The 72,089-nt window shown below is 42.8% G+C and overlaps 1 protein-coding gene across 1 annotated transcript; it reads right to left on the minus strand.

Annotated features, from left to right (window-relative positions):
* Window positions 1–17,491: 17,491 nt before the first annotated feature.
* On the minus strand, window positions 17,492–52,763 carry LOC147458865 (cell wall integrity/stress response component). Its single transcript, XM_086509711.1, has 7 exons — window positions 52,569–52,763; window positions 51,967–52,114; window positions 51,260–51,424; window positions 18,375–18,541; window positions 18,193–18,250; window positions 18,039–18,116; window positions 17,492–17,958 (listed from the first exon to the last, which is right to left on the minus strand). Exons 1-7 carry the CDS (start codon window positions 52,761–52,763, stop codon window positions 17,765–17,767), a joined length of 1,005 nt encoding a protein of 334 aa, XP_086365837.1. The 3' UTR covers window positions 17,492–17,764.
* Between the last annotated feature and the right edge of the window lie 19,326 nt (window positions 52,764–72,089).

Consider the following 72,089-nt stretch of genomic DNA (forward strand, 5'->3'; position numbering starts at 1 on the left):
TCTCTCTCTCGCATACACACACACACACAAGGAGATGGAGAAGAAAAAGATGGATATGGAGCAAGAGCACTCTTCAATTGCACACATCAAAGAATAAGTGAATTTTAGGTTTAGTTGACTTTTATATGAGATCGCCACACTTGGGCGCCCATGCTTAGCCAACTAATCCCTTGAATGTTCCAGTTAGAGTGCACCTCTCATCGGCGATCACTCGTACCCTTTTCCTATTGGACCGACAAGCCCGGTACCTTGACTTTACCAAATAAATAATACGGTGTCCGTCTTAGGTGATAGGAATGTGCGTGAGGGTTAACATGAGATTTCATGAAGGTAAGCCAGTTTATTAAAGATGCATCACGTTTCCTAATGCTGCTAGATGCCCAATTATCATATTAATCCCAAGTATATTCTTATGTTTTGAGTATGTTTTCTTTAGAAATTAGCCGCAACCAATCGGATATGCTAAGAATGCTTCAAAAAAAACCAAGTACACATTTCCTACATGATGCCATACTGATCTTAAAACATTGTGATGATTTCAAAATATACATCAACTCACAATGTATTTATAAATCCAACAGTTAACTTCACTTGTTTATACCAATCAATAAGTTTTTCATAAATCCCAAAAATCTCAGTAGTAGACATAGAGTCCTACCTGATTGCTTGAAGTAGCAACCATATGTGTGTGCAATATCATACGCAAAGCAGGAGCCAGTAGAAACTCCACAACAAATACAGCAAGGGATTCAATTTTGCTTGCCAAGAAGATTTAATGTATAAACTGAGAATCAAACGGCGATGGGAACAACTGTATGTGTGTGTGTGTGTGTGTGCGCGCGCGCTCTAGCATGTGGGTGTGTGGGTGTGTGTGTCTGTCGATTTCTCAATGTTGAAATCAACTCACAAAGACTAACCCTTTGCAAAAGTGGGTGTGTGTGTGTGTGTGTGTGTGTGTGTGTGTGTGTGTGTGTGTGTGTGTGTGTGTGTGTGTGTGTGTGTGTGTGTGTGTGTGTGTGTGCGTGTGCACGTGTGCGTGCGCTCTTTCACAGGTATTTGTGCATGTAAAACCACATTGCCTAGGTGTTTATGTATTGAGAACCAAGAGTAGCGTCCTGAAGTACCATGAATAACTAGAAAATGGGTATTTGGTAAGCAATAAACAAGGTATGCTATATTAAGTTGGAAACCAGCTACAAATAGTAAGCCAGTCAGCTTAGAAAAAACAAACAACAAGGAGTATGGAAGGCAATAAATAATCCATGCTATATTAATTTGGAGAACCTCCACAAAAGGTAAGCCGGTCAACTAGCCTTAGTCCTCTCAATCATGTTACAAGCCAAGTAGGAAATACCAAAATAGGGATGTAATTAAAAACCAATACATTATTGGATTTCACATCAGTCATATATGTTTACAAGGTAGGTGCATATTTGGAAATGAGTAACACATCTTGTAATTTTTTGTATCAACCAAGCACGATAACCGTCCGTTCATACACTACCCAAAGGTTTGCCTGTGGACCCAGTACTTCTTGAAGCAACTTTTTCTGTATCTGCAATTAATTAATCATGCTAGAGTTAGACTTTATTATGAATAAATAATATCCAAAGTAGTCCAGCTTAATATATTATAATTGTACATGATTTGAAAGGCCAAAATGTGTATGGTTATGAATACATAAGCAGTTGCTATTCTTGTAAAAAATTTGAATCCACCAAAGTTATGAGAGAGAGAGAGAGAGAGCGTGTGTGTGTGTGTGTGTGTGTGTGTGTGTGTGTGTGTGTGTGTGTGTGTGTGTGTGTGTGTGTGTGTGTGTGTGTGTGTGTGTGTGTGTGTGTGTGTGTGTGTGTGTGTGTGTGTGTGTGTTACCATATACATGTGGTAGTGATGTGTGTGAACACACTTAGGACTACAAGGGCATATTTTCCCTCACTAGGAGGTTTTTTTTCATGTGCATTGTATTTACATCCATAACTCTAGGGCTATCTTACCTTTCCATTGCACACTAAGTAATGCTCTCTCTGTTGTGTGCCTTGAGCTTCCTTCATCTTCTTCAAGTTGTTTCCCTACAATCCTAATTTCAACAATTGGAATCAGAGCAGGTTGCATCCTCCGAGCTTACTTGTCATCATTGCCAACACATGCCTGCTCAAACTTTCAATTTGGCCTCATTTTGGCCTCCATTCCCACTACAAGTAGTACTATGCAGGCTAATTTGGCATTTTGTGCAAAATTTTTGTCAATGTCGTTTTTTGCATAAGAGATGCTTACAATTTTCTACGGCTTGTTCTCTATAGCACGCGTTGTTCCTGCTTTGTTTCTTCTCTTTTCAAGCAGTCTTCACATCAAGTGCAGGCATTTTCCATGGCTGGCAACAACCTAATGTTTGTTGGCTAAGGACAGAGTGGATGGGGACAATTTCCCTATGTGGGCTTACATGATGCAACATGTCCTTGTGTCAAAGGGTGTTTGGAACATTGTGCATGGCATTGATGTACATCTTGGTTCTATGGATACATGCGATGTTGAGAATGCTACAGGTTTAATTCCTGTTGTTAGAACTATTTCCCTACAACTAAGTAATCTCGTTGGGATGTAAGAGCGCCTGCTAATGCATTGATTGTGTTGTCTGTGAAGTGCACTATTACTCCTCACATTCTTTCAACAAAATCTACAAAACAGTCTTGGATATTCTAGCTAGTCTTTATGCAAGTCCCAATGAGGCTAAAATTGAATTGCTGCATAAAGAGGTCGAGTCGAAGATTATGCATGAGGAAAATGAAATGGACACTTTCCTTGCTGGTGTCAAGGATATAAATGAGCAACTTATTTCTGCAGGTGAAGTCATCTTTTATAGTTCCCTTGTGCAAACTTTCCTTGATGCTTTGCGAGATTCCTACCAGACTTTTGCTAGTACTTGGAGACTTATGACCAAAGAAAATCCAGAAGTTGTCAAGTTTGATGTATTATGCACATTGTTGTTGCACGAGTTACCTTCCAAAAAAAGGGTTAGATAGCATGCAGGTGAACATGCCTTTATTGTTGCTCAAAGAAAAGGTGGTAACATCATTGTAGCCACTTCTCATGGTTCTTCAACGAGTGGAAAAACACCAATTTTCAATGCTTCTACTGACAACACCTCGTTTGGGAATTTTGGTGAAAAGAGAAAAAGGAAGGTGCATTGCCATTGTTATAAAGCTAATGATCACTTGAACAAGAAATGTCCAAAATTGAAGGCTAAAGAGGCTACGAAGAAAGAGGCTGGTTCCACGACAAATGCAGCTATTGTTGAGTCTTCTGTGAAAAGAGATTGTGATGCTGATGTTGATGCAGAATGGGCTTTTAGTGTAGAGTGCACTTATGATTCTTATGTCCATGATGCATGTATGTCATTTATTGTAGATGCTCATGTGTGGTACTTTGATAGTGGTGCTATAAAGCACATTATATCTCATCGTGACTTGTTTACCACTCTCGAGGAAGTCCCTCATGGGAATACAGTCACTTGTGAAAACAATGCCTCTTATCTAATTAAGGGAGTTGGAAAGATTGTGCTTACTGCTACAAATGGAAATTCTAACACACTTGTCGATGCATTGTATGTACCTATGATCAAGAAAAATCTTTTGTTTGTATTTGCACTTGGTAGACTTGGTCTTGTAGTCATATTTTTGGATGACAGATGTATAGTACATGATCTTAGTTTTGGTGATGAAATTGTTGCATCTAGCATTTTATGTCGTGGACTGTATAAGCTCACTTTGTATGACAAGTATGGGTGGAATTTTGCAAATGCAGTTTGGATTCAAAGGCTGTTTCAGATGAAAAACTTTGGCATGCACATTTTGGGCATCTGAATTTTGCCAGTTTACTGCGTTTGCAAAAAATTGATGGGGTTGCTTCTTTGCTACCTCTTGAAGCACCTGTCAAACATGTTTGTGAAGGATATATTTTGGATAAGATGCAGCGTTCAAATTTTCCAAAGAATGGTTCAATTAGGGCCACATGTAGGTTGCAGCTTGTGCATAGTGATGGTTGTGAGCCCATTCTAACTCCATCCTTGGACAATTACCTTTACTTCATGAATTTCATTGATGATTACTCTAGGTATGCATGGGTATATCCACTTAAAGTGAAGTCCAAAGTGTTTATGTGCTTCAAACAATTTCTGGCTACGACTGAAAATGTCTCGAAATGTACTATGGGCACCCTCCATTCAGATCAAGGGGGGGAGTATATGTCTCATGAATTTAACGCATTTTTGGCTAGTCATGGGATAAAACACCAATGTAACAGTGTGATATACGCCTCAACAAAAGAAGCTGCTTGTTGGAGAGATTTTAATGAGTGCCATCCGCTGCATTCTTTGATGTATGTACCTTCACCAAGTCAAGCTTCTTGTTTGCATTTTTGGCTAGTCATGGGATAAAACACCAATGTAACAATGTGATATACGCCTCAACAAAATAAGCTGCTTGTTGAAGAGATTTTTAATGAGTGCCATCCTCTACATTCTTTGATGTATGTACCTTCACCAAGTCAAGCTTCTTGTTTGCCAAGCATTCATGACTAAAGTGATAACGCACATCAGTGTGTTTCGTTCTTGCATGAAACACTAAATTCTTGGCCAAAGCAATTCTAACTATCACAATGATGTACTAGGATTTTCAGCTCCAATTCAAGATCTCCCACTAGGCGAGTAAGACATATAGCTTCTTTGCATGCTTCACTCAATGCAACATATTCTACCTCTGTATTGGAAATGGACATACAATCTTGAAGAACATACCATTAAGGGATAGCAAAACAAGCACACGTGTAGATCCAACCTATCATTGTCCTACGACTGTCAAGATAGCCCACATAATCACTATCAGTATATCGTCATATGGATAACTCTCCACAACCATAGCATAATTGTCTATCCGCTGTTCCACTCAAATATTTGAGAAGTGAAGACAGCTTCCCAATGTTTCTTTCCAAGATTAGACTTATACCTGCTGACAACTCTCATTGCATACGGAATGTCTAGTCTAGTAGCCACCATGGCATACATGAGACTACCACAAGTTGAAGCATATGAAATCTTAGCCATCGCATCTTTTTCCTCATCATATTTGGGGCAATCCTTCTTGCTAAGTTTCAAATAGGTAGGCAATGGAGTACTCGATGAATTCCACTTCTTCGTATTGAAACATTCAAGAACTTTTCCACGTACTCTTTTTGAGACAAGTACAACAACCTATTCTTGTGATCATGAGTAATGCGCATATCCAAAATGTGATTTGTATCACCCAGTTCTTTCATGTCAAATTAATTGTTTAGCTTCTACTTGAGGTCAACAATGTATTTCTTTGAATGACCTCCAATGAGCATGTCATCCACATAAAGAATCAGGATAAGCAGTTGTCACTTCCGCGGTCTGACCGCATAAATGTATCAAACTTATGATACCATTGCCTATTTGCTTGCTTCAAGCCAGAAAGACTCTTCTTAAGCTTTTACACCAAGTGTTCCTTGCCTTTTTGCACAAACACTTCAGGCTGCTCCATATAAATCTCCTCATTGAGATCACCATGTAAGAAAGTTGGATTTACATCCATATGGACTGACTCCAAGTCTTCGGTAGCAACAAACCCAAGGAATAACCTCAAAGTAGCCATCTTGACCTCTGGAGAAAAGATTTCCTTGAAATCTATGCCATATTTTTGCTTGAGTCCCTTTGCCACTAAGCAAGCCTTATAAGTCCCGCCATTAAACATAAGCTTCCACTTGTAAACCCATTTACAAGGCAATGCTTTCTTACCTTTTGGCAATGGAACCAAATCCCAAGTCTTGTTTTTCTCAGTGCTAGAATTGCAAGATCCCACTGAGTCTTATCCTTGGCTAGCATGGCTTATTTATAGCAAGAAGGATCACCATTGGCTGTCAACAATACAAAATCCACGCCAGGTACAAAGCGGTCTGGTGAATGTGAGGATCTTTGAGACCTCCTCGACTGACTAGTACTAGCTTGCTTAGTAACTTTAACATCTGGAGCATTCACTTGCGGAACAATTGGCTCTAGAGCTATCTGCATAGGAGGTGATACATCAAAAAACGTCACTTTTTGAGATTCAATCTCTTTCACTGGCTGTTTATGCATCTTAATCTCATTAAAGACAACATCACTACTATGGATAACAGATTGATTTTGTGGATTCCACAAATGATAGCCAAATTGAGAATCTAACCCATAGCCAATAAAGATGCACTTGTGTGATTTTTTATCTAGCTTAGCACAAAGCTGTTCAGGCACATGTGCATAAGCCTCACAACCAAATGACTTGAGTCTATCATATGACAACTTATGTTCATATCATAACTCCTCAGGCACTCAAAATTGCAATGACACATGTGGTGATTGATTGATCAAATAAACCACTATATAAAGCACTTCGGCCCAAAATCCTTGCAGTAAGCGCGCTTGTGATAGCATAGACATGACTTGCTCTTGAATCGTCCTTCTCATTCTCTTAGTAACACCATCTTGAGCAGGGGTATAAAGAGCTATGAACTCACTCTTAATTCCCTTTTTTGAATAAAAATCAGCAAACTCCTTGGAGATATAATCCCCACCATTGGATGAGTGTAAATCATTTTTGAAAGTGTTGCTCTCCAAACCTGCTGACTTTTGATCAAAAGGCACATAACAACTTCAGATGAAATGAGAACGCTTGCACCAAAAGAAAATAATAAGAGGCTGAGTGGAAATCGTATACTTGATAACTAGGATGTTGAGTGTAATCTTATAAAATGTGACATCCACCTCATTAGGAAGTGAATGGGGTATAGGAGAGCCTCCCTATTTGGTAGTTTAAGGAAATGCTTAAAGCTTAAGCCAAGTTTGACCAAGCCCAAACGAGAGGGCAAAAAGGCCTATGTTGGGATTTTTAGAAATACCATTTTTATATTTTATTTTTGAAAATAGACTATTTTAACTTAAAAGAGAGGTGGGTAATTGAATTTAAGTTTTCCTTTTCCCATCCCTCTCCTCTCTCTCTCTCTCTCTCTCTCTCTCTCTCTCTCTCTCTCTAACATATAAACCACTCTCTCTCACTTAGATCTCATTAAAAGAAACACTTTTCAACCTCCTCCTTGCGAGAAAAGAAGATTTTCCATATTATCTCACTACATTCTCTCTCCAAAATGTGATCTCTCTCTCTCTCTCTCTCTCTCTCTCTCTCTCTCTCTCTCTCTCTCTCTTCCCTCCAATCATTGGAGGGACATTCTATGCTACCCACTTCTAACAAAAAGGGCATATCCTCCAAGGTTTCAAATTTTCTCTCTCTCCCACCCTCTCTTCCTTTATTTTCTTTCTCTCTCTCCCACTCCCTCTCTCTCTCTCTCTCTCTCTCTCTCTCTCTCTCTCTCTCTCTCTCTCTCCCTCTCATGCTTCTCCCACTCCAACTCCAAGTGAGAGCAATGGGAAACTCCATTACCTCTGTGTGCAGTAGTATTTCTCTCTCTAAAACACTCATGATCAACTAATTTAATTCAAAGGAGATTAAGTTGTACTCCCTCTCTTTCTTTCCTCCACAACATAATATATCTTTGAGTACTCTTCATTTCTTCCCTCCATATCCAGTTTCCTCTGCTTGTAGCAGTCACCATCACACCTTCTCTCTCTAATTTTCTCGATTAGCTAACACAAATGTCATTAAATTCCCTTCCATTGCAAGATTATTAATAAGACAAAATGTTATCCATATTTCTTTGGAGCAAGAGTACGCTACTATGCGACTTGGCACATCTAATACCAATGCTACAGATCAGCTACGGAACAAGGGATGCAGGCAATCAACTTATGGGTTGATGGACATATTTACCTTGCGGTCCAATGACCAATGCATCACCACACTTTTTGAACTTCATTGAGCTACTGTATTTTGTACGAGATGGAGACAATCAATTTGGCTATTGATAGAGATTGTGTTTAGCTCTTATCAATGAAAGAAAAGCAAGAAAACAACCTGTTGCTGCATGTTTTGTGTTGCAAGAGAAGTATGTGAAGGACATTCAACAAGTCAGAGAGGAAGCCAATGAGAAGACAAAGCATTTGAATGATGAGATGGCGATGCTTAATCAACAAGTAGAGCAAAAAAAAAGAGCAAGAGCATCGACTGGACAATTACGCTCAGCTATAGCACACTGCACGTAATATCCTCACCGACGAATTGATCATCTCACACACATTCTCCTGGGCTACCACATTTGTAAGCGCAAGAGATAAGCAATGTCTATGCTATCATCTCATACACGATCTCCTGGGCTACCACATTCGTAAGTGCAAGAGATAAGTGATGTCTATGCTATCTTCAAGTGGTGGAGCTCCGTCGAGCTCCGTCAAACCAGGTAAGGATAAGAATGCAAGATTTTAATTTTCTACATTTTTTGCAGGTTACTGTAACTTTATTTTAATATGCAGGTATTTGGCTTGAATGATGATGGGAATCTATTCTGATACTCAAATGACAGGATGTACTCTACTGCAATATATCATCAATCCAAAGGAGTTGGTGGACCTATTGGATGATCCATCCAATGTTGACATTGACAAAGTTTTGTGCCAAAAGTATTTCAGTAAACTAAAGAGTATTTTGACACCTCAGGAGATGGAGGTGTGTGATAGTCAGGAATCAGTTTCAAGGCTTATGAAGCTTTATATAAAATTGTCACACTAAAACACAAGGCAAAAGGAATATCTAGGTTTCTACTAACACCTTACAGTGTTAGTATTGCAAAAAATACGCCAATAACGATGTTGCAAGCTTGTTAGGTGGATTTCAATATGTGGAGAACGTCATGCCATTAGAAGACAACAAATTCTTGTGCTACAACGAGTTCAACAATGTCTATGTTGACTTGTTGAAGCTCCAAGAGTCAATGATCAAATTTTATGGGTTGACACAAGAAGAGTGTGATAGAAAGTTTATATTTGTTATGAATCTTGATGAGTTCCAGAATGTCAAAGGTCAATGGCTTGAAAGGGTAAGTGTTACACTGATGAACAGGGCCTTGATGGGCGTCAATGTCGAGCTAGATGCTAACGAGAAGGAAAAAATGTGTTTAGGTGTTTAGTCAGAGAATAATATTTGGTGGTTGGAAGCTTCTCATCTCTTGCATGAGACACATGAGTCCTTGAAATGGTATTTCAATCACACACCAATCATTGACGTCATTTGGCAACAACAAGGTTTTAAGTTTGGGTATGTTCCATGTTGAGTGGCATTTGGAGGGAGACTTGAAAACTCTCGAGTGTATTCCAAGGTGCAAGCAAGGTGCAAGGACCCTCTTTCCATGCATTTATTATTGCCACAATAAAGTCTCCATGGGAATTGAGGGCAAGGGTTCAAAGGCCAGCAAGTCAAAGGGTGGTAAGGGAAAGGGTGACAGAGTTGCAATCAACTCTGCAAAAGGTGTGGGTGCCCACTATTATACAAATAGTGACTAAAGCACTACAACAATTGTTTCAAGTTATCCTCAATTGTGACCAAAGTGTATCCCCTAATCGAGACATGAAATATCCAAATTGGGATCATATTCTATCGATTCTATTGATAAATGTGCATGTGTGCACCCTTCATGCCCATCTACAAACAAGTTGCTAATACTCCATTTTAATTATGCTTGGAATATGGAGCCTGCAAAGAGAAGGGAAGAGTGTATAAGAAAACTTGAGGCTATTCTTTTGAGTGTTGGTTTACATGGTGATGTAAGTGAGCTATCAGAGGACAAGAAGGAATTTGGAAGTACCGAGGATCGCCCTAATAAAATATATATGGGTGGTAGTAAAGCTCTGCATTTTCTTTTAGACTATTTAGACTCCCAAAGTCCCATTGAGTTTTAGTTGTGGAAAAAGGTGTGTGACATTACCACCTTCAAAAGTAACAAAGCAGTCCTTGAAATTAAGCGTGCTGGTGTGTGACAGCCTGTTGACAATATTTCTTGTTGCTTGAAAAGGCAAAGCTAACTTCTGATGAGACACCACCTTGAAGTTTGTAATCAATAGTTTCACAACGCAAATGGTTGATGCCTAGGGGGAAACACATATAACACATTACATGGTGGGTTGAACAGTAAACTTCCTCAAATATGTCACCATTCAAGAAAGCAGTAACAATGTCTGATTGATGTACATCCCAATCAAAATGAGATGCCAATGCACATAGAAAACGCACAGTAGTCATACGACAAGTGGGACCAAAAGTCTCTTCATAATCTATGTATTTTTCCTGTGCATAACCCTTTGCAACAAGTCGAGCCTTATAGCGATCAATTTCACCATCCGACTTGCGTTTCAACCTGTAAACCCACTTCGTACCAATGGTCTTTTTTCCAGGACGCAAATCACATGAAGTCCATGAGTCATTTTCTATAAGTGCATCATATTCTGATTGCATGGCAGCTATCCGATTTTTTGAATTTTGTGCTTCATCAAAAGACAGAGGTTCCTCAACATCATGTAAGCTAGACACAGCCAAAGCATAACAATCTGATGCATAAGGTGCATGGCGAGAGCCTGAACGAGTGCGACTAGACAAAGGTGCATCCAATTTACTGTCAGGCAATGTATACATTAGCCATTTTGGCATACCTCTAGCTTGCTCATTTTCAGCCCTTTCCTCATAAATTACATCATGTACATTTACATCAGTAAGAGGCTATTCAGTAACATTTTCAGAAACCCCCGTAGGTTGTACATTTGCCTCATTGGAATTTACATTTGAACTTCCACCACTGAAAAGAAGCAACAAAGTGTCATAAATGTCTTGTGAGCTTACATTATTGTCCCTAGTATATGACAGCAAGGGCTGAACAGAGTCTTTCGCAAACATAACATCTCGTGAAACCAGAATATGCTTTGTTTGTGGATGATACAACCTGTAAACTTTGCTTTTTCAGCACTATAACCAACAAAAATACATTTGACAGCCTTATCATCCAATTTTCTGCGTTGTGTTTGTGGCACCAAAGCATATGTCAAACAATCAAAAACACGCATGTGCTCAATAGAAGGCTTTCTATGATGCCATGCTTCATATGAAGTAATAGACTGCAAAGCTTTTGCAGGACACTTGTTTAGTACATAAGTGGCACACATGATAGCCTCAACCCAAAAAGAATTGTGGTAAATCTGGACTTTTGACCATACATCATGTCATTTCCGTAAGTGACCTGTTTTTCTTCTCAACAACACCATTTTTCTGAGGCGTATAAAGCATTGTACATTGGTGTTTTATCCCACGACTAGCCAGAAATGCATTAAATTCATGAGACATATACTCCCCCCCTTGATCGGACATTTCGAGACATTTTCAGCAATAGCCAGAAATTGTTTGAAGCACATAAAAACTTCGGACTTCGCTTTAAGCGGAAATACCCATGCATGCCTGGAGTAATCATCAATGAAAGTCATAAGTAAAGGTAATTGCCCAAGGATGGAGATTGCATGGGCCCACAAACATAATTATGCACAAGCTGCAACGTGCATGTGGCCCTAACTTCACCATCCTTTGGAAACTTCGAATGCTGCATCTTACTCAAAATATAGCCTTCACAAACATGTTTGACAGGTGCTTCAAGAGGCGCAAAGAAGCAACCATATCATATTTTTGCAAACGCAGCAAACTGGCAAAATTCAGATGCCCAAGACGTGCATGCCAAAGTTTTGCATCTGAAATAGCCTTTCAATCCAAAACTGCATTTGCAAAATTCTACCCACACTTGTCATACAAAGTGAGCTTATACAGTCCACGACATAAAATGCCAGATGCAACAATTTCATCACCGAAGTTGAGATCATGTACTGTACATTTGTCATCCACAAATTTGACTACAAGACCAAGTCTAGCAAGTGCAGATATAAACAAAAGATTCTTCTTGATCCCGGTACATAAAGTGCATCAACAAGTGTGAAAGAACTGTCATTTGCAACAGTAAGCACAATCTTTCTAACTCCGTGAACCGGATAAGAGACATTGTTGGCACAAGTAACTGAATTCCCATGAGGGACAGACTCAAGAGAGGCGAACAAATCACGATGTGAGGTAATGTGCTTGTAGCACCACTGGCAAAACACCACATGTGAATCTGCAACAATTGACATGCATGCAGCATAGACAGTAGGATTATAGGTACACTCTACACTAAAGCACCATCCTGCATCAACATCAGCATCACGGTCTCCTTTCACAAAAGACTCAACAATAGCTGCATTTGTAGTGGATCCAGCATTTACAGTGGAACCACCCTCTTTCTTCTTAACCTCTTTGGCCTTCAACTTAAGACAATGCTTGATCAAGTGATCATTGCTTTACAATAATGACAATGCATCTTCTTTTTGCCCTTATCACCAGAATTTCCAGACGAATTGCTGTCAGCAGAAGCATTAGGAACATGTAATTTTCCACTCGCAGAAGAACCATAAAAAGAGGTTGCATTATTGCTACCACCCTTTCTTTGAGCAGCAATAAAAGCATGTTCAACTGCACGCTGCCTAGTCCTGGTTTTTCTGAAAAGTGACTCTTGTAACAACAATGTGCACAATGCATCAAACTTGACAACTTCAAGATTTCCTTGGGTCATAAGTCTCCAAGTACTAGCAAAAGTCTAGTAAGAATCTGACAAGCAATCAAGAACAATCTGCACAAGGGAACTGTCTGAAATGACTTCACCTGCAAAAATAAGTTGCTCATTGATATCCTTGACACCAGCAAGAAAAGTATCCATATCATCTTCCTCATGCATAATCTTCGATTCCAACTCTTTACACAGCAATGCAATTTTAGCCTCATTGCGACTTGCATAAAGACCAGCCAAAATATCCCAAGCCTGTTTTGCAAATTTCGTTGAACGAATGTGAGAAGTAATGGTGCGCTTCACAGACAACGCAATCAATGCATGAACCTACACATCCTTTACATTCCAACGAGCTTATTCTGCCATAGGCAAAACAATTCTAACAGCAGCACTCCTTGCAACAAGACCTGCAACATCCTCAACATCGCCTACATCCTCAAAACCAGGGCGTACATCAATGCCATGCACAATGTTCCAAACGCCCTTCAACACAAGAACATGATGCATCATATAAGCCCACATAGGGTAATTGCCTCCATACAATCTGACCTCAGTAGCAAACATCTTGAACACATCAATCTATCCTCATCAACAAACATCTTGAACATATCTGTGTTTTTGTCAGCCATGGTAAATGTTGCACCTGTGAAAACTGCCCGAAAAGAGAAGGAGAGCGGAAACAACATGTGCTATATAACATAAACCACTGAAGACCGTAAGGACCTATTACGCAAAAAATGGCACTGACATAATTTCTGCACAAAATGACGAAATAGTCTGTGCAGTACTGCCTGTAGTGGAAACGGAGACCGAAAAGAGCCTGAATCAGAAATCTGAACACAATGAGCACTACGAGCTCATCCAAAAAATTTATCGACCTACAAACGCTCGCCAAAGCTCATAAAATCAAAGAAAGTGAGCAGACATGTGTTGGAGTTGCTGGTGACTAAGTCCGGGAGGATGCAACCTGCTCTGATACCAGTTGTTGGAATTAGGATTGCAGATGTAGACGGCTGGATAATCACCATGTGAGAACGTGTTCTTAGAAGATGGGCAACGAATTACTTAGTAATTACTAGAGTAATTACTACATTAAACCCGAAGTGTATAAATAGGGCCCATTACATCATGATTCGAGGAGGGAGAGGGGGGGCAATTGTTATCACTTGTATTAGCGCTTTGGGCTATAATTGTAATTGAGCATCAGTGGCAGTGTTATCGGCTATACTTTCTCTTTGTAATCATATTCGCTGTAATCTTGATCTGTAATCTCAATCATGGTATATATTTCAGTGATACTTACTTCTCGACCAGTCTTCTGAATCTGAATCTGAATCTGAATCTGAACCTTATTCCAGTCTATAAGTCTGATTCTTATTTCAATATCCACATTTCAGTTTAGTCTCTGATTTCTGTTTAGTCTGCTGTCTGAAATCTTCCCACACTAGTAGCTGAAATCCTTCAACACTGGAATTAGCTGTCTCAAGAGATTAACTCCAATTCCAGCAGGGAAACACGCACAGCTTAGAGAAGATGAAGGAAGCCCAAGGCACACAATAGAGAGTGTATTACTTAATGTGCAATGGAAAGATAGATAGCCCTAAAATGAATGGACGTATGTACAATGCACGAGGGAAAAAACCTCCTGAAGAGGAAAAAAATGCCCCGACAGTCCTAAGTGTGTTCACACACATCACTATCACATGTATATGGTAACAGCACCAACCAATAAAGGTTGGTGTTCTATACAAAAACGAAATATGCTAAAACACACGAGGTCATTACAATTGAGAAAAGAAAACAAATTCTACATCACGATAACATAACGAAAAATCCCACAAGTTGAGCAAAACAAAGGATCCTAGGCTCGGAGAATCACTTCTGTAGGTTGATTAGAGACACAAGAATTTCCTTTGTTTGTAGACATATACAAGAAGCCCTTTTAACAAACAACCATGACTCAATGGCTGACTCAACCCTTTTTTATTTGCAATGGTAATGGCATAATTGGACAGGGAACAAACTCAAGAACGAGATTTCCATCCATGTGCTTTGAATGAATGCTTTTCATGCTCGAAACAACTACATCAAGGCTCCAATCATTAACAATCTCTCGAATCATCAGTAATAACACTTTTTTTGCAGCAATATGAAAATGACTGTAATCATTCGATTACAGCATGAATATTTCACTGAGATAACAACAGTATGTGTATCAAACCATGAAGTTCAATGTAAACAATCCATCTAGGTAATACTTGCCTTACCAAACGGTGTCTTTTTACTGTAGATTCAAATATTTGGAAAAAGTAGAAGGCAATAAAGGCCTTATGAACCTTCAAGAGAATTGCAAGACTTAAAGGAATCAAGTTATTGAGATTTGATAAGGTTCACAGTCAGCTAGGCAGTTGTGCATATCCAGCTAGTAGCCCATCGAGTAGTTAGTATAGAGCCTAAAAATCAACCATGTAAGAATAATTTAAAAACAAGAAAACAACCAGAAAGAAATAACCATACAATGGTTCAAATACAGTTTAAAGGCTAATTCAAGCTAGGACATCCCTCCAAGCACTTAAGCTAAGAGCAAGAAGGGGTACAAGCAATCAACTTTCCAATATCAAAAACCTACAAAATGCTAGAGCCCCATCAGCAATACTAGATAAAGCCTCAATTACAATGTGAATATTCCTCCGAGATAAACACATTATGTGTAATGAACCATGATGTTTCCAGTAAACCATCCAGAATGGGAAAGTAAGTGGACATTAAAAGAGCCACCATAACCAAACAAGGCATGGTATTATACTAAGCAAGCCATAGAAATTTCTCATGGTAGAATCCACTAGATCCACTGCATGCGCAAAAACCTAAGTCCAAAGTCAATACGAGGCAACAAAGCATCCATAGAAAATGAGAATCAACAAGGCCTCAAGGGAGAGCAACCCATAGTATCCATCTCTTATTAAGAGGACACTGCCTCAATTTTCGATATTGTCCAATTACGTAAACAGCAACAATATCATCTTACAAACATCAAACCATTGTCTTCCACTTTTACAAGTTATGACCATAAGAAGATTAGTCTATGAAAGGGAGCCACATCTAGAGGTTATAGAGCTCAAAACCACACACTGTCAAGTAAAACAAATCCCTTTGAACATTTTAGGTTCAAGCCTTCGACGCATAATCTAAGTGCAGCTATAAAACAAAATAACCAGAATGAGAAAATAAGTAATCTATGAAGAGAAAGCACCCTCAACCAACTCCATTGTAAAAGGGAAGTGAAGCCCTCGACCCAAAGCCACAGAAGGGTGTAATTTCAATACATTGTTCTCTCTCTCTCTCTCTCTCTCTCTCTCTCTCTCTCTCTCTCATGACAAAAACAGGAAATAAACCCAAGGTTAAGTGAGGGATGAAGAATCCCTCACCCTACACATAGAGGTGAAAAGTAGGGGGAAGTAGGAAGCCATCACATCCCATCCAATCAACTGCAGTTGCAAACCATTAGTCAAGCCAAGACAGAAGTGCAGGAGGCTAATATGTCACAGATACTCCACATGGGAGAAGCCTGCACTTTTGAAATAGATTATTCACTGCATTAAGCATATTTTGTTGAGCAAGTAGAGTTACCAATAAGGAAAAGTATTAGCAGGACTACAACCTTCGTCATGATAGGAATCTTGGATCACCAATGCAAGAAGAGGGAGCCCCCTTTGCTATGCATGGCCATGAAGCCATCTTCAAGTGTCATCCATCAATCCATAGGTTCAACACGACAAGAACAGTCAACACAAGCAAGTTCCAAACACACGAGTGCATTTGTATGCATAGTAATCAAAAGGGGATGCAAAACACCCTCATGGTGGTAGAAATTCAATAGCAAGATCAAATCACAGATACTTGGAGTGCTGCCATAACTTCCACAATGAGGTGTGAACCCATTGGCAAGCCAGGAGGAGCCTTCAATACAAATGTCAACAAAGGGAGGGACAACAGGGAGAGGACTATTCTGCGCTAGGCACAACAAGAAGAATTAAAGGAAGAATCAAGGCGCGCCCTCAGGGAAAGCCAAGTACTTAATTTTGCAAGGTGGGTGAAAATCAAGGGGAGAGTCCCCACATATGCCAGTGCTCCATAAATGAGGTGGAGGTTAGAAAATAATTAGGGGACCAATGTTATGGATCACCCCAAAATAAAGGGGGCCAATTTCATGGATCATGCCAAAAGGATTTTGAAGAGGGTTTCCAATAGCGCAAGGGAAACGATTTTTGTTAGGTCCTTCTAGGATCAATGCTTCAGTAGCCCATAACAGAAGTATGTAAGGTAAAAAGTACCTTACAAGGATATTGTAGGGCATCCTCAAGATGAAGAACTCTTATTTATCTTTTAGTATTTGCGAGCACCGGTGCTAACCTACAGTACTGAAATCCAGAAGATTTCATAAGCAAATCAAGACAAGTATAATCAGTAGGACAAAGTCTCCCCCCTTTTTAAAGAATAAAGGATTTTTTTTTTTGTAGCAGGGTCTTCATAGATAGGCTCATCTAATAGCACTAGTATATGTGTGTGTGCACGCACATGCATGTGTATTGCACATACGTGACCTACAATGCACATGTGCGTGTGAGTTGGAATGTAGATTTGCCCTCCTTGTCCTGCAAATCTGCCAAAATTGTTCTTAGCTAAATAAGGAAACATTTCTTGCAGGAAGAAAGTAGCAAAAATATCAACAACATTAACAGAAAGTCAGATCCACTTCAGCATATACCCTATATGACTAATGAAAGACATACGGAGGGTGCACAAATGATTCTAGAGTTTCGTTCCCGCTTCAACTCTAGACCACACCAATCAATATAGGCTGATGTTCTATACAAAATCCAAATCTGCTAAAACACACGAGGTTGGTACAGTTAAGTAAAAATACAAATTCTACATCACAAAAACATTAAGGAAAAGCCCACAGCTTGAGCAGAACAAAAGATCCTAGGCTAGGACAGTCACTTCTTTAAGTTGATGACAAGATTCCAAAGGTACTCGGCAGTCTCATCAACAGAGAATTTCCTTTGTTTCTAGACATATACAACAAGCACTTTTCACAAACAACCATGATTCAATGGTTGACTCGACCCTTTTTGATTCACAATGGTAATAGCATAATTGGACAGGGAACAAACTCAGGAAGAAGATTTCCATCAATGTGCTTTGAATGAATGCTTTCCATGCTCAAAACAACCAAATCAAGGCTCAAATCATCAGCAATCTCTCCAATGATGGCTGCCGGCAGCTTTCCTTCACCAAGGCTTTCCAACAGGCCAAACTCTTCAAAGCCACCTAAAGAACGGGAGTATCTGTTAAGAGAAGGCATCAAAATAGATGACTTGCAAGGTCAAGAAAAGCAAGCAGGAACAAACCTTGAGCAAGATGCCAACGTATGTTCTTGATTCTTAAGTCATGGTCATCTATTGACTCCTTGGTGTTCTCATCAATTACTGGCAAAGATGACTTGTTAAAAGCTCTTCCCTATTGAGAATCCAAGATCAAAGTGTCTGCTTTGTGTGGACTTACCAACTACTGTGATCTCAGCTCCATACTTTTTGGCCAAGGCAGTGGTGGTTGCGGCAGCCTGTCAGATATATGAAAACAAACAAAAAACTTTAAGTCTCCCTACACTCTCATCAGCCAAAGCGAGCATGCCACATCAAAGAAAAAGACTGCTGTTCAGAATCTCTGCACTTAGATCAGGTTACCTGCCTGGTTGCCTCTGATAAATACGGATTGCGATCGATGATGGGTAAAAGCACTTTCTTATACAAGCCAGTTAAATCTCCTGTTGAGACACTGCTATCGATGGCACTATTACCAGTAGCTTTGGATACCAAAAATACAGGAGGAGCACAACTCTTCGACCAATTACCTGTTTAACAGCTCGAGAGTCATCAATTAATCTACACTTCTGTCTTCTAGCAATTCTGATAGCCAATCAAGACACTAAGGTAAAACAGTTTCTTTGGTATCTCAGGAGAAAATACTGTGTGTAGAAGACTTTCCTTCCTACATACGCAGTGGTACCCTTCTATACAGTAGAGGGAGCTTGAAACACTCAAGCAGGGTCGAGTATTACTAGAAACAAGAGCACCTTGACTGCTCTACTTTGGCCCTTGGAGTATAGTTTAGAACAGATTGGCACACCTCATTAAACATAACCCGTCACAATAGGTGATGACTTGGCACTATAGTTGCCAAGAGACTCGTTTCTTCAACTAAGAAACTTCACGAAACGTTTCAAGAATTTCAAAATTTCTCTTGGACGTTTCAAAGCCTAATGCTTTACAGTTCCCGACGCAAGTGTTGTAATATGTAAATTACTTGAGTTCAAGTTTTGATCTTCAGAGTGCCTTTTTACTCTCTCTTAGTCTTTCACAATGGGTTTGTGTACCAATGGGTAGTATGTGTAAGCTCTTACATGTTTATGTCAAAGGTGCAGTGGAAAAGGGTGAATCAGGTGACGATCTCGTCGACACCTGCAAGCAAACGTCCTTTCAGGAACGGGCAGCCAATGGATCTCTGATCTATCGCGACAGATCCCTCGTAGACGAAATCCTATCACGTACTGCCCACCGAACGGGCACGGGTAGCAATTTGCAAGTGCACGTGTGCACGTAGGGGCTCAACGTGGAGGAGAAGTGGAGAGCTAGAGAAAGGGGGGGAGATCCCAAGCAAAGACGCGGGCGGGGGGGGGGGGGGGGGGGGGGGGGGGGGGAGGGGGGGGAGATGGGGCACTAAAAACTGCTAGAGAGAGAGAGTGTAACAAACTTGGACACCCCAAGTCAAGATTCTACCGCAACACAATAGAGATCCTCTTCAAGAAAACCTCACAAAACAAAAGAGAGATGACACAGCCAGGCGTAGTTCCGTGCCAAGAGGTATTGGCCCCAAAGACTCGCGCCCCTTTCAATATTTATTTTTATATTAATCTTTGTGCAAAGTATAATCGAGCCCGCGGGTGCTCGCTCTCAGACTCTGCATCCAGATGCCCTCAAGGGTGAGCCCCTAAGGCCACTTATAAAGAGTTTACGAGGGTTGCTAAAAGCAGAGCCCCAAAAGCATTAACTTTCAAAAGCAAACAGTCCCAAAAGCTGCCAGCGCTAAAAACAGCCAGCAGAAATTGCGGAATTCCGTACTTTCCCATTGAGTTTTCTGATCAGAAATGTAAGACTTCAATAAATCTAGAACAACTGAATCTACAATCTTAGATTGCACATCTGTCTGCCGGTGGAATGATGACGAGAACTGTAACTGTGTGCCAATGTTCTCCCAAATAGCCCTCCAAAACAAACTTGTGAATCGGGAATCTTTGTCGGAGACTATTGTCTTAGGCATGCCATGTAGTCGAAAAATTTCTGCAATGAATAGTCTGGCTTCCCGATCGGGCTCTTTTCTTCACTGGAATGAAGTGAGCTTGCTTGCTAACGACTGTCGATGACAGTCGAAATGCCATCATGCCCACTATGTGTCTTCGGGAGACCAAAAATGAAATCCATTGCAATACTTTCCCAGGGGAGGGTGCGAATGGGTAAAGGTTGTAGTAATTCTTGTGCCTTATGCCTGTCAAACTTGACCTTCCGGCATACTAAACAACTGCGAACAAATTCATCCACATCTTTCTTGAGTCTCGGCCAAAAGAAGTAACGCTCCACACCTTTCAAGGTGGCGTCGATGCCGCAGTGACCCGTAAAAGGTGGACAATGGCACTCAATCAAAACCTTTTCCCTCAACGGCTGTGTGACGCACAACATTGTTTTCTTTATCAAGTAGCCATCCCGTATGGAATATCCCGCTACTACCTCCCCATTCTGTATTCGAGTGAATACATCGAAAAATCCAAATTTGTGGCGTACTGATAAACCATGTCCTCGAAGCTTCTATGATGAATCGCGGAAATAGCCAAGACTAGGGGCTTCCGAGACAATGCATCTGCCACCAAGTTTTTATGTCCCTAAACATCGACAATCTGGAAGTGAAACTGTGACAAGATTTTCGCCAATCGCATCTGCTTTTCCAAAAGCTGCTTTTGTGACAAGAAGTAGCGTAAACTCTGATGATCAGTGAAGACCGTGAAATCAGCTCCGAGTAGGTAATGTCGCCACTGAGTAAGAGCATGGATCACTACCAATAGCTCTTTCTCATAAATCTGTGTTGTCAATTCTGGCCTTGAAAACAATCGGCTTTCATAGGCAATGACATGGCCTTCTTGCATTAAGACCGCTCCCAGACTACGACCACAAGCATCACAATATACTTCAAATGACTTTTGCAAGTCCGGCAAAGTCAACACCGGTCCACTAGTCCGTTTTTCTTTAAGTTTCTGAAAGGCAGTCTAAAACCGGCCCGTGGGACGGTAGGCTTTGGCTTTCACCCAAAATTCTTTATTTTACTTTAGACAAACACACACACACACACACACACACACACACACACACACAGAGTACTTTGCAAAGGGAACCTGCGACAAGAATTAACACTTAAGCACACACACGGCTTGGAAGCTAGAATGCTCTGAGCAGACGCCGACAACCTGTAGGCCCCAAAATTGGCACCCCTTACGGTATCTCTTTATTCTTTAAGAGGGTAGATTACAAAGTAGAGTCCTAGGAATTCTTTACTTGTATCCAGCTAGATACCGCCTGTTTTGGTAAAATGTCGACAACATAACAGCCCCAAAACTAGCCCGAAACCAATTCCCCTGCTGGAACTCACTTCCACTGGCATAAACCCTCTGATACCTGCCCAAAAACAGTAAATTCAGCTCGCTGTATTTACTGGGTTTTGCCCTGTTTTCAGCCCTAAACAGTCCCCGAACTGCCCTCTAGCAGTGGGGCACTATTCCCAAGGGTTCTGGCGTCCGTATGGCTGAAAAACAGTCAAAATACAGCGCATAATCAGCACTGAAATCGCACCTGTACGGTGAGGCTATCACCTCACCGGTGTCTGCTTTTGGAGTTGCAGTTAGCTACTCCTGTTCCTACTCAAAGAGGCTCTTGCCTCAGCACAAAAGCATGAAACCACACAGCTGTACATCAGTCAAATGAAGAGCCCTCTTGTGGGGCATTACATAACTGCATGTAGCGGAGAGAGAGAGAGAGAGAGAGAGCAGTGTGTAGTGTGCAGGTCATCACTCCTAGCACCACACTGTACATAGAGTGGAAAGCGTGCACTCCATAGCTCTTAACCTGTGACAGTTTTCAAAATGAGGCCTCTCGGCTACAAAAATCAGCACCACTTCTTCTTGCATAAGGAAAGTGCACCAAAATGTGCCACTAGGCGTGTTTACAGGCATTTTCCCGATTCGGGGTTGCCACTTAAAAATCTCCCGACTGGTTACCCAGTTGACTTTGCGGCAGAGTTGTAAAATGTTCCCCTTGTCATTCCGGAGGTAATGACGCGAACAGATTTCATGGCCCAAAATAGCAGTTCCCTAATTTTTAGGAGATGCTTCCGTTGGGCTCCGACTAGTCTTCTGACCATCTATCCCCATTGGGACCGCATCCAAAAGTGCAATGTGGCCCAATGTCACGTGACACACAACCCTATGTGTCCGTGGACAAGCTACACCATAGCAGGGTTCCCGTCAGTCAAGTCAATAGATTCGAAGTGATCTGGCACTTTTTGTGAGTCTATTCGTAGACCGTGCATGCCCAATCACTTAGTGTAGATGCATATCCTCTGGTTGCATAAGCATAAGCATAAGCATTTCCATCAGAGTCAGTTTGGGGATTTTTCAAGTGACTTTATCCTATTTTTCCCTATATTTAAGATTTTTCACTTATTTATTAAGTGACTTTTGTTGGATACTCAGTAGGGCAAATTGGGTAAGTTAATATATAAGCAAACGCAAGTTAGCACAAATTGGCAGATGAGCCAAGGAGCACAGCAAGCTACCAAGCAACAGGTGTTCCCTCCCTCTCTCAGCAAGACCCTCTCCAAGCCATCTTGGTGAGGCCCCTTCACCCGCAGCCATCAGATACGAGGATCGCCATCTAGCATCTCTTTTCTCTGGCGTTTCTTCTCTAGCAATTATCGCCAGCAATCAAATCACCATCAGCGTTTTATCAGCCAATTTACTAACGCTATCTCTAGCATCAAGTTCAGCGTTTTCTTCATCAAATTCAGCAAAGGTAACCACAGCTTTGACAGGGATTACTAACGCTAGAAAGGCTGCTAATTTCAGCAACAAACCACCTGCTGTTCCAGCGTTTTTCAGCCAAGGACTTCTCTCCAAAAACGCAGCCAAAAGTACAGGTACATCAGCGTTTTTCATCTCCATATCAGCCCCGACCAAGACAGCGATTTTCAGCCATAAAAACAGCAGTCAAGCATTCATTTTCAGCCTCCCAAAGTGGTGTAGACTTTCAGCCTATAGCCCTTGTGGACAGCAGATAAAAGAGCATCGAATTCAGCCCTAAAGTCTTCATCGTCTTCATCGACATAGTCCCCGTTTGCATCAGTCCATTGCATACGCATTGTACACCTTTGAGCAATCAAAGTAGACCACTCTCGCCGACGAGAGTGGGGCCTTCGGAGGAGGGTTTTACAACCTCTCGGTTGTCGTATCTCTTTTCTCTCCTTCTCTCAGTCTCATTCACTTGCATTCACAATATCCACTCACTTTGTTCGTGATCATAGCACTCTCCATAAAGACGGAAGGCTCTCTCCTTCCCTAAGAACTAAAAAGAACCTTGAGCAATAAAGATCACTAATCTTGAGAAAATACAACATTCATTCCGTTGCACCTTACATTGGTATCAGAGCTTTGGAAGTGTTCTGCGTTACTCAAGGAAAGAACCATAAGAAAAAAAAATTTGCTTGTTGCGGTCGCACGAACCCAAGTTCGCTTGGGCATGGCGATTCCTAATCGTGTTTTGTTGAAGAGTGACAGGAATCCCAAGAAAGAAGGGCTTGTCTGTTGGAATTAGGGTTGCAGAGAAACACACACAGCTTGGAGAAGACGAAGGAAGCTCAAGGCACACAATAGAGAGTGTGTTAGTTACAGGACATTTATGACACTTTCTTGCCTCTTTTCAGTGGTGGAAATACGAATGTAAGTTCCAATGAGGCAAATGTACAGCCTATGGGGGTTTTTGAAAATGTTTTAGATCAACCTATTACTGATGCAGATGTACATGATGTACTTGATGAGGAAAGAGCTGGAGCAGCTGGCGACTAAGCCCGAGAGGACGTGACTTGCTCTGATACCAATTGTTGGAATTAGGGTTGCAAAGAAACACACACAGCTTGGAGAAGACGAAGGAAGCTCAAGGCACACAATAGAGAGTGTGTTACTTAGTGTGCAATGGAAAAATAGATAGCCCTAGAGTGATGGGCGTATATACAATGCACGGGGGAAAAAACCTCCTAAAGAGGGAAAAAATGCCCCGGCGGTCCTAATGTGTTCACACACATCACTACCACATGTATATGGTAACAAATCCCCCCTGGAGTGATGCGGTGAACGAGAGCTGGCACATGAGTAAAGGGAAGTGCCATGACCTGAGGACAGGATCAGTCCACAAAGGGGAGTAAGCCCAAAGCTTTGCGGAAAGCTTCAAGCTTCTCACGAGACAATGCCATTGTGAAAAGATCTGCAAGGTTGTCCTGTGTTGGCACATAAGCCAAGCTGATCTCTCCTGCTGAGAGCCTCTCCCTGACATAGTGGTAATGCACCTCAATGTGCTTTGTGCGAGCATGAAAAACTGGGTTCCTCGCAACTGCCAATGCGCTCTGACTGTCAGTGTAGATAGTGTTGGCAGTGTCCTGTCCAACACCCAAATCAGCCATAAGGCATCTGAGCCATACACACTCAACCGTAGCTGTGAAGACTGCCCTGTACTCAGCCTCACAACTCGAAGTGGCCACAGTAGGTTGCTTCTTGCTCAACCATGATATACATGAACTGCCAAGCATGAAACAAAAACTACTTGTGGACACTCTATTCAAAACAAACAGCCCAATCTGAGTCCGAAAAAGCATGTAAGTCTGGCGGCAATGATCCCCCCTTGGGATAAAACAAGCCAAGATGTAAAGTGCCACTAAGGTAGCCGAAAATCCTCTTGACTGCCTGCCAATGCTTAGACCCTGGGCTATGCATAAATCTGCTGACTTGTGAGACTGCAAACTAAATATTTGGCCTCGTGTTGCATACATAAATGAGGCAGCCAACAGCAGTTTGGTAAAGAGTGACATCAGCAGGATCGCCAGCATCATGTAGACTCAACTTCAAACCTGTTTCCATGGGAGTGGCAATAGGTTTGCAATCCTCAAGTCCAAACTTACATAGCAAAGTCTCTATGTAACTTTTCTGACACAACGCAATACCACCATCACACTGCTTAAACTGTATACCCAAGTAATGATGCAACAGCCCCAAATCTTTCATCTTGAAAGTAGCATTCAAATCAGCCTTAAATTCAACAATATGTCTCTCATTTGGTCCAGTGATCAGCAAATCATCAACATAAATAACCACAATGAGAAATACATCATCCTTACGCTTTACATACAATGTGCTTTCTGTTGGACTGTTACGAAAGCCTCGTTTAACCAAATGAGTGTCAGCTTTCTCATACCAAGCACGAGGAGATTGCTTCAACCCATACAAAGCCTTGTTACATTTGCACACTTTGTCCTCTTGTCCTTTTATGACAAAACCGCGAGCCTGTATTACATAAACTTCCTTAAATGTGTCACCATTCAAGAAAGCAGTAACAATGTCTGATTGATGTACATCCCAACCAAAATGAGCTGCCAATGCACATAGAAAACGCACAGTAGTCATACGACAAGTGGGAGCAAAAGTCTCTTCATAGTCTATGCCTTTTTGCTGTGCATAACCTTTTGCAACAAGTCGAGCCTTATGGCAATCAATCTCACCATCCGGCTTGCGTTTCAACTTGTAAACCCACTTCGTACCAATGGCCTTTTTGCCAGGAGGCAAATCACATAAAGTCCATGTGTCATTTTCTATAAGTGCATCATATTCTGATTGCATGGCAGCCATCCAATTTTCTGAATTCTGTGCTTCATCAAAAGACAGAGGCTCCTCAACATCATGTAAGCTAGACACAGCCAAAGCATAACAATCTGATGCATAAGATGCATGGCGAGAGCCTGAACGAGTACGACTAGACAAAGGTGCATCCAATTTACTGTCACACAAAGTGTGCACCAGCCATTTTGGCATACCTCTAGCTTGCTCATTTTCAGCCCTTTCCTCATCAAGTACATCATGTACATCTGCATCCGTTATAGGCTGATCTAAAACATTTTCAGAAACCCCCATAGGCTGTACATTTGCCTCATTGGAACTTACATTCGTATTTCCACCACTGAAAAGAGGCAACAAAGTGTCATAAATGTCCTGTGAGCTTACATTATTGTCTCTAGTACATGACAGCAAGGGCTGAACAGAATCTTCCACAAACACTACATCCCGAGAAACCAGAATACGTTTTGTTTGCGGATGATACAACCTGTAACCTTTGCTTTCAGCACTATAACCAACAAAAATACATTTGACAGCCTTATCATCCAATTTTCTGCGCTGCATTTGTGGCACCAAAGCATACGCCAAACAGCCAAAAACACGCATGTGCTCAATAGAAGGCTTTCTATCATGCCATGCTTCATATGGAGTAATAGACTGCAAAGCTTTCGTAGGACACCTGTTAAGCACATAAGTGGCACACATGATGGCCTCAAGCCAAAAAGAATGCGGCAAAGCTTGACTTTTGACCATACATCGTGCCATTTCCGTCAGTGACCTGTTTTTCCTCTCAGCAACACCATTTTGCTGAGGCGTATAAGGCACTGTACATTGGTGTTTTATCCCACGACTAGCCAGAAATGCATTAAATTCATGAGACATATACTCCCCCCCTCGATCGGAACGAAGGGTACCCATAGTACATTTCGAGACATTTTCAGCCATAGCAAGAAATTGTTTGAAGCACATAAAACTTCGGACTTCGCTTTAAGCGGAAATACCCATGCATGCCTGGAGTAATCATCAATGAAAGTCACGAAGTACAGGTAATTGCCCAAGGACGGAGTTTGCATGGGCCCACAAACATCACTATGCACAAGCTGCAACCTGCATGTGGCCCGAACTGAACCATCCTTTGGAAATTTAGAACGCTGCATCTTACCCAAAATACAGCCTTCACAAACATGTTTGACAGGTGCTTCAAGAGGCAGCAAAGAAGCAACCATATCAGATTTCTGCAAACGCAGCAAACTGGCAAAATTCAGATGACCAAAACGTGCATGCCAAAGTTTTGCATCTGAAATAGCCCTTGAATTTGCAACAGCATTTGCAAAATTTTGTCCACACTTGTCATACAAAGTGAGCTTATACAACCCACGGCACAAAAGCCCAGATGCAACAATTTCATCACCAAAACTGAGATCATGAACTGTACATCTGTCATCCACAAATTTGACTACAAGTCCAAGTCTAGCAAGTGCGGATACAGACAAGAGATTCTTCTTGATCCCAGGTACATAAAGTGCATCAACAAGTGTGAAGGAACTGCCATTAGCAGCAGTGAGCACAATCTTTCCAACTCCCTGAACTGGATAAGAGGCGTTGTTGGCACAAGTGACTGAATTCCCATGAGGGACAGACTTGAGAGAGGTAAACAATTCACGATGTGAGGTAATGTGCTTTGTAGCACCACTGTCGAAATACCACACATGTGAATCTGCAGCAGCTGACAAGCATGCATCATGGACAGCAGGATTGTAAGTGCACTCTGCGCTAAAAGCCCATTCTGCATCAACATCAGCAACACAGTCTCCTTTCACAGAAGACTCAACAATGGTTGCATTTGTAGTGGAACCAGCATTTGCAGTGGAACCACCCTCTTTCTTCTTAGCCTCTTTGGCCTTCAACTTAGGACACGACTTGATCAAGTGATCATTGGCTTTACAATAATGGCAATGCATCTTCTTTTTGCCCTTATCACCAGAATTGCCAGACGAAGTACTGCCAGCAGAAGCATTAGGAACAGAATTTTTGCCACTCGCAGCAGAACCATAAGAAGTGGCTGCATTACTGTTACCACCCTTTCTTTGAGAAGCAATAAAAGCCTGTTCAACTGCACGCTGCCTAGTTCTGTTTTTTCTAGAAAGTGACTCTTGCAACAGCAATGTGCATAATGCATCAAACTTGACAACTTCAGGATTTCCTTGGGTCATGAGTCTCCAAGTACTAGCAAAAGTCTGGTAGGAATCTGGTAAGGCATCAAGAACAATCTGCACAAGGGAACTGTCTGAAATGACTTCACTTGCAGAAATAAGTTGCTCATTGATATCCTTGACACTAGCAAGGAAAGTGTCCATATCATCTTCCTCATGCATAATCTTCGACTCCAGCTCTTTACGCAGCAAAGCAATTTTAGCCTCATTGCGGCTTGCATAAAGACCTGCTAAAATATCCCAAGCCTATTTTGCAGATTTTGCTGAACGGATGTGAGGAACAATGGTGCGCTTCACAGACAACGCAATCAATGCATGAGCCTGCGCATCCTTAACATCCCAACGAGCTTGTTCTGCCGTAGGCAAAACAACTCTAACAGCTGCAATCCTTGCAGCAAGACCTGCAACATCCTCAACATCGCCTACATCCTCAGAACCAGGACGTACATCAATGCCCTGCACAATGTTCCAGACACCCTTTGACACAAGAACATGTTGCATCATATAAGCCCACATAGGATAGTTGTCCCCATCCAACCTGTCCTCAGCAGCAAACATCTTGAACACATCTATGTTGTTGTTGTCAGCCATGGTAAATGCTGCACCTGATGTGAAAACTGCCCGAAAATAGGAGAAATGGAGCGGGAACAACCTGTGCTATATAGCACAAACCGTAGAAGACTATAAGGCACCTGTTATGCAGAAAACGGCAATGACAAAAATTCTGCACAAAATGACGAAATAGCCTGTGCAGTACTACTGCCTATAGTGGAAACGGAGGCCGAAATGAGCCCAAATCAAAATTCTGAGCAGACCAAGCTCTTCCATCTCTCCCAAAATATTTGTCGACCTGCGAACGCTCGCCAAAGCTCACTGAAATCGGAGAAAGTGAGCAGGCGTGTGCTGGAGTAGCTGGCGACTAAGCCCGGGAGGACGTGACCTGCTCTGATACCAATTGTTGGAATTAGGGTTGCAAAGAAACACACACAACTTGGAGAAGACGAAGGAAGCTCAAGGCACACAATAGAGAGTGTGTTACTTAGTGTGCAATGGAAAGATAGATAGCCCTAGAGTGATGGGCGTATATACAATGCACGAGGGAAAAAACCTCCTAAAGAGGGAAAAAATGCCCCGGCGATCCTAGTGTGTTCACACACATCACTACCACATGTATATGGTAACATTGTCCAGCCTCCCCTTGTGTCTCTTTTCACTCATTGAGAGCGGACCGTGCACTTAGCGGCCGGCCAATCGACGTGAGGTGGGAAAAAGCAACCTTGGTGTGAGCGCAAGGCTACCAAGGGGTGCGCCCACAGAAAGGAGTAGAACTCAGGTGAAGAGAAGATCCTTCTCCAACGCGATTTGCAAGCGAAAGAACACCTCAAGATCCTCAAGAACCCAAGATTCTCACGAATCAAGGACCTCAAGAACCTCAAGACCCTGAAGAACCCAAGTTCCTCGCGAGCTTAAGAACCCAAGATTATAGTGCATGGTCGTCACCCGAGGCGGAATGGATACTTCGCATACAGGTGATGAGCATGAGAGAGGCGACGAAGACTCATCCCCACCCGGAGATGATTTCTTTAACCCTCCCCCTTCGCCATCTACGCCACCAAGTGCACCAAACCCTATGGAGGAAATGGTGAAGCAGATGATGGCCAAGATGGATAGACAAGAAGCAAATAGCCTTGCTCAGGACCGTGAGCGCCTTGCTCAGGAGCGTGAGCGCGTCGAAAGAGCCCGTGAGCGCAACGACAGAATTGCAAGAATGGCTGCAGACCAAGAAGCCAAGGACAGCGAGCGCGAAGACAGAAATGCAAGACATGCCGCACAACAGGAAGATGAGCGCCTTGCTTTAGAACACGAGCGCAACGCAAGAAAAGAACGAAAAGAACTACGGAAGGAGGAAGCAACAGCACGAGCCGCGGCCTTGGAGGCCGAGCTGAAGCTCGACGAGAGCTACATTTTCCAGACCGCCTTTCGTACCGAGCGAGGGCAATGGGAGTATATTGTTATGCCTTTTGGATTGACAGGAGCTGTGGGTACGTTCAATTGTCTCACGGTAGGTCGTTTCGGCGATATGGTAGGCGTATGTGTGTTCATCTTCTTAGATGATATTCTCATTTTTTCTGCATCGTGGGAGCAACATGAATTAGATGTTGAAAGGGTACTAACTCGTTTGGATGAGTGTCAGTTGTACATTGCAGCTAAGAAGTCTAAATTTTTTCTTATTGAAGTCACTTTCTAGGTTATATCATTTCTGCAGAAGGCGTCAAGCTAGACCCCGCGAAAGTGGAACAGGTTCGTAATTGGGAATGATGTGCGTTCTTTTCTTGGTTTATGTCAAGCATATCGTTCGCACATAGAGAATTTTGCACGCATTGCTGCACCTATGACTGATGTTTTGAAAGGGGTAAAGACTCGCCGTCAGCGCGTAGACTTGCCCGAGGCAGCCATTGAGGCTTTCGCAGCTCTCAAGGTTGCGATGACAGAAGCATCGTGTCTTATCCTTGCCTCTTGGGATGATCCCTTTGAGGTATGGACGGATGCGAGCAATGTCGCCATAGGCGCTGTGCTCCAGCAGCATGGTCGTCCGGTAGCTTTCCTTAGCTAAAAGCTCCATAGTGCGGAAAAGAATTATTCAGTTTATGATAAAGAACTTTTGTCTGTCGTTCACTCTCTTAAGCATTGGAAGCATTTTTTGTATGGTAGAGAGTTTACAGTGCGCACAGATCATCAAGCCCTCAAGTGGCTCCAGTCTATGCCTAGTGCACATTGGAGTGATCGCCAAGCGCGGTGGTCACGATTTTTTGAGCAATTTGGCGGTTTGATTGATTATGTGCCTGGAAAAGCTAACCCTCTTGCAGATGCGTTGAGTCGCAAAGTACAGATTTTGGCTCGAGTCAAGAACCACATTTTCTATACAGGGTGAGTCTTTTGACAGCATCAGTATGCAGATTCGGAGTTTGGTAAGTATTGGTTGCGCTCTTGCTTCCCAAGGGCCCAGCAACTATCTCATTCGTGATGGATTGTTATTTTTTCGTCAACGTCTATGTGTGTTGCCCTCTCTCGGGCCAACCATATTGCATGATGCACATGATTCTCTCACGGGTGGGCACAGGGGTATGAGCACCACATTGAAAAAGATTGAACGATTTTTCTATTGGCCTAAAATGCGAAAAGATGTGTTTAGTTATGTCACACATTGCACTATATGTCAAAAAGTAAAAGCTCCTCGGGGTAAGCAGCAAGGCCTCTTGCTTCCGCTGCCTATTCCCGAGGGACCTTTTCAGGATATCTCTAAGGATTTTGTGACTAACTTACCACCAAGTCTACATTCAAGGAACACTCAATGTTTAACTATTGTTGATCGTTTCAGCAAATTTTGCATGTTGATTCCTTGTAAGGCCACAGTTACTGCACAAGATGTTGCACAATTGTTCATAAAGCATTGGTACCCCCTCTGTGGTTTGCCAAAGTCCATTGTTTCAGATAGGGATGTTAAGTTTACGTCCAACTTTTGGCGTGCACTCTTTGAAAATTTTGGCACAAAGTTGAATTTTTCATCCGCTTTTCATCCACAATCAGATGGTCAAACCAAAATTTATAATCAGTTGGCTTTTGATGTGTTAAAATCTTATGTTCATGATCAGCAGTCTCAATGGGAGCTCTATCTCCCATTGGTTCAGGCTATCCTAAATGATTCCTTCTCTTCTGCTATTGGTCGAACTCCGTATGAGGCAGCTTTTGGTCGCCGATTCCAGTCACTGTTGACTCGATCGGTCAGTCAAATGCCTGATGCCAATGCTGAGAGTCAGTCATTGGATGAGATTTCTGAGAGTGTGAAGCTTCGGCTAAGCAAGGCTCAAGAATCTTATTCTCAACAGGCTAACAAGCATCATCAAGAGATCTCGATCAAGGAAGGAGATTGGGTGTATCTACAAATCATGAAACAGCGTCTTAAGCAAGTTGGAAAGAAATGTCATAAGTTATCTTTTCGTATGCATGGTCCATTTCCAGTCATCAAAAAGAGTAATGAGGTTTCAATGAAATTGAAGTTGCCTAACTCATGGTCAATGCACAACATTTTTCATGTTTCGTGGTTGAAAGTGTTTCAGGGAACACCTCCAAAGGACGTTTCGGAAGAAGAAGAACCGGAGATTATCGATGAAGCTGAAGTCATGGAGCCGGAGCAAGTCTTGTTGCATCGGTTTCGCCATGGTTCGAAGAAACAAGTACGACAATATTTTTTGAAGTTCAAAGATCGAGGAACCCACGAAGCGGTGTGGGTAGACGAAGAATTCTTCAAGGATTATCCAGAGTTGTTGGCAGACTACAAGGAAGCCATGCAGCTCGGTACCAGTACCTCACTTTAAAAAGGAGGGGATGTCACGTGACACATCCAACCCTATGTGTCCGTGGACAAGCTACACCATAGCAGGGTTCCCGTCAGTCAAGTCAGTTTAGATTAGAAGTGATCTGGCACTTTTTGTGAGTCTATTCGTAGATCGTGCATGCCTAGTCACTTAGTGTAGATGCATATCCTCTGGTTGCTTAAGCATAAGCATAAGCATTTCCATCAGAGTCAGTTTGGGGATTTTTCAAGTGACTTTATCCTATTTTTCCCTATATTTAACATTTTTCACTTATTTATTAAGTGACTTTTGTTGGGTACTCAATAGGGCAAATTGGGTAAGTTAATATATAAGCAAACCCAAGTTAGCACAAATTGGCAGATGAGCCAAGGAGCACAGCAGGCTACCAAGCAACAGGTGTTCCCTCTCTCTCTCAACAAGACCCTCTCCAAGCCATCTTGGTGAGGCCCCTTCACCCGCAGCCATCAGATACCAGGATTGCCATCTAGCATCTCTTTTCTATGGCGTTTCTTCTCCAGCAATTATCGCCAGCAATCAACTGAGCCTAGCGTTTTTTATCTGATCACCATCAGCGTTTTATCAGCTAATTTACTAACGCTATATCTAGCATCAAGCTCAGCGTTTTCTTCATCAAATTCAGCAAAGGTAACCACAGCTTTGACAGGGATTACTAACGCTAGAAAGGCTGCTAATTTCAGCAACAAACCACCTGCTGTTCCAGCGTTTTTCAGCCAAGGACTTCTCTCCAAAAACGCAGCCAAAAGTACAGGTACATCAGCATTTTTCATCTCCATATCAGCCCCGACCAAGACAGCGATTTTCAGCCATTAAAACAGCAGTCAAGCATTCATTTTCAGCCTCCCAAAGTGGTGCAGACTTTCAGCCTATACCCCTTGTGGACAGCAGATAAAAGAGCATCGAATTCAGCCCTAAAGTCTTCATCGTCTTCATCGACATAGTCCCCGTTTGCATCAGTCCATTGCATACGCATTGTACACCTTTGTGCAATCAAAGTAGACCACTCTCGCCGACGAGAGTGGGGCCTTCGGAGGAGGGTTTTACAACCTCTCGGGTGTCATATCTCTTTTCTCTCCTCCTCTCAGTCTCATTCACTTGCACGCACAATATCCACTCACTTTGTTCCTGATCATAGCACTCTCCATAAAGACGGAAGGCTCTCTCCTTCCCTGAGAACTAAAAAGAACCTTGAGCAATAAAGATCATTAATCTTGAGAAAATACAACATTCATTCTGCTGCACCTTACACCCAACTGTCGGGTACTTTCCTTTGGTGACCCCACCTTGGCTTTATGCCTTTATTGAGTTCACTTCCTAGTATCCACCAACTTGCTAAGTGCGACGGGGGGACCTATATGATCTTAAACTGAGCCTAGACATCCTCCTACTATACGAATTCCAGTGCCGACCAACTTCCCGTCTGCGGGTGAAACTATCGTTCACATTGGCCATACAATGTCCGACCATTTGCAACTTCAAAAAGAGGGTCTCAAAAATAAAAGAAAAATCATTGGAAAGAAACCAACAACTAAGGTTAGCAATTGCCACGTCCTCGTGACATAGTTAACAGTTACCACGTCCCCGTGACACAGTCACCTCTGTCGTTCCCAACGAGAAAGGGACTCCTTTCTGTGTCAATATGTGCAAAGGAGAAGCTACCTCTGCAAACTTTCAAAAGAACCGCCAGTAGTAAGAACACAAACCCAAGAAGCTTCTAACTTCATGAACATTCTTCAAATCTAGCCAGTCATCACAGGGTCCATCTGTACTCCTACTGCTGACGATGTGTACCAAAAAGTGTATCTCCGGCAAGAAAAGTTCGTTCTTTTTGGCATTGATAACCAATTTGTGATCACACAATGCCTAAAAGACCTGTAGTAGCAGATGGCGTCTATGTTCTGCAAAGAAAGTGCCGACAAAAGATCGATACTCTCGGAAAATCCTATCCACCATTCGGTTGAAAGTCGTTGGAGCATTGGTAAGGCCAAATGGCATCACCAAAAATTCACACAAACCAAAACTTGTCCGAAAGGCTGTCTTGTAGACATCTCCCGGAGCAATTCAGATCTAATGATATCAGCTTTTCAAATAAATCCTGCTGAAACAAGAGGATCCCTGAAGTCGGTTAAGAATATCATCGATTCTTGGAATCGGAAATCTGTTTTTGATAGTGATTTTATTGAGAGCTCTGTAATCAATGCACATTCTCCAAGATCCGTCTTTCTTTAAAACCAACAACACTGGAGAGCAGTAGGGTGAAGTACTCGGCTAGATAAGACCCTTTTCAAGAAGGTCTTTCACTTGGTTCATGATCTCTTCATTCTGGGCTCGGCTAACACGGTAAGGTGGCCGGTTTGGTGGTGTGCTTCCAGGATCAAATCAATTGTGTGATCCTCAGGACGAGATGGGGGTAACTCGCTTGGCAGGCCCTCAAAGAAACAATCAGCATGTGTGTGGAGAAAATCTTGGCGTTCTTTATCAAGTTCAAACATGCTCGTTCTGTGTTCATCACTTATGTCACGTGCACATCTATCCCTCTGTGTACGCGAACAAGCTACTTCAAGACAAGGGTTCAGTCAGCCTAGTTTAGGAAGTGTTCTGGCACCTTTGTGAGTCTGTTCGCAGACCGTGCATGTCCAGACACTTAGAGTAGATGCATATCCTCTGATTGCACACAGCATGATCATGAGATTACCATCAGGAGCATTTTTACAGTGCATAGACCTATTTTCCCTATTTTAGCCATTTTTCAGAAAGCTAGCATTTTCTGGCAATAGAGGCAAGAGAGACCAAACGTTTGACAGGCACCTTCTCAGCAAGATACAAACAAGACCACCTAGCGTTTATGCAGCAGATGGCCCTAGCGTTTTCTGTAGAAACATAGCTAGCGTTTTTCATCAAGATCAGCCCCAACGTTTTGCAGTTGCAGATGAGCCCGGCGGTAACAGATACACAACAGATTCCCTAGCGTTTTTGCAGCAAGACAACAGATCAGCCTAGCGTTTTTGCATTTGCTGACTACACCCAGCGTTTGCAGATTCCCGGCGACAGAACCTTCAATTGCACCAGCATTTTCAGTTTTCAGCAGTTAGCAACCGTACCGCAACCACCAAACCTCGCAGATCTTACCTTCCCGCAGCAGATCCTCGCCGCACGGTTAGATCAACCAAGGTTTACAAATTCAGCCCGGAAAACGCAGATTTCAGCACCTGCGTTTTCAGCGGCGCATCATCGCATCGTCGTCACCAACATAGAGTCAGAATTCAGCAGATACAAGATTTGCATATTTCAGCCCATAGCGTTTTCAGTTTTCAGCCCATCTCGTCGTTGTCCTCATCGTCGTCAACATCGTCGGCAAGTCCATTGCATTGTAGAGATTTGTGCAATCAATAGTAGACCGCTCTCGCCACAGAGAGTGGGGGCCTTCGGAGGAGGGTTTGACAACATTCTGGTGTTGTATTCTTCTCTCTCTCTCTCTCTCAGTCTCAACACTCATTCACAGTGTTTACCACTTTGTTAGTGATCATTTGCACTCTCTCACTAAAGGAACCGAAGGCTCTCCCTTCCGTAAGTAAAAGGAACCCTTGAGCACAGTTCGGAGCACTCATCTTGAGTAAAGTTCAACATTCACTTCCGCTGCACCTTACATTGGTATCAGAGATTTGGCAATTTTCTGTATCACTCAAGGAAAGAACCACAAGAATTTTTTTTGCTTGTTGCTGTCGCACGTAACCCAAGTCCACTTGGGCGTGTCGATTCCTAATCGTGTTTTGAAGAGTGATAGGAAACCCAAGAAAGAAGGGCTTGTCCAGCCTCCCCTTGCTCTCTTTTCACTCACTGAGAGCGAACCTTGCAATTAGCAGCTGGCCAATCGACGTGAGGTGAGGAAAAGCAACCTTTGTGTGAGCGCAAGGCCGTCAAGAGGTGCGCCCGCGGGAAAGAGAAGAGCTTGGGTAAGAGAAGATCCTTCTCTAATACAGATTGAAAGCTAAAGAAGAACCTCAAGAACTCAAGACCCTCAAGAACTCAAGACCCTCAAGAACCCAAGAACCACAGGAACCCAAGTTCCTCGTGAACTTAAGAACCCAAGACTTCAGTGTAAGGTCATCACCCGAAGCGGAATGGATACTTAGCATGCAGGTGGCGAAGAAGAATTTTCCCCACCAGGAGGTTTTTCCGACCCTCCCCCTGCCCCATCTACGCCAAGGATTGCACCAAATCCTATGGAGGCTTTGGTCAAGGCGATGATGGACATGATGAGACAACAAGAAGAGTGGTGCAAAAAAAGAAACGCAGAATTGGATCATGAACACGAAGAAAGAATGGCAACCTTAGATCATGAGCGCGAGCAAGAACGCTTGACAGCAGTGCAGAGAGACCAACACATGCAAGAGTTGGTCCTACTATTTTCTAATGTGCAAGCGTAGATTGAAAAGAATTAGGAGGAGGAGACTCTCTCAGTCTTTTCTTCTCCAAAGCACAACACACATGATAAGCATGATGATTTGCATGATCAAGATGTGATTATTCACGAGCATGATGATTTGCATGATCGAGATGTGATTATTCACGAGCATGATGATTTGCAGGAAGAAGCTATGATTGTTCACAAGGATGATGGTTTAGTTGATACTTTTTCTAGTGAAGCTAACCTCATTGCAGAAGAACCAATCTTGGCTCTTGAGTCGAGGTCCAAAGAACCCCCACAAGAAGTATTATGTGTGCGCATGATTAGTCAGCACGCATTGTTCGAGCGTTTCATTCGTGATGTTTTCCTGTATTTTAGTCACCGTCCTTATGTGATCCCTTTTCATAGGCATGCCATATTGCACGATGTACACGATTCACTCATGAATGAGCACGGATGTATGCGGATTACTCATGAAAAGATGAGATGTTTGCACCCAAGGAATTCACATTCCATGTCTCTTCCTTGGCATAACACAGTTTCCGAAAGAGCACAAGAAGGATTGAGCATCAAGCATCGGCATTTCCATTGTGATTTGCCACAATTGATTGATTTAGATCAGAAAGTCAAGATTCAACCCCACTGTTTGCATGTGTTTGATGAACAGTTGGGTACTCTGTCTATGATCATCTACATTGCATGCACAGTCTTTAAAGAAAAATAGAATTTTTCCAGTCACTTTACCTGGAATGGGTATGTTCATGTTTTTGTGTTGGAAGTGGTTTCAGGAATTTTCATCCTCGAAGATTCTTGAAGAAGGTAGACGCGTGACTATAGACGAAGTTGAAGCATTGAAGGAGCCACAGATAACTGTCGCTTTCGGCGCGGCCCAAAGAAGCAAGCGTTGCAGACCTTTATGAAGTTCAAGTATCGCATGACCCACGCATCAGACTGGGCCAGCAGAGAGTCCTTTCCAGGATTCCAGACGCTGTTGGCGATCTCCCTCGATGCCATACAGTTCGGAACCAGTACCTCACTTTGAAAAGGAGGGGATGTCACGTGCACATCTACCCCTATCTGTACGTGGACAAGCTACTTCAGGACAAGGGTTCAATCAGCCTAGCTTAGGACGTGTTCTAACACCTTTGAGTCTGTTCGCAGACCGTGCATGTCCAGACACTTAGAGTAAATGCATATCCTCTGGTTGCACCTAGCACGATCATCAGATTACCATCAGAACCCATCAGGAGCATTTTTACAGTGCATAGACCTATGTGTACGTGGACAAGCTACTTCGGGACAAGGGTTCAGTCAGCCCAGCTTAGGATGGGATGTGTTCTGGCACCTTTGTGAGTCTGTTCGCAGACCGTGCATGTTAGAGTAGATGCATATCCTCTGGTTGCACATAGCATGATCATGAGATTACCATCAAAACCCATCAGGAGCATTTTTACAGTGCATAGACCTATTTTCCCTATTTTAGCCATTTTTCACTTATTATTAATAAGTGACTTTGTTGCGAAACTCAGTAGGGCAAATTGAGTAAGTCAGTATATAAGAAAACCTAGCGCTAGCATTTTCTGGCAGAAGAGGCAACAGAGACCCAACGTTTGACAGGCACCTTCTCAGCAAGACCCCAACAAGACCACCTAGCGTTTTTGCAACAGATGGCCCTAGCGTTTTCTACAGCAACATAGCTAGCGTTTTTCATCAAGATCAGCCCCAGCATTTTGTAGTTGCAGATCAGCCCAGCGGTAGCAGATACACAGCAGATTCCCTAGAGTTTTTGCAGCAAGACAACAGATCAGCCTGGCGTTTTTGCATTTGCTGACTACACCCAGTGTTTGCAGATTCCCGACGACAAAACCTTCAGTTGCACCAGCCATTTCCGTTTTCAGCAGTTAGCAACCGTACCGCAACCCCCAAACCTCGCAGATCTTACCTTCCCGCAGCAGATCCTCGCCGCACGGTTAGATCAGCTAAGGTTTACAAATTCAGCCCAAAAAACACAGATTTCAGCATCTGCATTTTTAGCGCGTCGTCGTCATCGCCGTCGTCACCGACATAGAGTTAGAATTCAGTAGATACAAGATTTGCAGATTTCAGCCCATAGCGTTTTTAGTTTTCAGCCCGTCTCGTCGTCGTCCTCATCGTCGGCAAGTCCATTGCATTGTAGAGATTTGTGCAATCAATAGTAGACCGCTCTCGCCATAGAGAGTGGGGCCTTCGGAGGAGGGTTTGACAACATTCTGGTGTTGTATTCTTCTCTCTCTATCACTCAGTTTCAGCACCTTCATTCACAGTGTTTACAACTTTGTTAGTGATCATTTGCACTCTCTCACTAAAGGAACGGAAGGCTCTCCCTTCTGTAAGTAAAAGGAACCCTTGAGCACAGTTCGGAGCACTCATCTTGAGCAAAGTTCAACATTCACTTCAGTCTTCCGCTGCACCTTACAATTTAACTCTTTCAAGTAGATCTAGTAAACAAAGAGACTGGAATTTCATTAATTTGAAAATGGCCGAAGCTGATACAATTAGGACGGACTCACCCTTCAATTTTACATCAAGTACAATTTTTCGGCCCTTTTCATTAGTCAAAGTTGCTTTCTTTGCCCGATAGTCGACCACAGCGTTGTTCTTATGGTACCAAGGGACTCCTACGAGGACGTCACAGCCTTCCAAAGGCATGATATAGAAGTCCTCGTGCCCTAAATACCCCTGACAATGCAACCGAAGTTTTCCAATGACAGGTGTAATGGCTATGTCCCATCCGAGCGCCGCTAGAACTGCCTCTGCTAGTGGTCCCATTGTAACAGACTTGGACACTCCAAGTCGAGAATCTACCACGTCAGCACAAACACTTCAAAACAGTTCACAGTTTACAATTTATTCGACACTGGCCCGGCGGAGTCTCGTGCCTAGAGATATTGGCCCCAAAGACTGGCGCCCCTTTTGGTACTTCTTTTTGTATTAATCTGTGTTCAAAGTACAAGAGTGCGGGCAGGAGCTCACACTCACACTCTTCGTCCAGATGCTCTGAGTTATGAGAGGCCTGCTCGCGTATATAAAGAGTACAAGGGATGCTAAAAGCAGAGCCCCAAAAGCGTCTTTTTAAAAGCTGCCCATAAAAACTACCTCTAAAGGCTTTCAAAACAAATAAAGCACCTTAAAGAACTAAGCCTGTTGCCTAACGTTCAATAAAGCAGCTATCACGTAGAGCTTTCAGCCTTTGCGTAGACTTTTTTTCCAAGCATGGCGTAGAGTTCTAAGTTGGCCAAAAAGCAGCCGCAAATTCTGCCGCATGCTACCTTGCTGTCTCTTTTCTGTACGCCAGCTGCTACATTAGCGTTTCAGCCTGTAGCGGGAGTCCGTACACAGCAGCCACATCAGCGTTTCGATGGGTGCCAAGGAAGTGTGTCACAAGGCGGGCACCACGTGCCAATAGAAAAGAACATACTGAACAAACTTTTAGCACTTCAATGCCAACTGAACTGAAAGAGAGAGAAACCACACGCGACACGGAGTGGCGGAATTCCACCCCAGAGAGTATTGGCCCCAAACCTTGGCGCCCCTTTCGGTATTTCTTTATATTACTGCCGATTCACAAAGTACAACAGCAGAGGAGCACCTGCTCTGCAATTTGCGCGCTAAAAAGTGCCAGAGAGGGCCCCCAAGGCTCATATTTAAAGGCCCAAAGCCTAAAAGCATCAAATATGAAAAGCTGACCCCAAAAAATCACTTTCCTAAAATTTCGGGATTTCCCTAGAAATCCACCGCGAATTCCGGAACGTCCGTACAGGTGCCACATCATCATATTTTGATGTGCAAAGTCTTTTGAGTGTGTTCTGCTTTATTTTTAATGCCTTTATGTCACTTGGGGCCCCATCGAACAGGGTCCCCATAAGTTGGTAGGACTTCTTCTTTTGTTGCTTCTTCTTCTTAGGGTTTCTAGAATTAGGGTTTGCAGGTTTTAGGGTAAGGGTTTCCAAAATTAGGGTTTGCAAGTTAGGGTTTTCAAAATTAGGGTTTACAGGTTTTAGGGTTAGGGTTTCTAGAATTAGGGTTTTAGCAATTAGGGTTTCTGGCAAAAATTAGGGTTAGGGTTTTTGCTCTCCGACAGCCACATCATCTGTAAGTTGGCTCCATTCTTTAGGCTTTGACACGTCAGCAGTTTGTTACATCTCCCCTTCTTGAAAGAGAGTAATCGTCCGCGATTACAGCATATCTGCAAAACAACTCAAGTTAGCTCAAAAATTTCCGAGGGTCATTCCGAGGGACATTCCGAGGGACAATCAGTTTGCTCTTTTTATTAAGGAGTTAGCTCCTCCTTTCTGCTCTTTTGATCAAGGAGTTAGCTGCTCCTATCGGCTGTTTTGATCAAGGAGTTAGCTTCTCCTTTCTGCTCTTTTGATCAAGGAGTTAGCTTCTCCTTTTGGCCGTTTTGATCAAGGAGTTAGCTTCTCCTTTCTGCTCTTTTGATCGAGGAGTTAGCTTCTCCTTTTGGCTGTTTTGATCAAGGAGTTAGCTTCTCTTTTCTGCTCTTTTGATCAAGGAGTTAGCTTCTCCTTTCGTCCAAATCGAAACTCTTGATATTCTGGCGTAGTAAAATTAGCCATCACACCCAGACCGTACTGATCTTCCACGGGTGTCTTAATGCACTAAAATTACATACCCACGCAATCTCATCCAATTAGGAATATTCAGTAATTGGCACATCACAATGCAACACAAATGCTTACATATGCATGTTACAAGACACAACAAACAGCGCCGCTGAGCACTCCCCCGAGACAAACGGTCTGCGGTATGAAGCTACTCAACGACTACCTCGTCACTCCCCCCGCAAATAACCTTAAAAAGTCCGGGCCATGAGCTCAGAGGACTGTACAACCAAACGCTCCCCAGACAGAAGTCTGCGTCGCTTGGAGGTTCAAGCATACAACCAAACGCTCCCCAGACATCTGCCTGCGTCATTCGGAGGTTTTCAAACATACAACGAAACGCTCCCCAGGCATCGGCTTACGTCATTCCGAGGTTCAAATAATACCAAAACAGTATTTCTCACTTCTCCACCCGGGAGTAAAATCACCAATCATTGAAACTAGTATCAAACCAGAGTCAAACAATTCAAATCGGCACCAAAACAGATACCATCCATTTCAAACAAATTCCAAACAGGATCACCAAACAAGATCAAACAAAACTCAAACTTAAAAAGCAATCTCGACATTAGTCGAGCTCGAAAAGTCGACTGACTTTCCATCTTGAAACCTGCACCAAAAATTAGGGTTAGGTTTCTTCCATGAGGTCGTAGCCGAGCACGGCATGGTCCATCAGCTCTTGGACAGACAGTGTTTCTTTGGCGGCGATGGTAGTCCCCAGAGATAGCAATCACACCAAACCTCCAAGGTCATCTGCTCGTGAAGAGACATCTACTGAGAGATGTCGAGAAACTTCAAGTTATAATCTGTTAGAGTTTCTATGGCAAGCATTTCAGGATACCCCACTCTGCCAAAAGTTGCACTCCGAAGGAAGTTGCCAGAAACCATATAACTTCGGGCAAAAATTTTCTTGAAAGCTTGCCAAGTACTTGGAGTATGTTGCTTGGTAGCTGTAGACATCAACATCTGCATGGCACTACTTCTCAGAGAAACAGTGACTTGAAACAAATCTGGATCCTTCTCTTGCAAGGGATCTTAATTGGCTTATGCCCTGTAAGACATGAGCGGTGAAGACCGGAGCGCGCCCGATGCGCGATGAAGTAAGGGTGGGAGTGGCTGATACCTCAAATATAATTCAATTCCAATAGCTCTGTCTGCTCTTTTGTAGGACCGGTATGCTTTCATAAAAGCACACGCCTGATGCTCTGATACCACTATCACAAGGCGGGCACCACGTGCTAATAGAAAAGAACAGACTGAACAAACTTTTAGCACTTCAATAACAACTGAACTGAAAGAGAGAAACGACACGCGACACGGAGTGGCGGAATTCCACCCCAAAGAGTATTGGCCCCAAACCTTGGCGCCCCTTTCGGTATTTGTTTATATTGCTGCCGATTCACAAAGTACAACAGCCGAGGAGCACATGCTCTGCAATCTGCGCGCTAAAAAGTGCCAGAGAGGGCTCCCAAGGCTCATACTTAAAGGCCCGAAGCCTAAAAGCATCAAATATGAAAAGCTGACCCCCAAAAAAATCACTTTCCTAAAATTTCAGGATTTTCCTAAAAATCCGCCGCGAATTCTGGGACGCCCGTACAGGTGCCACATCATCATATTTTGATGTGCAAAGTCTTTTGAGTGTGTTCTGCTTTATTTTTAATGCCTTTATGTCACTTGGGGCCCCATCGGACGGGGTCCCCATAAGTTGGTAGGACTTCTTCTTTTGTTGCTTCTTCTTCTTAGGGTTTCTAGAATTAGGGTTTACAGGTTTTAGGGTTAGGGTTTCAAAATTAGGGTTTGCAAGTTTTAGGGTTAGGGTTTTCAAAATTAGGATTTGCAAGTTTTAGGGTTAGGGTTTCAGCAATTAGGGTTTGGGTTTTTACTCTCGGACAGCCACATCATCTGTAAGTTGGCTCCATTCTTTAGGCTTTGACACGTCAGCAGTTTGTTACAAAGTGTGTGTACTAGGCAACCATGTCACCCATTTGTGACATACCCCCCTCTTGAAAGCATTGTAATCGCCCTCGATTACGCCTGCAAAACAGACATAAGCCATAAACTGCCTTAGCAGACACTGACTGTTAGTACCTACGCACTAGGAACACACATCTAGCACATGTACCAATCGACAGTCACATCACAGGACATCACAAGACATCACAGGACATCACATGACATTCAACATTCATTCGGATCTTAGACCATGATTTATCGGCAATGCAGTTAGCAATCGCATCTAGATCCACTCAGGACCTCATAGATGCCCGATTGACTAACCCCTATTGCAACCATGTCTATTTGAGATCATTTAGACCAAAATGTTGCAGTCATTTCGTCTTTCAGTTCCTACACTTGAAAACAAGTCAAGAACAAATCAGTTTCATATTCAGGAATTCCATTTTATAAAGTCATATAGCAGAATATTGTCAGCTCTCAGTATCCCTGCAGCTCACAGAGACATCAATGACTCTAGTATTCTCAAAATCAAGGCATCTGTTGACGAAGGAGCGGAGTAACTCTCCTCTTGTGAGGAACAAGGATCTCCTCGTTTTCCTCCACTTCGGTTGCTCATTGGGCTCCCCATCTTCAGGCACATCACCTTTGAAAGGTTTCAAGAGACTCACATGAAATGCATTGTGAATCCTCCAAGTGGCAGTTTCAGTCGGAAGGAGACATCATTGATCTTTTCAGAGATCTGGAAAGGTCCGTAGTATCTCAAACTAAGCTTTGGAAAAAGCCTCTCCTTTCCCTTTTTCTTTCGTAGGCGCGCCTTCTCAAAATGTAAGAGCACCCAATCATCCTCCTTCAATTTCAAATCGCGACGATGGCGATCAGCTGCCTTTTTTTGTCTTTCTTGAGATTTCTGCAAAGCCTCGCGGACCTTGGCAAAAGCCGTGTCTAAGTCGCACATATACTCATTAGCTTCAAAATCTTATCTTTTGTGCTTAGGAAGGGTGGAACCTTCACAACACCTTCAACAATCTCAAATGGCACCTTCCCCGTCGAAGAGTGTATCGTGTTGTTGTAGGCAAATTCCACCAAAGGTAGATAATTTTCCCATTGAGTCTTCTGATCCGAGATAGAAGACTTCAATAAATCTAAAACCACTGAATTGGCAATCTCAGATTGCCCGTCAGTCTGCGGGTGGAAAGATGACAAGAACTGCAACCGCGTGCCAATGTTCTCCCAAATTGCCTTCCAAAACAAACTTGTAAATCTGGGGTCCCTGTCAGAGACAATCGTCTCAGGCATGCCATGTAGTCTGAAAATCTAGGCCACAAACAGTCTCGCTAAGTGATCCGGCTTGACTGTTTTCTTCACTAAAATGAAATGAGCCTGCTTGCTAAATCTGTCAATACTGTCCAGATACCATCGTGACCACTCTATGTTCTTGGGAGATAAAAAAAATGAAATCCATTGCAATACTTTCCCAAGGGCGGATGGTATGGGTAAAGGCTGTAACAATCCCTGTGCTTTATGCCTGTCAAACTTGACCTTCTGGCATACCAAGCACTGCGCACAAACTTGTCCACATCCTTCTTGAGTCTCGGCCAAAAGAAGTATCTCTCTACCCCTTTCAAGGTAGTAGCAATGCCGCGGTGACCTATAAGTGGACATTGGCATTCGGTCATAACCTTTTCCCTCAACGGCTGTGTAACGCACAACATGGTTTCCTTCATCAAGTAGCCATCCTGAATGGAATATCCCGCTACTGTCTCCCCATCCCGTATCCGTGTGAAAACGTCTGCAAAATCTAGATCTGCGGCATACTGGTCAACCATATCCTCGACGCTCCTATGATGTATCGTGGAAATAGCCAAAACCAACGGCTTCCGAGACAAAGCATCTGCCACCAAATTCTTCTATCCTTGAACATGGACAATCTGGAAGTGAAACTGTGACAAGATGTTCGCCCACCGCATCTGCTTTTCCGATAGCTGCTTCTGTGACAAGAAGCAGCGTAAACTCTGATGGTCTATAAAGACAGTAAAATCCGCTCCGAGTAGGTAATGCCATCACTGAGTAAGAGCATGGATAACCGCCAAAAGCTCTTTCTCATAAACCTGTGATGTCAATTCCGGCCTTGAGAACAATCGGCTCTTGTAAGCAATGACATGGCCTTCTTGCATTAAGACCGCACCCAGACTACGACCACAAGCATCACAATATACTTCAAATGACTTCTGCAAGTCCGGCAAAATCAAAACTCGTTCCGTAGTCAGTTTCTCTTTCAATGTCTAAAAGGCAGTCACCTCCGTGGGTCCCCACGAGAAAAGGACTCCCTTTTGTGTCAAGATATGCAAAGGGAAAGCAATCTCTGCAAACTTTCGAATGAACCGCCTATAGTACGAACACAATCCCAAGAAGCTTCTAACTTCATGGACATTCTTCAAATCGGGCCAATCACGGATAGTCTCTATCTTGGTCGAATCCATTTGCACTCCTCTTGCTGAGACAATGTGACCCAAAAAGTGTATCTCTGGTAGGAAAAATTCACTTTTCTTTGCATTAATCACTAGCTCGTGATCTCGTAATGCCTGAAAGACCTGAAGCAGATGATCTCTATGTTCTGCCTCATTCTTGGAGAAAACAATGATATCGTCAAAGAAAGTGCCAACAAATAGCCTGTACTCTCGAAAAATCGTGTCCATCATCTAGTTAAATGTCGCAGGGGCATTGGTTAAGCCAAAAAGCATCACCAAAAACTCAAATAACCCAAAAGTCGTCCGAAAGGCTGTCTTGTAGACGTCTCCCAGCGCGATTCGGATCTAATGATATCCACTCTTCAAATCAATTCTGCTAAAGCAGGAGGATCCCTGTAATCTGTCGAGTATATCATCGATCCTAGGAATCGGAAATCTGTTCTTGATGGTGATTTTGTTGAGAGCTCTATAATCAATGCACATTCTCCAAGATCCGTCTTTCTTCAAAACCAACAACACTGGAGAGCAATACGGTGAAGTATTAGGCTAGACAAGACCCTTTTCCAAGAGGTCTTTCATTTGGTTCATAATCTCTTCGTTCTGGGTTCCGCTCACACGGTAAGGTGGCCGGTTCGGTGGTGTGCTTCCAGGTATCAGATCAATGGTATGATCTTCAAAACGAGCAGGTGGTAACTCGCTTGGCAAGCCCTCTGAGAAGCAATCGGCATGAGTGGAGAAAATCTTGGCGTTCTTTATCAAGTTCAGACATATTTGTCCTATCCTCATCACTCAACTCTTTCATAAAGATCGATTAAACAAACAGACTGGATTTCATTAGCTTTGAAATGGCCGAAGCCGATACAATAGGGACAGACTTGCCCTTAAGTTTAATATCAAGTACAATGGTTCTGCCCTTCTCTGTGGTCAATGTCGCTTTCCTTGCCCGATAGTCGACCACGGCGTTGTTCTTGTGGTACCAAGGAATTCCCAAGAGAACATCACAACCTTCCAAAGGTATTATGTAAAAAGTACCCCTGACAATGCAACCGAAGTTTGCCAATGACAGGTGTAATGGCTACTCCCTGCCGGGTGCCGCTAGAACTGCCTCCGCAAGTGGTCCCATCCGATCGGGGGTGATCTGGAGCCGCACCGCCAATACCGGTGAAATGACGTTGGCTTTGGCTACTCCATCAAAGAAGATCAGGGCTTCTTGGTCTTTCACTTTGCCCCAAGCTCGCAAAGTTTTGTACTCTCGTCCACCGTGCTGGGATCAGTACCCACGCAATCTGAAACCAGCCCTGTTTTCATCTTGTCTTTTCGTCCACGTTCCTCAGCTGCTCTTGAACTCTCAGGCCTTTCGTTGTCCTTGTCATTCTGTCCTTTCTGTGCCTTTTTAGGACACTTCGCGGAGATATGTCCAGTTTCCCGGCATCCAAAGCACTTCCCTTCCCTAATGTAGTGAGCCCACTCCTGTGGAGTAAGCTTGGGTCGTGCATCTTTCTTTTCTGGGTTGCTCTTCCTCTTTCTAATGCAAGTAGGCCATGTCATTGCCTATGAGAGCCGATTGTTTTCAAGGCCGGAATTGATAGCACAGATTAATGAGATGGAGCTTTTGGCGGTTATCCATGCTCTTACTCAGTGGCGACATTACCTACTCGGAGCCGATTTTACGATCTTCACCGATCATCAGAGTTTACGCTACTTCTTGTCACAGAAAGAAAATGCGGTGGGCTAACCTCTTGTCACAGTTTCACTTCTAGATTGTCCATGTGCAGGGACAGAAGAACTTGGTGGCAGATGCTTTGTCCGGAAAACCGTTGGTCTTGGCTATTTCCGCGATACATCATAGAAGCTTCGAGGTCATGGTCGATCAGTACGCCACAAATCCAAATTTTTCAGATGTATTCGATCGAATACAGAATGGGGAGGTAGTAGTAGGATATTCCATTCGGGATGGCTACTTGATGAAGAAAACAATGTTGTGCGTTACACAGCCGTTGAGGGAAAAGGTTCTAACCGAATGCCACTGTCCACCATTTACGAGTCACCGCGGCATTGCTACCACCTTGAAAGGTGTGGAGCGTTACTTCTTTTGGCCGAGACTCGAGAAGGATGTGGACGATTTTGTCTACAGTTGCTTGGTATGCCAGCAGGTCAAGTTTGACAGGCATAAAGCACACGGATTGTTACAGCCTTTACCCATTCCCACCCGCCCCTGGGAAAGTCATTTTTGATCTCCCGAAGACACAGAGTGGGCACGACGATATCTGGACTGCTATTGACAGATTTAGCAAGCAAGCTCATTTCATTCCACTGAAGAAAACAGTCAAGCCAGACCATTTAGCGAGACTGTTCATTGCCCACATATTCAGATTACATGGCATGCCTGAGACAATTGTCTCTGACAGAGATCCCCGATTCACGAGTTTGTTTTGGAAGGCTATTTGGGAGAACATTGGCACACAGTTGCACTTCTCGTCATCTTTCCACCCGCAAACAGAGGGGGTCCATACTCTTTCTCTGTTAAATCGTTTAAATCTTTTGCATGGTCTCGTCCCGCATCAACAGATGCAAAAGAAGTCGACTGATTCTTGTTGGAATCCATAAGTGTTGCGAGAAAAGGGATCGGATTTCCCGATAGAAGAGAAATAGACCGGGCTCCAATACCACTATAACAAACTTAGACACCCCAAGTCAAGATTCTACCGCGACACAGCAAAGATTCTCTTCAAAAGAAACTCATAGAACAAAAGAGAGATGACACGGCCCAACGTAGTTCCGTGCCAAGAGGTAGTGGCCCCAAAGACTGGCGCCCCTTTCGGTATTTATTTTTATATTAATCTTTGTGCAAAGTATAATCGAGCCCACAGGTGCTCGCTCTCAGATTCTACGTCCAGATGCCCTGAGGAGTGAGCCCCTAAGGCCACTTATAAAGAGTTTACAAGGGTTGCTAAAAGCAGAGCCCCAAAAGCATTAACTTTCAAAAGCAAACTGTCCCAAAAACAGCCTGCAGAAATCACGGAATTCCGTACAGCCAGGTCACGTCAGCAGCCAGTGCGTTTTGCGGCCATCCGTACAGTCAACGTAAAACGCGGAGGTTCTGTACAGTGCCACGTTAGCCAGTAAGCGTGAGATCCGAGCGTCCGTACTGCTGGGCTGCGCTCTGTTTTTATGGGCTATATGTCCCCAGGCCTCGTCTCAGCCAATGTCCATATGTTGGAACAACTTATAAGATGAAAACCTTTTACTTGGTACCACTGGGTCATGCCACGTCATCAAGTTGTGACAGAGAGAGAGAGAGGCTGCACACACAAACGCTAGAGAGAGAAAATGCTAGAGAGATATTGTGCCCAAAATTATCTACAGTGCTCGCGCTACAATCATATGCAACAAACAAACCAGCCTCAACTCGTTATTGATTAGAAGCATTGGAATCAAGCAGTACAACATGCCAAAAGTACAAGGGGGAGCCTGCATATATAGGGCAATAGGAAAATTGCCTTACACGGCATAAAAACCCCACGATCCTAATAAAAGGCCAAAATGCTAATAAATATGTAAACTCTTTTGTTTTTTACTTCTTTTCTTGCGTTAGTGATTGCGTTTAGCTTGACTAAAGGTTCCTTTTACTTTCCCCAAAGAGAGGGAATGAGAGAATGCAATAGAGATGTGTAGAGGGAGAGAGAAAGAGAGAGAAGAGGAGAGCGACACCCAATGGGTTCCCAACGAACCCTCTCAAGGGGCCCCCGCATCGTTGCCGATGTGGTATTTGCTTTAGATTGTGTAAATGGAATGTACACACGATGCAATACCTCGTGCAGACTCTACTGACTCAAATAATGACTTTCGCCGCGGTAACTCCTCAAGACGAGGCACCTCCGGGGCTGATTTGATGCACATTTGGATCCTTCTGGATGTGGGATTGCGGATGGCCACCAAGGGGCTGATTTGCACTCCTGATGTGAGAGGAATGAAGGGCTGAAAACACAGATCTCGACAATGCCGATGATGGACAGCAATGGAGCATTCAATGCCGGCAAGGAATGGCCAAGGGGAGGCTCAATGGGCTGCCGAAGTGCCGGACCGCATCTAGAACCGGCTAACACTTGCAAATCTCACGTACCCCAGTAATGGAGGGGCTGCTGGCTGATCTGCAAAGGGGGAGGTGGCGCTATGGCTGAAAACTCCAAAACGCAAGCCCGAACTGCAGCAGTAGGTAGTGTGAAGGCTGATCTCGGCTCTGCTAAGCAAAACGCTGGTCCTCCAGCTACTGGCTGAAAACGCTAGTGATCTGAGATGCAAAACACTAGGCCTTGATCTGCTTATTATATGTAAGAAATTGGACTTATAAAACTTATTTGGGGTGAGGTAGTCCACCACACCCAGCAAATAAATCAATAAAATGATATTATGAATGAGTTAGGCCAGGGTGTATAAGTTCGGGTGAAACTTTCGCACATCTGGCCACCTAGGAATCCAATCGACGCGGGGAATGGCTCGTTGGATTCTTCTAACCTAGAACTACATGCTCGTCATGCCAGATGCCCACCACAGTGTAATAACATCTGTCAAAACGCATGTAAAACCATTTATGCAAAAGGGTTCCAAAACTGAAAAACCTAATCTAATGGACTCGTCCGGACATGGAGATCCTACGAACAGGCTCACAAAATTGAAAGTACTAATCCTCCTAGGCTTCTAGACATCCCTATCTAGGAAGAAGGGGAAAACTGGCTCTGGAAGTCGATCCACGTGGCACACAGAGCCATGTGCACGTGACAAAATCCTAACTTCCCTCTGGCAACTCATAGTTCTCAAACACAACAAGGCTCTAATACCATGTAAAGAGGTGGATAAGGGGACTTGAGCTCTTGCAGCACATACAAACACAAAGGTCAGAGATAGAAGCTGAAAACTAGTGCTTTTTAAACTATGCACAAAAAAATGAGAGTACAACCTAAATAGGCATAAATCGGCTCAATGTGAAACTGCTAGTAGCCATGGAGTGTCCTCGTTTAAGATACGTAGGTCAATTAAATGTAGTCTACGTGGAATATGACAACGAAAGATCTTCATATCCACTACCATGTGCAAGTGATGTTCGTGAGCAAGTATCACATCCGAGAGGACCATTTGTTGAGCTTCATATATCAACAAGTTCTTCAAACAAAATAGTTAAAAAGATCTGGGTTTTTCTTTCTTCTTTGAAACTTTGACCAATCCACTAGACAAGAGTAAAGGACAAGCTCCTCATAAAGCCCAAAAGATGTGCCGAATCTTGAAAGGAGTGACTTCTACTTGTCAGTAAGTATCCACAAATCTTACGAGACAAGCTTAAATGCACTGCTATTTACCATTATTCAGCACATCCCCAATAAGATACCACACCAAAAGCTGTTACATAAAAACTTTCATCTTGTTTTTCTAAGAACAAAAAAAGGCTTTGAGATAATGGATAAGAAACAGAACAAACAGAGACTACCTTCTACCCACCTGTTATATGTGTCGTAAGAGGGACCCTCCTTCGGCTAGAAAGAGAGAAGTTAATCGTGTGAGAGAGGCAGGAGATAACGGGGCGATGATGCAAGGTCAGAGACAGTCCTAGACGAAGCTGCGTAGGTAAAGAGATGGTTCGAGACAACGCGAGTTCCATGGCGCCTGCATAAAAGCTAACAAATATGAAGAGTGCAACGTGGTTATTCCATAAATGTCAGATGCTCGGGAAAAAACTTTTTCTTTTGGCCTGCCAAGCTGGAAGGCCTTAGCGTTGAGTTGATTTTTACTTGGTGAGCCAAAGGTCTTTTTTTTTGGCCTGCCCAAAGGCAAAGGCTATAGAGATGCATTTTCTTTTGCTAACTAAAATAGAAAAAAAATAGGGTTGTATTTTTAAGAATTTTTTGATAGATAAAAAATGTTCATTGGTTGAAATAAGATAGTGGGCACTCATTTAGATGACTATTGTGTAAATCTAATGATGGTTTTGTTTTATTCACTCTCTTGGTAGTGTGGTAGTGGAGCACTTTTGAGTCTTATTAGCGGGCGTGCGCTCTCGCCTCTCTCTCTCTCTCTCTCTCTAACTTTTGCTTGTTCTCTTACTAAGGCCCCTGTCAGACAAGTCTAGATGGACAATGGACATCTCTCTAGCTGAGTTAGACAAATCAGAGCAGTTGCCTTCGTTTTCTATTGTCACACACATCTACGCACTTCTGCCTCTATGGCATTTCGAGCTCCACGATGGGCGGCCTGACCCCCTCCCCCAGATCTCATCCTGCGCTGCTGATTGGCCACACGGCCTACGTAGAGGGCTTGGCCGTCCGTGCAATAGTTGGGTAGCACCTTGCGCAGCTCCTGCAGCACCAGAATGAAGTTCTCGATGTCCTCCTTCAGGACCGGCAGTCATGTGTATGACAGAGGCAGTGTCCATCTCTTGCACCCGTCATCAGATTCCTCCGACTCATCACTTTGTCTTCTGCCTCAACCTCGACACACGGCCCTTCTGCTAGCTACCAAATTGCTCGACCTTCTATTATTAGAGCTCCGCAATTAGTGCGGTAGTGATTGTCGAGGCATGCAAAGTCAGGGTCATGAAGGCTCTCTCTCTCTCTCTCTCTCTCTCTCTCTCTCTCTCTCTCTCTCTCTCTCTCTCTCTCTCTCTCTCTCTCTCTCTCTCTCTAACTTTTGATTGTTCTCTTACTAAGGCCCCTGTCAGACAAGTATAGATGGACAATGGACATCTCTCTAGCTGAGTTAGACAAATCAGAGCAGTTGCCTTCGTTTTCTGTTGTCACACACATCTACGCACTTCTGCCTCTGTGGCATTTCGAGCTCCAGGATGGCGGCCTGACCCCCTCGCCCAGATCTCATCCTGCGCTGTTGATTGGCCACACAGCCTGCGTAGAGGGCTTGGCCGTCCGTACAATAGCTGGTTAGCACCTTGTGCAGCTCCTGTAGTAGCAGAATGAAGTTCTTGATGTCCTCCTTCAGGACCGGCAGTCATGTGTGTCACAGAGGCAGTGTCCATCTCTTGCACCCGTCATCAGATTCCTCCGACTCATCACTCTGTCTTCTACCTCAGCCTCGACACAGCCCTTCTGCTCGACCTGCTATTATCAGAGCTCCGCAATCAGTGCGGTAGTGATTGTCGAGGCATGTAGAGTCAGGCTCTCTCTCTCTCTCTCTCTCTCTCTCTCTCTCTCTCTCTCTCTCTCTCTCTCTCTCTCTCTCTCTCTCTCTCTCTCTCTCTCTCTCTCTCTCTCTCTCTCTCTTATTTTTTCGAGATGTGATATGCAGTCTGCCCGACACTACAGTGGTTGCCGCTACATATAGACATGCACTACATCTTTTAACCCCGAGGCTGCGAGCAACCATGTCATTCTGTGGCTTCCAATCCTCCTTGTTGAGGCCATGGATAGGAGGATGGACTTGCATGAAACAATCATTGATATGCTAAACAGAGAGGTTTTCCTAGCATCTCTATGTTGTAGTTCATTCAAGTTCGGATCTCTCAAGGCTTGTTGATGTTCAGAGGTGAGGCAATGGGCTACCTCGAGGTTAAGAAAGTGTCAAAATTGTTTTCAGAGCTCAACAAGCAAAGGGATCAGAACTCCAGGGTCCACGGATAGGTCACCACTCCCATGGACACGAAAGTTATCGACCTTGAGAGGAAATTGGTAGCGTATGCACATTTTTCTGTGAGTTTTTGTAGAGTATCCTTATATTGAGCTTTTATGTGCTCTGCTCTACAGTGGGGGAAATGAAGAAGCTAGTTTCTCTACAGGTGGGGGAAATGAAGAAGCTAGTTTCTCTACAGGTGGGGGAAATGAAGAAGCTAGTGGAGGAAGGAAAGGTGAAATATATAGGGCTATCCGAGGCTTCGGCATCAACCATACAACGGGTCGATGCAATTCACCCCGTTAGTGCTATCCAGCTAGAGTGGTCTTTGTAATCACATGATGTGGAGAACGACATCATACCCACATGGAGGTGGTTTCATCTTCTCTCCACGCTTGTTGCTAATCTTTTTACAAGATGATGATTTATTTGTCCAACAGGTAAATACACAAGAACAGATCTTCTTGATGCGGTGATGTAGCATTCCAATGGGTTTTTGTTGTGTCTATCACAGGCTGCGGTGAATATGGTAGGGTTTTGGGCAGATCCAAGCAAGAAGGTGGGGTGGAAGAGCTGAAGCTAGCAAAGAAGGTGGTGAGGGGGATGGGAGAAAATGTGGAGTCAGGGCAAGTGGGTTGGGTGGCGGTGAGTAGCTTCGGCGGCATAGCGACAGCGAAGTGCAAGAGAATGAAAGTAGGACACGTAAAGAAAAGTATGAGCCTCACCCAACACTAGTCGGAGATCACATGTTGAGCAAGGGGCCAGGAGGGTTGTAAACACACCCCTGCTGCCCATTGCAGTGCTCACATACACACTCAAGGTCGTTAAACAGTTGCTCATCTGCAATTTTTGCCCTCTTCTGTAGAGTTTTAGCTGCTTGCTTGCTCCCTTGTCCTGCCCTTTTGCGTTTGGCTCCTGCTTCTTGGACAAAGAGAAGGATCCTGACAAAGACAGGGTGAAAGACACTGATGACAAAGTTCGGGAAGCTGCCAAGCATAAAGACAAGGATAAGAATGAGAAGAAGAAAGATAGAGGAGTTGTGCATAGCTTGGAGCTCATACAGCAGGAGAAGAATAGCAGAGTGCACAAAGTGGAGCCTTCCCGGAGCCTTGGGAGTCTCTGGGTGCTGCAGGCATGGTAAGTTGTTTATCAAGGCCTCGTTGCTTGAGGGATTTTGAAGGGTAGGTCTAGCCATCTAAATTGTTTTTATGTTTTTAGACTGTGGAGCTACGATAGGGTTTGAAGGGGTGGAGCTTGACCTCTTGCTTGCTTGTCTGCGCTTTTGTGTCTTTCTCTGGGGCTTCATTCTCTTGGATCTGCTGATATATCTATTGGGTTTTATTTTCATTAATACTTTGGGTGCTTTTTTTGCACGTTTGCAGTTTGGTAATGAGGGGCTTCTGGAGACAGGAGCTCTGGTTGAGCTGCCTGAGAAAGATTTTTTCCCAAGCTTCTACAGATGCCTAATGGCTACTGGCGGTTATTGGTGCGAGGAAAGGTAAAGCTTGGTTTCGCATCACTTTCTTTTGCCCCCATCGTCCGTTACGACAAACAATTGTTATGAAGAGAAGTTAGGGGCTTTGTTGGGATCCTCTACAAGATTGCCTTCTACCACGCAATTATTGCATGTTCTTCTTGTTGCCCACACTTTTGAATGCCTCCACGCATCTGTGCTATTTGTTGGCCGGTTTTGGGGGAAGGGGCTGCAAAATGTAGTGTTTGCAGGTGCTGGTAAGTGTCAAGTAAATTTACATTTTGTTTCGTTCTCTGCTCGTTGCCATGGTGCCTTTTTTTTTTGTCCTCCTGCAGCAAGCTCGCGATAGTCGGCACATAGGCTCCAAGGAGCAGTGATGCGGTACTCCACAGATCAGCAGCAGTCTACCCATTTATTTGTGACGTGAGTGCTTCAGTGTTCTTCCCCTTTTGCAACTTAGTCTCAATTTTTAGTATCCTGAAAGATGTTTAAGTTTGGCATCAATACTAGTTCCCGTTCGTTCCTCTTCTTTCAACTTAGCCTCATGTTCAAAAGGTTCTTTCTCTAGATCTTTGGTTCTCTGGGGTTTTTTACTGGTTTTTTATGCTCAAATTTCAAGGTTGATCGCTTTGTGTGTTTATTTATTGCTCTATCATGATGTTGTTGCACAAAAATTGCCCATGTGTGCTTTTAAAAAAATTAGCCTAATGCTCAAGCTCCTATTTGCAAGGTTAATTTGCATTCCATCTTGTGTTTGTTTGCTATCCATGCTTTGGCAGTTCTGCTTGTTGCCTAGTTTAAGATGGAAGTTGTGGCCATGGTAATGGTTGCCACCTTATTGTTTTGAATCAAGGTTGTCTAGAGTTAAGCTAATGATATTAATTATGCAGGTAATTTTGTTGAGTAATCTATTGAAAGTTTTGTGGCCTTAAAAGTTCTTAGGCTTTTCCTGGGTCTTGCAGGATGATTGATCGCTAGGCTCTTGTTAGTGGAGGGATAATGTAGTGGAGGCAAGCTGATCTTGACATGTGCCTACCTCGACTATGGTGTACTCGAGCAAGTGATAGTCATTGACCTACTGATCTTGTCTTGGGCAACTCCACTCGACGCTACCACCATCTAGAGACAACACCAGAAAGACTTTGCATTTGAGCCCAATGCTACTGTATGTGAGAGAGTTGTACTTGTCATAGCCTTTGTGGGTGCCATCGACGATGTTATAGCTCCCATGATGGGATTTGTCATGGTTTTAGTGCAACCTTGTCCACTTTAGTGGCTGCCATCTCCATCTCTTTAGAGCAAGTAACAACATGTCCTCTTTGAGCTTTGGGGTCAAGGATCTTGCTTCCAACCCCTTTGAGCGAAGGATCCCTTGCCAATGCCTTTCCCTTCTCAACCCAGCCTGCACTGGAATAAAACTTGTGGCTTTGTAACAAGCAGTGAAGAACTCGATGGCATGTAGCTGGGTTGGCAACAAGGACCAAGTACATGTAGACCTCAAGGAATATGCAATGGAAGTAGGGCTAAGGCAACAATTCTGTGGGCGCACGGCAGTGGTCGACGAGTTGGGCACTGTTACAGCCGGCGAAGGAGTAAATCAAGATGAGAGGGGCAGAATTGGGTATGTAGGGGAATTGGAGGCAGCTTAGTACTGAAGGGTGTGCTCAAAGGTGGAGTAAAACAACAAAATGGCTAGCAACACTATTGAGGAGATGGTGGAGGAGGTGAGTTGCATTGTGATCTTTCTTAGGTGGCGAGAAGCTAATTATGGTGGTCCCATGCTTTGGTCTGCATGATGTTGCTGTACAAAAATGGTTTTTAGGTTTCTCTTTTGAAATTCATTTTGTACATTGAAGAAATTCAGACCTCATGTACTCGTGTGATACACTTGGATGAGTTTATGTGAAGGTCTCGAAAGCATGCACCTTCATCCGAAGTAAGGAAGCCTCTCACACTCGCTTGATGTGCTTGTTCCTGACAATTTTGGCAAGGAGGCATGCTGTGTTTATACTGTCCTTGCTCTGCCATGTTCTACCATGCTCCTCTATATGGTGAATTCCCTCTCTTGCAATGCCCTCTCACTCACATTCTCCTCCCAGTATTGCACGTCTTTTAGAGGTCATTTGGAAAGTTTGCAAGCATGTGGCTTGCAGTAGGTTGCTACTTCTGCTCTTGATTTCCTATAGTGTGGTATTCAAGTTTGTGTCCAAGTCGATCCAGAAGAGTGAAAAGCATTTTTACTTTTTGTAGCACTCAGGCTTGCATGCATATTGATGATCAATGAAAGCTTTACTGCCTAGTTTTCTTTTGCAAGTGAAGCTTGATTTGATTAGGCCTTTGCTTATTCAAAACCACTTTGTTAAGAGGGCAGCATTTGATCAATTGCATGAGCATAGTGGTGGAGATAATTGACTTGTTCATTGCATGAGCTACACATAGTTGCAGCTACCAGAGTGTGATTAGCTCAGGTTGGGTAGACCGTGAGCTGCCAACAATTTCTTCTTGTTTGAGGATCAAGATGAAAGTAGTTACTGCTAGAGATGATGCTGGTGGCTAGAGTTCTACCATTGAAGGTGGTCGATAGACAACTCTTGGCCTGGCGTGTTGGCTTTACATCTTGGGTGATGCTTACTATGGGTTGTTAAGTAGAAGCTTGGATATTTGTGCACAAATCATGTAGATGCATGAGGTCGTGTGTGCACAAGGTAGGCTGTGAACGGTGGTGTTTCTTGGTGATAAGACTTCGATGCTTCTGTTGATCTTGATAGTGATGTAGTAGATCTGATGTGGCTAGTTGGTCCGCCACAGCCTTGTGCGTGGTGCCAATTTCACCCCTGCTCTTTGCCTACTTTTTGAGAGCCATTTTCTCAATGTTCTAATCCATATTAGTGCTCAAGATTGGAACTTTACCTTTATAAAATCTTATACTACTCAATGGTAACTTTATCTTTCTTTATTGATCTCTACTTAGTAATTAGTTTGATCATCTTGTCCATTGCATACGAACATTATTTTTGGCATGCATCTTTTTGCTTTGGCTCTTTCAACTCCTGAAGGAGGAAACGAGGGTGCTTCTCAAGATGAAACCTCTGCGAGAAAATCGTCATTATAAGTGAGTGCGATTGAGCAAAAGAGAATATACAAATTGTGTGATTTAGAGCTTAGAATATTAGTAATTACCATAATTGCAGATAGTGTCCACGAAGTAATTATCAGGTCATCATTCTTGTTCATAACCTATATAAACTATATTTGAGCATTTTTATTTGTACTGCTAAAAAGATCAAAGTTCTCACAACAAAGATGAAAATTGCCTCGACATTTTATCTATTGATTAGTACAAAATATCAACAATTAGTAGTAATATAGAACTCCCTAGTAACTACCATACCTTGAAATGGCAGGCCTTGTGATTTTATCACTTGTTAAAAAAGGCCAGGGGATTGATCCACTTGGCTCAATCCAGACCCTAGATCCCCAATTATTACTTTCTCAATCGTGACCATACAATCATTTAAAAAAAGAAAACAAAACAGCGGGCTTTTCTCACCACAGGCAATCCACACTGCTTTTACCCGGGCTGCTATAAAATAAAAATAAACAAGTAAGCAATCGCAAGCCACCACCAGAACGAGAACAATGGAGTACAGAGAAGAGCATGACTAATCAAGTGAATGTCTTAATAAGGGAAAAGCAGCACTCTTCTTCAAGAGCTTTTCAATGGGTGTGCTAGCTTGAATTGGAGAAGGAGGTGGTTGTACATGGCGTGATGGAGAAAGCCCTTGAGTTAGGGAGCCCGATTCTGCTAGCATCGTTCTTGAAGGTGAAGATGATAAAAGAAGCGAGCATAGAGGGATTCTAAAGTTAGGGCAAGCACTATTGTAGCTTGTTGAAGGCGTCGAAAATAGAGAAAGTAGAGGAGCCTTGTTGACTACAAAGGCGAGCTGCAAAGCGAGGGAAACCATTGACGAGAAACAAGACAAAGTGCACGACATTGCAAGGGCAGCCGTTGACGAGCAGAGCACAGGGAAAGCTTGAAGGAAGCGAAGAGAACGCGAAGTTTTGAGTGAGCAGGAGAGAAAAGGGAGGCCTGACACGTCGCTTACTGAAGAATTACGGCGAACAGATCGAGGGATAGGAGAAGGCTGTTGCAAATGATTATGAAATAGGAGATGTTTATTACTTGGTGAGCCCAAGGCTCTTTTTCCGATATCTGAACGCAGCAGCCACCACGTGGCATTAGATTTAATTTTTTTATAAAAAACATCGCTGCCAAACTTCGCCGTGAAAAGCTACCAGGTGAATAAAACAAAAAGCGCACTCTGCATTGCGTTGCAGTTGCAGATCATCAAGTTGAAGGGTACGTCGGATGCTTGCCAACGTCATGAGCACTCCCAACGACAAGTCTACAGATAATTAGCAGCTCTTAGGGGGAGAAAGCATGGCCAACATGATGGAGAAGATCGGCGACAAGCTGCATATGGGCGACCACAAGAAGGAGGATCCCCACACTGTATGAGCAGCCCATGCGCCTCAGTATGCAGCCCCTGGCTATGGCGCCGCATGACAGAGGTCTCTGTTCTAGTGCTACTGGAACAGAAGACATCAGATTTCAATCAATGATCAGTTGGCCTAATCTGGAGTCGAATCACCAACACTCATTGCCTTCCCAAGTTGTTCAACACATTTTTTTGCTGATGCTATCAGGCTGTTGGTGATGCAGACGGTAGAGGTAGAAGAAACGGAACGAGTAAACGTCAAAGTGGACATGAGGTCAGAAAAGCATAGCAAGATCGATCACACCAAAGCTTTTGATGGTTATCCTCAAGTAATGATAAGCGAGTGGTTTCCGTGCTATCTACTTGCCCTTTTAGCAAAGTGTGTGAGGGGATTAGTGGCAGACAGCTCAATGTCGAGGGAAAGGCATTGGGAAATATTGCCACTAGTGAAAGTCATGGTCTGATGAGTCGTTGGCTTCAGTCGCACTCTTCGTCCAACTCTGTTGATAGCCTATCTGAAACTTTGATGAGGCAAGCATTTCCGAACAATCTGCAGACAAACAAAAACATCTCTCATGACCAATTCAACGCAGAACATGGTGTCCATGGGAGTTGGTTAATATGTAGCTCCAAGGAGATGCAACAACATTGCAGTGGAAGTCAAGTAGTAAATCATGCACGTGCCTACGCTGCTGATCAGGATCAAAAGAATAGTCAAAGAGCGGAAGCAGAAGTTAATACTTTTTTCCACACAGAGAGATTTGATGTTGAAGAAGCTGACGAACACGAATTGCGGAGTAATTGCATTTCTGGAGACAATTAGCATACCAATATGTCAATACCTATTAGCCTTCAGGAGCAGTTCACTACTATCCATTCAACAACTCGGTGGGATAGTAGAAACTCTATAGACAATATGGCCAATATTGTCTATTAGCCTCCAGGAGCAGTTCACTGCTGTCCATTCAACAACTCGGTGGGATAGCAGAAACTCTATGGACAATATGGCCAATATTGCCGCCTGTAAAGAGATTCTCTTGCTAATAACCATGATTCGCTGGCAAACCCTATGAGCAAAGTTCCATGTACGCAACAGCTATTAGATCAAGTTCACATGGCTGTAAATGACAGGCATCAGTTTGGTATTGTAGCCAACACAAACCCTCATTTTTCGTTGGGGCAGTGATAATCTACTCACATTTTCTCAAAGGTCTTTTGTGCAATAGATGATTGAGGTAGAAACCACATATAGCAAGCGCGACTCCAGCTCGATAACACTGCAAGGTTCGTTTTCTGCATCCAATTTTCCACGCGCATGCGTTTGCTTAGTGCAACACATAAATGCTACGGGGCAGGGCACGGCTTCCGTTTCTTATAATTTTTTGGAGAGACCATAGTGCCAACTCTCCACCATATTTTTGTATGGCACGTCTGTATGACGTGCACTGTATACTTTGCACTTTCAATCTATGACATTTCATTGCAAGACGATATGTTTAACTATTTACATTGCTTTTTTGTAGCTCGACTCAAAAATCGGCCTGTAGATTGGACAATCGAAAAGCAGCAAAACAACATTGTAGGTCAGTAAAGCACCTCATTTATTGTTGCAAGTCATTTATGATTTATCTATATGCTTGTTTTAGAAATTTTTCCATCAAAAAAGACATTTATTAAAATTATAGAGGAGCTATCCATGTTAATCCAGCAACATTTTAACTTATCGTAAGACAAAATGTTAATGTAACAAGGAATACATTGGCAGATCCCTTCAACAACAAATGTGTTCTCTTTCTCGGTGATCTGGCCCAACTACCCCCAGTTTGTAGTCACGCACGGGAGCTTTGTAACACATGCCATATCACAAGCTCGATCCACTTTATACATGCAATTCTCTATAGGATGTCATGCTTTGTAGACATGAAACGGACCCTAAATTGCTTCAGTTCTTGACCATTATTAGTGAAAGAAAACCAATTGTAGATGAGATTAATTGTACCTTGCGTACATGTATTATAGATGAAGCACATATGCATGACTACATCAACAACTCTACTCTGATAATTTGTACTCATAGATGAGACTCCAATACTACGAAAACCCAGCCTTGAATAAGTTGTACAAATCAAAATATTAGAAAAATTGAAATAAAGACGAAGTGGGGTAAATTAATGTCCTTCAATAGTGGATCCTAGAGCCTAAGTTCAACGAGCTAGATTTGATCGCAATTGGCATGTGCTGCATGATCACTGAAACACCGACTTGACAATCAGTGTGGCAAACGGTGCAACACGCGTTGTCGATGCCATAGCACAAAACAAAGAAGGTGAGGTTACATGTATTGCTGTCCTCGTTCATTGTACTCATAATAACTACAAAAGAAGAAAGGAAAAACACAAATAACTACAAAAGAAGAAAGGCAAAACACATTCAACATCCACCTTCTATGCTACCAACCATTCGATGAAAATTTTCTTTTTGAATTACTTTCCATTTGCAAGAATTTACATGTGGCACGTACACTAGAAAAAAAACATTCATCAGTAGACAATCTCGATTGGATATAAACTCAACTATCGAATAATTGATGCACTTAACTTTGTCTACTCCCATAAACATTATTTCAAATGTATATCCCTTTCATGCAGCATCCTCCTTGTCAAATTAGTCATGCTCTTGTTTCCTTCAGTGCTAGATACTAAATGTCAATTTGCATATGTCCTAGTGTATTCTATAGATGTTATATAGCAAGGCCCACCAAGCAAGACTAGTTGAGTCAGCTAGGTGGTTGCCTTCCATTGGGCGGAAAAAAATAGTATTTGTATGTGTGTGTGTGTGTGTGTCTCCTAAGTCCTCTCTCTCTTGTCGCCTTCTCTTGGTGCGTTGTCAGATGTGTGCGTCATGCTTACACACAAGGTGAGGCTCTTCTCTCACGTGCTTTATCACACGGTCTCTCTTATTTCTGCATTCTTCTTATTGCCACGGTTTCTAACTCCAAGTCCCCTTTGCTTCTTCTTAGTGCGCTTGTGTTGTTGCTCTCACCCACATGCACCTCACTCATGTTGGCCTCGGGGGCGATGACTAGAATGTGATGAAAATAAGACAGAGCACGAGAATATCATAAGAATAGGTTTACTGATTCTTTTGGCAATGTAGACATGTCACCAAAGGTTGCGAGTACAATGGAACTCGAGTAGCGGTAAGTTCCACCAAGAAGCAGCATAATGTGAGGCAGATGTGGCCTATGCAACAAGCTGCTACAAGCAGCATGCGCAGATGTTGAAGATGAGGAACACCTGGAAGCAGAAGAGGTGCTTTGCAGCAACAAGCTACAAGCAAGGCTGTACTATCGACCACCCCTCTCGACTCATCATGGTATGTCTATGCTTGCCTTATGGACATCATTTCTAGTATACCTCTGTTTTTGCTAATGTCTAAGTTTTCTGTTGCTTTCCTTCATCTTTTGTAAATCTGAATTCTCTTAATTATCACTATCAATATGCTCTAGGTACTGCGTGCCTGATTCCAAATTTTCATTTTTGTATGTGTAATTTAGTGAGATGAATGCACTCAATCATCTCACAATGTAAAGGCTTTTCTTCAAAATACCGCTCTTCTTCTCTTCAAGAGAAGCCAGAATGTGACAACGCTCTTTTACATGTTGCATCTCCCCGCATGCAAGGTGCTTCAAGGCATTTAAGTGTGGACCTTTTCTTTTATTCTAGACCTTGTTTACGCCATGCAAGCATCATCAGCAGCAGCATGAAGTTCCTGTTTACCTTAGAGAATTAGGATGAAGAGTAACACTTTTAAGGTCATTTCCTTGCTCTTGTTCTCAAGTGACATGAGACAAAACTTTCTATTTGATGGTATGCAGCTTGTGTCATAAAATCTAATATCTAACTAACCCAAATGACTTTCTCACATTGAATTGATCATTTAATTTGGGAAAATAAACGGGAACAAGAGTTAGAATATAAACGTGCTTTTAGATCTATCTCAGCACCACAGGACCAAAGGGAGAGAAGGCAACGGGTCCAAAAGGGAGATGGTCTATCAAAGAGCAATGACAGATAATGGAGCTTAAAAGACCTTAGGGTTAGCTTCATTAAAGACCTCTAAAGGTTAGTGCTCAAAGTCCTTAGACCTAGGACCTTAAGCAAGATGGGGCTGACCTTGAGGTGGGAACCTTGCCCAAGCTTGAGGTGCTTGTCGTGCTTGTTGACTAAGGTGCTTGTCATGCTTGAATAAGGTGCTTGAGGTGCTTGTCATGCTTGAAGCCTACGATGCTTGAGGTGCTAAAGTCAATGGGATCCCTACATAAGAGGGGGCAAGCCTTGAAGCTAAGGTATGAGAGAGAACACACTCACACTCACTCTCAAGGCAAGCCAAGACTTAGGAGGCAACAAGGACACATGTCAAGCCCCTACCCATGTTGCCTCATGGTGTTCCTGGATACTATTGGATAGCCCTTAAAGAGTTCCAATGAGAATTTAGTTCAATTAAATAATTATCTAAGCATTATTTAAGCCCTCTCTCTCAAAGAGGAAAGGAGGACATTTGTCCTAATGCTACGTCTATTGCTTGAAATGACCTAAGCATGTGATTGACTAGGCTTGAGAGCTTGCATCAAGAGCTAGAAGGAGGGGTCGACCCAAGCAAGGAGGGGGAGTAGCTTGTGCATATACTCCTTCTTACACACTCACACACACTCTCATTCTCATTGTGTGTTGAGTAAGAACTCCATCTCCTTCTCCAAGCTTGAGAAGTTGAGAGCCTACACCAACAACTCTTGGCTACGGAATGCAAATCCAACCAAGGGCCATGCTTCAAAGCAACCATCTTCTTCATCTCCTTTACTATGCTACTATGCTATGCTAAGCTACAAGAGTAATAACAAGTGAGGAGACTATTTATTTCTTGTATGCTACTTCTTTTTCCTATTCCCTACCCTCACTCCTTGCTAGCTCTCTCCACCTTTGAAGGTGTTTGGTGTCTTGGGATTGAGGCCAGGTAAGTTAATGCTTTGGTAAGATAGTTAAGGGCATAACGTTGGTGCATGAAGCTTACCATCTTCATTGCACCAGCACGGTCTCAAGGAACACAAATCTTGTATTGTACCAAGTGTCTCTTCATGAGAGAATCTATAATACAAAAGCCTTTTGGAGGGGGGATCGACTCAAGTAAATCCGGTCCTCAACTCGTGTGAATTTGTATAATTCTCTCTCTCTCTCTCTCTCTCTCTCTCTCTCTCTCTCTCTCTTTTACAAGTATTGCTCACGCCAAGCTAATTAGGTGTAATGTTCATTTTGCTACCTTTAATCAATTACTCTTCTTAAGCTCTTTAAGAATTCCCTTAAAGAAAATGCTCACTATTGCTATTTCAATTCCACTACAGTCAATGTTATAGCCATATTCCATTACATTGGTATCAGAGCTATTGGTTTCTCTTTTCTTGCTTAAGAAGAGAGGTCCTTAAGATGTCCATGAAAGGTTGGGCATGTTCGTTGCAAGAGGCTAAGTGGGAGAGGGATCTATTAACTTGGTTGAAAAGGACTTAGTTCGAGGTATACCATTGGGAACTATAGTCTTAATAATGGAGTCTTTTGGGGTTTGCCTTCAGCTTAACCATTATTGAGCTACTAGCAAGCTCAACAGGAACCATAATCAACCAAGCAATGTTAGACCCTCTCCACTACTCTTTGCAATCAACAGTCTCTAAACCAGGGGTTTGGCTGCTTGAGAGCTAATTTTCAAAAGTAAAGAAGAGTAGCAACGAAGGTTTTAGAGGGTACCAAAGCACAAAGTAGCATATACATAAGTTTAGTTAGCATGGTTGGAAATAATAAAGAGAGTAGAATGAATATTGATTGACAAATTTGATTTTTCACATGAAGGTGCTACTGATGATGCCCCAATGTTTGTGAATATATCTTGTTACTAAGTTGCAACAAGCTATGGACAACCCTGCCTTGCAAGCCGAAGTTACTCAACAACTTCATGCTTAGGGGATTTCCCTATCTCTCCAAGAAGAGAGAGAGCTTATGAAGCCTCTTGTTGAGACTTCCAAAAGAAGACTCTCTCAAATAAGAGAAGAGAAATGAATCCAATGAACGAGAAAGAAGTGAATCTCTGAATTCCTCTAAAGATGTGGCTCCACAAAGACGGCGGTCTCGACGATCTCCAATTCCTCCCAAGAGAAAAAGATCGCCCTATAGTCCTTCTCCTCGTCACTCCGGAAGGGAAGAGAGTAATCAAAGGAAGAAAAAGGCGAGAAAGAGGTCACCCTCTTCTCCATAATATCTCATGTGTGAAAATTTGTCTCTCTACGTCGTAGTCTCGGTTGAGTGTTACACCATGGGGTGGGGTGATCCCCTCCACATATGTCACATATTCTTGTGGATTGTTGTCGTTCATTCAAGTCCTCTATGTAGCCTTGGTTTCTTCTTGTAATCACCTCCTCAACCACTTGAAAAATGCTTGGCACAGCAAGAGTTTGAACATCTCGCTTTGTTGCAGATTCACTCTTTGGAGAAGAGGCACTATTACTAGTCGCATTCCCTCCATCTTAGTAACCTCTCCATAGGCTTACAATTTTCAACTAGATACAGAGCTTCTCTAACGACTTGCTCAAATGTCTTCATCATCTTCCTCCTCTTCTGATGAAAGCAGCGACTGTTCTCCTAGAGAATACAAGAGGAGAGGACATCACAAATCCTATGCTGCTTGGAAAAGGTCCTATAAGCTTAAGAAGTTCACAGAAGGAGGAAATAGTATCTCTTTTCTCACCTATGATGGCACCTTTGGTGCTACCGACAAAGTTTTGGCCTTCATCCAGAAATTTGACGCGGCCTTTGGAGACGAGGGCTTCACAAAGTCCTCCAAGCTATTTCATGTAGCTATGCACTTTCAAAAATCTGCTCGACAATGATGGGCTAGCCTTAGTGGCAATGGGAAATCTCCAAAGACATGGAAAACTCTATGAGTTTTCATCATGAAACAATTCCTTGCAAGCGACGCCAAAGATAAAGTGCTCAACGAATGACGGAGTTTGAAGCTACTCTCCAACAAGTCTATGCACAAATATGTGGACAAGTTTTGGGATTTACATCTCAAAGCTACGGTCTTTCAAAAGATAGACTTATCCAAGAAAAATCAACAATTTTGTGCGGGATTACCTGAAGAAATGAGCAAATATGTCAACTCACAATGGCCTAGTACTATCACTGAAATCATCCACCACACTATGGTTGCTTCTCGCATTAATTTCCAACAAGGGGCTAAAAGCCCATGACCGAAATGATTCAAGAGGGAAGAACAATGCTCAAAGTTCTTTCCAAGGCAATTCCAACAACAACAACAATAACAACAACAAGACCAAGGAGAAAGGAGTTTAGAAAGGTAAAAATAAATTCTCTTTTGAAGAGCTAGAGGCTTTTCAAAAGGATAATCAATGTTTCAAGTGTGGGGAGCAAGGGCATGATTATCATTCTTACCCCAAAAGGATGCACGCAATGAGACTCCTAGAGCTTCCACGATCGAAGCTCCAAAAGAGGATGCTCATTTGCAAAGGATCATCCCTTTCCTATGCTTGGGGGAAGGTGAGGGAGCATGATGCCTTCATCCTTTTTTTTACCCTGGCTCTACTCACAACTTCATATCAATCCAGTTGGCCACTAAGTTGGGTATACAAGATTTCAAGATGGGAGATATTGTGACTGTTGATGGAGCGTTCAAGGGACAACAAGCCTCCATTACTCCCTTGATTGGGAAATTGAGGCTTCATGTCCAAAGCTATGTCGACTCTCCAACATGAGGATGTTATCCTAGGGGCACCATGGTTCAACCGCATAGCTGCCAATATGAAGTTCCCTGAAAGGAGAATTTATTTCACCTAAAGAGAAAAGAACATGCATTTAGATGCCAATGAGTCGGGTCGTACTATACCTCTTGTAAATTCACCTTCTTTTGATAATTCAATGAAAAGATCAATTTTCGCGTATATGATTTTTGTCAAAGAGCCCATAAATGATGCTAATGTTTTACCAAAACAAAGTGGTAGAATCAAGAAGAATTAGATAGATTCCAAGATGTTTTTATCGATGAAATCCCTATGGATTTACCTCCAAAACGAGGGGATGATGACCATAGAATAGAGCTTCTACCTAGGAGCTTACCGCCTTATAAGCCTCCTTATAGAGTTTCTCAAGCTCAGCAAGAGGAGATTATGAGGCAAGTGCATGAACTGGTAGATAAGAGAATGGTGAGGCCTAGTTCCTCTCCCTTTTGTTCACCAGTCCTACTAGTGCAAAAGAAAGACCGCACATATCGTATGTGTGTCGACTATAGAGCATAAACTGGATCACTATCAAAAACAAATTTCTCATACCGTGGGTAGAAAATATGCTTGATAAGCTACAAGGCTCTACCTACTTCATTATGATTGGCCTAAAAAGTGTCTATCATCAAATAAGTTTAGTGAATGAAGATATTGTAAAGAGACGTATTTTTATTGGCCCACCATGAAAGTGGACATACAAGAGTATGTTTCAAAATGTATGGTATGCCAAAAGTATGATAGAGGGAATCAACTTGGATTACTCCAGCCATTGCCAATCCCTAATTCACCATGGGAGAGTATATCCATGGATTTTATCTTTGAATTACCCAAGTCTATCCACGGGAATACGGGAATATGGACAATAGTCGATAGGTTTAGCAAGCAAGCATACTTTATTCCTGTCAAAAAGACTATTAAGGCACACCAAATGGCAACCCTCTTCATATCCCATATTTTCAAACATCATTGATTGCCGACATCCATCGTGTCAGATAGAGATCCTAGAATGACCAGTAATTTTTGGAAAGGTCTCTTTGAAAATCTAGGTACAAGGTTGAATTTCTTGCCTACCACCCACAAACGGATGGACAAAGCGAGATAGCTAACCTTATGATTCTTGATCTACTAAAGACTCATGTTACAAAAGTAGATCAACGCTCACAATGAGGGAAGTATCTACCACTTGTAGAGTATGTGTACAATAACATTGTCCATACTACTATAGGAAAGGTAGCTTTTGAAATCATTGAGGGAAGACCTAAAAGTCCTTGCTACTTAAGGTACATGGGAAGATCTTCGTTGTCGATAAGTATAGCTGAGACCTACAAGAATCTTTCCAAAAGATTAAGGAGGCTATATCCATCTCCCAACAAAGGCAAAAAGATGTTGCTAACAAGCACAGAAGGGACTTAACGTTCAAAGAAAATGATTGGGTCTTACTTAAGTTTACAAGGCTCGATTGAGGCAAACTATGGGCAAAAATCCTATGGGCCACCAAAAGTATTATGCTAAATTAGCAAAAAGATACTATGGTCCTTCTCAAATCTTAAAATCAATCAATGAGATGGCCTATCAACTCAAATTGCCCAACCATTGGCTCATACACAATTTTTTTCATGTGAGCTTACTCAAGCCTTACAAAGGAGAGCCACCAACAGAACCAATTATTGAAGACCCCCCAAAGATTGAAGATCAAGAAGAGATGCTACAACCCAAAGCTATCCTTTGACATGAGGACAAGGTAACGGCATGGTAAGATTATCCACCGATATCTTATTAAATTCAAAAATTGTCCTTTTGAAGATGCTAGATGGATGCAAGGGACACAAATTAAGGATAGTATGAACCTTGTCAATGCTTACAATGCTACACTAGAGTAAGAAAATGTGAATGTTTCTTTTGAATGAACAATGTTTTTGTCTTATAAGACTAGATCTCTCTTTTTATTGTGCACAAATTTGATTAGTATGCATGCTTAGAATCATGTTTGTGATGACAATGTCTCACAAATGCAAAGTATAATTTGTCATCTACTTTGGAAAGTATGATATGGACTAAAGAGCAGACATGCTTGCGGCATCTAACTCTAAGCACCAAATGAATTAGTCATCCATTCTGGAATGATGTCGTAGGATAAAAAGGGATCCTCTATCGGCTTGGAAACATAGACTAATGACTAAGGCTTTATCTTCTCTACCTTATAGTCGAGGATGACTATGATTTCAAGAGAGAGGTAATGTCATAAAATCTAATATCTAACTAACCCAAATGATTTTTTCATGTTGGACATTTAATGTGGGAAAATAAACGAGAACAAGAGTTAGAATATAAACATGTGCTTTTAGATCTATCTCAACACGGGACCAAAGGGAGAGAAGGCAATGGGTCCAAAAGGGAGATGGTCTATCAAAGAGCAATGACAACTAATGGAGCTTAAAAGACCTGAGGGTTAGCTTCATTAAAGATCTCTAAAGGTTAGTGTTCAAAGTCCTTCGACCTAGGACCTTAAGTAAGATGGGGCTGACCTTGAGGTGGGAACCTTGCCCAAGCTTGAGGTGCTTGTTGTGCTTGCTGACTAAGGTTATTTTCATGCTTGATGATTAAGGTGCTTGAGGTGTTTGTCATTCTTAAGGCCTAAGGTTCTTAAGGTGCTAAAGTCAATGGGATCCCTACATAAGAGGGGGCGAGCCTTGAAGCTAGGGGATAAGAGAGAATACACTCACACTCGCTCTCAAGGCAAGCCAATGTTAGTCCCCTACCCATGTTTCCCTCATGGTGTGCCTGGATCCTATTGGATAGCACTTAAAGAGGTCCAATGAGAATTTAGTTCAATTAAATAATTATCCAAGTATTATTCAAGCCCTCTCTCTCAAAAGGGGAAAGGAGGACACTTGTCCTAATGCTACCTCTATTGCTTGAAATGACCTAAGCTTGTGATTGGCTAGGCTTGAGAGGAGCCAATGAGCTTGCTCAAGAGCTAGAAGGAGGGGGAGTAGCGTGTGCATATACTCCCTCTCACACACTCACACACACTCTCATTCTCATTGTGTGTTGAGTAATAACTCCATCTCCTTCTCCAAGCTTCAAAAGTTGAGAGCCTACACCAACAACTCTTGGCTATGGAATGTAAATCCAACCAAGAGCCATGCTTCAAAGCAAAATCTTGCCATCTTCTTCATCTCCATTACTATGCTACTATGTTATGCTAAGCTACAAGAGTAATAACAAGTGAGGAGACTATTTCTTTCTCATATGCTACTTCTTTTTCCTCTTCCCTATCCTCACTCCCTGCTAGCTCTCTCCAACTTCGAAGGTGTTTGAGGTTGGGATTGAGGTCGGGGATAAGTTAATGCTTTGGTAAGATAGTTAAGGGCATAACGTTGGTGCATGAAGCTTACCATCTTCATTGCACCAGCAAGGTCTCAAGAACACAAATCTTGTATTGTACCAAGTGTCTCTTCATGGGAGAATCTATAAGACAAAAGCCTTTTGGAGGGGGGACCAACTGCAAGTAAATCCGGTCCTCAATTGTTGTCAATTTCTCTAATTCTCTCTCTCTCTTTTACAAGTATTGTTCATGCCAAGCTAATTAGGTGTAATGTTCATTTTGCTACCTTTAATCAATTACTCTTCTTTAGCTCTTTAAGAATTCTCTTAAAGGAAATGCTCACTATTTTTATTTCAATTCTGCTGCAGTTAATGTTTACCCATATTCCGTTACAACTTGTGAGCAAATTATTTGTCTCATTGTAGGGGTGCTAGCTTGTTGTTAGGAATGTTTACAATGTGTTTGTGAGTTGTTTCCGTTTGGACCATGTCTAGTTACACGGTGTCTTTGAAATGTTTCTAATTGCACCTATTCATCTAGTTTCAACCTCTGTGATGGTTGAAAGCTAGGTTTTGGGAGCTGCACTTGGGACTGGGTTGGTCGTGTTGAATCTCACAAGTACTTAGGTTTGATTAATGCTTACATTGACAATTTCAGTAACTTAGATTATGCATGTATAGTCCATGTAGTGGATTATTTGAGACTTTCTATAGCTCTTTCATGTCCAGCTAGAAACACATGCTCAAAGAAAGTAGGCTTGCTCTCCATTGAACACGTATGCATGTTTTGATTAATGCTTACATTGACAATTTCAGCAACTTAGATTATGCCTATATAGCCCATGTAGTGGATTATTTGAGATTTTATATAGCTTATTCATGTCCAGTCAGAAACATATGCTCAAAGCAAGTAGGCTTGCTCTCCATTGAATACGTGTGCATGTTTTGTGACAGACATCTTAAAGCAGACTTACGTAGTCATGGAGGAGTTGCTCCCAGTGATCAAGTGAGTTGGAGTTCTCTACAAAGTTATGCATCATTTATCTTTTTTTGCAAAGGTCATGTTTTCAATTGTTGAGAAAAGATATCATTATACCTTGGGATAAAGACCAGATAAACCAAAAGGGGGGGAGATGGCTATGGATTGTACAACAAGCATGGAGTAGACTGGAGAGATTTTAGCAGGCAGCAAGCAGTGTGTTGGAGATGCTTGGTCTCACAGCTCTCATGTTTGTGGTGAGTTGTAAAATTATGAGAAGTACATTGGGATCATAGTTGCATTAAAAAGTCCAATGCCCATGCAATTCTTCAGTTGTTGATACAACTAGCACTAGCTCGTTGTAGCAAAGCTGATTTCTCTCAGTCATGCAAAGTGAGAAAGTTTTGCATATCTAATAGGTGAGCATTTACATGGCCTTGTTTTGTTGGTTTTGCATTTTGCAGGAATTTGGTGAAACTAACACATAAGCCACTCCTTGAAAGTTTTCACGTGTACAAAATCCTCTATGGGCAAGAATAGCTACTCATCAATAAGAAAGGCTTCGGCTACCTCATGGTGGTCTAAGGAAAGGG

Source organism: Adiantum capillus-veneris, chromosome 4, assembly GCF_014529385.1.
Source record: "Adiantum capillus-veneris isolate H3 chromosome 4, ASM1452938v2, whole genome shotgun sequence".
Classification (NCBI taxonomy): Eukaryota; Viridiplantae; Streptophyta; class Polypodiopsida; order Polypodiales; family Pteridaceae; genus Adiantum; species Adiantum capillus-veneris.

Excerpts from the sequence above, each read along its gene's own strand:
- LOC147458865 (XM_086509711.1), bottom strand. The coding sequence starts at position 52,763 with ATGACTGCCGGTCCTGAAGGAGGACATCAAGAACTTCATTCTGCTACT. Across the intron at positions 52,115-52,568 it reads GAAATGCCACAGAGGCAGAA|GAGCTGCGCAAGGTGCTACC; the intron begins GTGCGTAGATGT and ends CTGGTGCTGCAG. Across the intron at positions 18,542-51,259 it reads TCTTACGACACATATAACAG|GTAATTGGTCGAAGAGTTGT; the intron begins GTGGGTAGAAGG and ends GCTGTTAAACAG.